The sequence below is a fragment of the Lissotriton helveticus genome, chromosome 6 (genome assembly GCF_964261635.1).
Source record: "Lissotriton helveticus chromosome 6, aLisHel1.1, whole genome shotgun sequence".
Classification (NCBI taxonomy): Eukaryota; Metazoa; Chordata; class Amphibia; order Caudata; family Salamandridae; genus Lissotriton; species Lissotriton helveticus.
In genome coordinates, this window is record NC_136067.1 from 1,618,706,860 (window position 1) to 1,618,778,948 (window position 72,089).

The window sequence follows — 72,089 nt, forward strand, 5'->3', positions numbered from 1 at the left end:
TTTTCCACTCCACACCACCCTGGGTTAGACAATGGCGATATGCAAATCAGCACTGACCCTGTGCCCCATGGGAACAGTCCAGTCCGAACTACAAAAGCCATGTCCTTCCCAGAACGGAAACAAGCATCCGAGGACCGGCCCGGTTTCGAGGTAACACCTCTCATCAGCCCGGCTAGCTTGACTCCAGTGGTGTGGAGTGCCTGGGACTCACGTCTGAGCATCCCCAGTACACTTAGAGCGGTAATTGCAAACACAACAGTGATGGACAGAATGTGGATCAATGTCACACATTCACCCCAGTCCAAAGATCTGGGCCCAAATCCATCGTTTTTCCACTCCACACCACCCTGGGTTAGACAATGGCGATATGCAAATCAGCACTGACCCTGTGCCCCATGGGAACAGTCCAGTCCGAACTACAAAAGCCATGTCCTTCCCAGAACGGAAACAAGCATCCGAGGACCGGCCCGGTTTCGAGGTAAAACCTCTCATCATCCCGGCTAGCTTGACTCCAGTGGTGTGGCGTGCCTGGGACTCACGTCTGAGCATCCCCAGTACACTTAGAGCGGTAATTGCAAATACAACAGTGATGGACAGAATGTGGATCAATGTCACACATTCACCCCAGTCCAAAGATCTGGGCCCAAATCCATCGTTTTTCCACTCCACACCACCCTGGGTTAGACAATGGCGATATGCAAATCAGCACTGACCCTGTGCCCCATGGGAACAGTCCAGTCCAAACTACAAAAGCCATGTCCTTCCCAGAACGGAAACAAGCATCCGAGGACCGGCCCGGTTTCGAGGTAACACCTCTCATCAGCCCGGCTAGCTTGACTCCAGTGGTGTGGAGTGCCTGGGACTCACGTCTGAGCATCCCCAGTACACTTAGAGCGGTAATTGCAAACACAACAGTGATGGACAGAATGTGGATCAATGTCACACATTCACCCCAGTCCAAAGATCTGGGCCCAAATCCATCGTTTTTCCACTGCACACCACCCTGGGTTAGACAATGGCGATATGCAAATCAGCACTGACCCTGTGCCCCATGGGAACAGTCCAGTCCGAACTACAAAAGCCATGTCCTTCCCAGAACGGAAACAAGCATCCGAGGACCGGCCCGGTTTCAAGGTAACACCTCTCATCAGCCCGGATAGCTTGACTCCAGTGGTGTGGAGTGCCTGGGACTCATGTCTGAGCATCCCCAGTACACTTAGAGCGGTAATTGCAAACACAACAGTGATGGACAGAATGTGGATCAATGTCACACATTCACCCCAGTCCAAAGATCTGGGCCCAAATCCATCGTTTTTCCACTCCACACCACCCTGGGTTAGACAATGGCGATATGCAAATCAGCACTGACCCTGTGCCCCATGGGAACAGTCCAGTCCAGTCCATGGGAAGGACATGGCTTTTGTAGTTCGGACTGGACTGTTCCCATGGGGCACAGGGTCAGTGCTGATTTGCATATCGCCATTGTCTAACCCAGAGTGGTGTGGAGTGGAAAAACGATGTATTTGGGCCCAGATCTTTGGACTGGGGTGAATGTGTGACATTGATCCACATTCTGTCCATCACTGTTGTGTTTGCAATCATTAACAGCTCCTTCACATCCGCCACCTTCCCGGAGAGCTGGAAACACGCCGAGCTCAGTGCCCTCCTGAAGAAACCCACCGCGGACCTCACGGAACTCAAGAACTTCCGCCCCATCTCGCTCCTCCCTTTTCCGGCCAAAGTCATCGAGAAGACCGTCAACAAACAACTCACTGCCTTCCTCGAGACAAACGGATCCCTCGACCCCTCGCAGTCCGGCTTCCGAGCAAACCACAGCACCGAGACTGCCCTCATCGCAGCTACCGATGACATCAGGTCCCTGCTCGACAACAGGGAAACAGCTGCCCTCATCCTCCTGGACCTCTCAGCAGCCTTCAGCACCGTATGCCACCGCACCCTGATACAGCTCCTCAGCAACACCTGAATCCAAGGAAAGGCCTTGGAGTGGAACACCTCGTTCCTCGCCGGTAGAACCCAGAGAGTCCGCCTCCCCCCGTTCCGGTCCGCGGCCACCGAAGTCATCTGCGGCGTCCCGCAAGGATCCTCTCTCAGCCCCACCCTCTTCAACATCTACATGAGCCCCCTCGCAGCCATCGCACGCCAACACAACCTAAACATCATCTCCTACGCAGACGACACCCAGGTGATCATTTCCCTCACCAACGACCCCACCACCGCGAGAGCCAGCCTCCAGGAAGGAATGAAAGACGTCGCGGAATGGATGAAGCTCAGCCGTCTGAAACTGAACTCAGACAAGACGGAAGTCCTCATCCTGGGAACATCCTCCTCTGCCTGGGACGACTCCTGGTGGCCCCCTGCCCTGGGCACTGCCCCCAAACCAACGGATCATGCACGCAACCTGGGCTTCATCCTGGACTCCTCCCTCACGATGGCCAAGCAAGTCAACGCTGTCTCATCATCCTGTTTCAACACCCTGCGCATGCTCCGTAAGATCTTCCGGTGGATCTCCACCGACACCAGGAAGACGGTCACCCAGGCCCTCGTCACCAGCTGACCGGACTACGGGAACACCCTCTACGCTGGAACCACAGCCAAACTCCAGAAAAGACTCCAGCGCATACAGAATGCTTCTGCACCCCTCATCCTGGACATCCCCCGCCACAACCACATCTCTCCCCTGCTGAGAGACCTGCACTGGCTCCCCGTCAGCAAGAGGATCACGTTCAGACTCCTCACCCACGCACACAAGGCTCTCCACGACATGGGCCCCAAATACCTCAACAACCGCCTCACATTCTACAAACCCACCCGCCAACTCCGGTCCCCCAACCTCGCCCTCACCACCGTCCCACGCATTCGCAGGTCCACCGCCGGAGGAAGATCCTTCTCCTACCTGGCGGCCAAGACATGGAACTCCCTCCCCGCCCACCTACGTCTGACCCAGGACCAACTCTCCTTCAGGGAACAGCTCAAGACCTGGCTGTTCGAGCAGTAGCGGCTCCCTCCCCCCCCCCCTGTCCCACGCCTTGAGACCCTAACGGGTGAGCAGCGCGCTATACAAATCTGTCTGATTGATTACATTACCTATCCAGAAAACTGTAACCATTTTCACGGTTCAAAATATGCATTTGAGGTTACCCATTATTTTTGGCTCTTGTTTCTGCAGTGAGGCCTCTCACATTTACAGGGACTCCAGTAAAAAATTAGTCCTGTGTCAAAAGATTGTTTCATGCTCTCCAAATCCCCCCTGAAAGTAGCTGTTGTTAAGTGTGCTGCCCACCATGCATCCTAAGGTATATGTCAGGTTTGTGTACAGCAAGGAAATGCAAAATAGCCCCAATGTGTTTCTGAAACCTAAAAGATCAAGGTTCTGACACAAGAAGATATAGAACCCAATCTAACCAGCCTGAGGAAGTAGGAGAAATGGAGGTAGGGAAGGACGGAGAGAACAAACACACTGGCTCTGGTATGCCTCAATGCGCTTGAACCTTAAAAGAAGAATACAGGTTTCATTTAGGCAACATGTTGTAGTAATGTGAAATATAACTTAATACTAATCACCATTACTATTGACTGCCTATGGATACTAGAGATGGAATAGTCGGATAGTTTCCAGGAGCTATAATTAGTCAAGAAATAGTCAGGCATGGAATTCAGGGGTCAAGGCTGATGAGGAAGTTGATGTAGAATGGCAGCTCTGTAATGAGAGACCTTTCGAAAAGAAGCACGAGGGGAGTGGAGAGACCACTAAGAAAACATCAAACAGTGCACACAAGGGGACAAGGTGCCTGAACACCCAACAGGGCAGAAAAGCCCACCAGCACAACATTGCCAAGCAAAGTAAAGTACAAACTATCATGCAAACTGTCCTTTATCCTTTCAGCCAGATTTGACACAGAAGTACATGTTAATTTGTGAGGTGATTTGTCAATCTCCTGATTTACCAAGAAAGTGATTGCCCCCATCTTGAAATGTGCTGTGAGGTGATAAGTCATAGATGCCATGCACGACCCATCCACCAAAGGCACCATGACCTGGCCCCTTTGATGCCTACCCAGAATCATCTCTCACAGTGGGGAAACATCCTAAACAACGAAGGTTTAGTTACGACTTACCTGAACAAAGCAGTCCAAACAATGAAAAATCCTGAACAAGGAAGTTCCTAACAATGATGTCCTGAACCGCAACTTTTCTAGGCGATTCCCAGACTGCACGTTACTCCATTCCTGTTAGAATTGGGGGTCTCTAATTGGCACAGGTTGGTACTTGTGACAAGTAGGGACCCTCTCCTCTAGTCAGGGTAAGGGGGTACATTCCCAAGATAACCACTGCTCACCCCCTTGGTAGCTTGGCACGAGCAGTTAGGCCTATCTCAGAGGCAGTGTGTAAAGCATTTGTGAACACATACAGTAACCAAGTGACAACACTACAAATGGACACCACACAGGTGTTATATCAAATATAGGTAGCTTTTATGTAAAGACTTAGCACAAGACCAAATAACGACAAAAATATTCCACAATACTATTAGCAATAAAGAGTTCTTGTTAAAATCCTTGGTTCTAGAGTTCTGTGCGATTCGTACTCTTTGTCTGGCTCTCACGGCAATCAAAATAACACAGAGTCTAACAAGAGCCGCGGACGCTTTGGTCCGGTGCGTTCAGGATGTTTGTTCGAGACGTACACAGTACTTTTATGTAATGCGTCCGGCACGGACGAGGCGTTGCAAAAAGAAAGCAATGCACAGTGCGTTGTCAGCCAGCCACGGTGCGAGCTCCGGCTCATTGATGTCGTCTGAACGAGGCGTAGAGCGGGGAGCTGCATTGATTGAGGCAGACGGTGCGTTCAGCTTACGTTGCGCGTACGAACCGTACTGCGGGAGCTGCGTTGTTCAATCTGTGATGCGGTGCGAGGCGGTGCGATGCGGACGTGCGAAGCGTACCCCTCTCCAGTTGCAATCGGCAGACTCGAACTCAGCCGCAGTGTGCGTGTCGTTCCGGCCAGGGCAATTCGAAGCGGCGAAGCGTTGTACGATGCGTTGTCAGCCAGTCACGGTGCGAGCTGTGGCTCGGGGACGTCGTTGGTAAGAGTCATTTGAGCGGAGAGCCGCGTTGATTGAGGCGGACGGTGCCCGATACGATGCTTTGCAGGATACGAGTCGATCATACGAGGCGTACACAGCTCCCGGCCTCAGTAACTACAGAAAACAGCGTTTCCCACAGCTCACTTCAAGGCGGATGAAGTCTACTGGTCCTGGGACTTCGTTCAGGGGGCAAGCTCGCTTCAAAGCCCTTGGAGATTTTTGGGCACAAGTTGAAAATAAAGACTTTCAGTCTTTCTCCTCTCCTTCAGCAGCAAGGCAACCACTGCAGGCCAATCCCCCAGGTCAGGGACAGTATTCCTCCTTCAGCTTTCCCAATTCCTTCTCTTCAGGCAGACGTTTCTTCTTGTCAAATCGGGATCTAATTTCTTGGGAGCAGGGTTCCAATACTTATACCCCTAAATCCTTTGTTCCTCTGGGGTAGAGGGGCCTTTGCCCAGCCAAAACCAGTTCTTGAGCACTTTGTGGACATGACTCTGACTTTTCATTCAGGGAGCAGGCTAAAGACATCAGACACTCCACAGGAGGTGGGGCCAGCATTGTGGTGGTGAGGCACAGTCCTATTCAGAGCCCAGGTGCACTCCTCCCACCCATCTGGATGTAAATCTCTCTATTCACCACCAGGCTACCTAGCCCGGCCCTCTGGAATTCCCCAGGCCTGCCACTCACAAAAACCAGACAGCAGATACACATCCTAGCAGAGGCGGGCTGAAATGGTTAGGCAAGCAAATACCTACTTTGTAAAAGTGGCATTTGCAAACACAGAATATTAAAATAAACTTTACTAAAAGATGTATTTTATTATTATGAGTTCAGGCATAATAAACTCGAATTTCTACCATGTTCCCTGAGTCTGTTAGGATTATAGAATGTAACAATAATAACGGCCCATTCTGGCCTATGAGAACAGGTAGCCTTGCTATAGTGAAAAACGAAAATGGCTGTAATTCACTATTAGGACCTGCCACACATATCAGGGCTTGTCCTACCTTATACTTACAATGCACCCTTCCCTTGGGCCTACCATAGGGGTGACTAACATGAAGGTAAGGGAAGGTTTAGGGACTGGCAAGTGGGTGCACTTGTCCAGTCAGCATGACAGTACCAGACTGCACACAGGCTCTGCAATGGCAGACCTTAGACACATTTTACAAGGCCTCTTCTGTGGGTGGCACAACCAGTGCTGCAAGCCCACTAGCAGCATTTGGAGTTACAAGCCCTGGGCACTCCTGGTGCACTGTACTAGGGTCTGACAGTAAACCAAATAAGCCAATCATGGAATCCAATCAATATAGCAATTTACACAAGGAGCACTTGCACTGTGGTACTGGTTGGAAGTGGCACAGTGCTCTGAGCAGCTAACACCAGCGAAAACATATGAGGCACAGCAACAAAAAGAGGAAGGGAGACCCACGCCAAGGTGCCAGATCTAACAATTCCTGACATTAATCTCCGCCCCCCCCGGACTTGCTGTTAAGGCACGTCACTCTTCTCCACCCCGCACGCCTTTGGGAAACTTGGAAACGGCAGACTGAAAAGGCCTGACATTCTTGTGGTATCATTAGTTGAATTCAATACCTATTCGTTCCTTGGTTTCTCCGCAGTCAGCGTTTGTACACAGGTGCAGTTTATTGTTTTTTATTTTTATTGTCTGAAGTCAATTATTGCCAATTATTATTATAATTATTATTATATTAAAATAATAATTATTATATTATTATTATAAATATTATAAATTATTGTAAATGTATTGCCGTGGTTCACCAGAGAGGGTGAATGTGGCAGCGCTGGGCCCACTGGTGTCGCACTCTGTTGTGCTTGATTATGAGCGTGCCCGCATTCGTTCTGGGGGCAGTGTCAGAAGGCAAGGGCGGAAAATCAAGCTGTCATGCATGGTCCTCTAGCGGGGGAGGAAGGAGGTGCTATCAAACACAAACAGAAGCACACGCCCTGACTCCTACGGGAACGGATGACCCTGCAGCAGCGCCAGGCACAAGCAGGGACGCCGGGTCTGAATATTCGGGGAGCGCAGTCATTTTGATCAAAAGGGGAGACTACGCCATTTAGGTGGGTTTGGTGTATCCCACAGTAATGACCCACTCCCACAAAACAAGGAGCTGAGACGAACTGCAGCTCACGGAAAGGGATACAGATAGCGTGCAAAACATGAGGAGCAATTTAGAGGAGGACAAAGTAGAATTTAGCAGCAGCTTAGCCCAAGGTGTGTGAGGGTATTTTTAGGGTGGGTGGGTGTAATTAGTTTTTAAGGGGTGGGGGGATTGGGGAATTACATGTAAAGCTTTTTTATTAAACATGCAATCCTTTACCATGAAAAAACGTGGTAAAGGAATGCGTGGAACAAAAAGTTGTGGTTTAGACGAGGTCGTGGTTGTGACCTCGTTGTTCAGGAAGTCGTGGTTGTGAAACTTGCTGTTCCAACATACAATCCTCAAAGTGTGGTGTCTGACCGCGTAAGTCCTGACAAGGAAGTGTCCAAATGTAATACTTTTGCTGACAGTGCTACTAAAGTACTACTTTCACCACTAACACTGAAGTAACTTTGTATGTGTGCCAAAGTCTTGAGCCCACTTGCCCATTTTACAGCATCTTGCACACTCACAGAATCAGGCACCAAAAGGTGATACTAATGTCTGAACTAAGTATGGATATCACAAGCACCCTGGTGGATTGTAACAGGAAAGAATGGTAAAATGGTCTCCCCCCAAGATACTGCTCCCAATCTTGCTCGCTTGTATCATGGTATTGCATGCATACTTTGGCCAATGTGCAATGGTGCATGTACCACATGTCAAAGTCCATGTCACTTGTACTCATTGGTTTGCACCTCATTTCCCTACCATTACTCAACAGTGCTCTATGCCAAGCCTACAATATTGGCAAATCTGGCAAAACTCCCCTTGTCCCTCATCCTACCTCGTGGGTACCATGATATCTCAATATCTTTCTTACACTTATGTCTGCATGTTTACTGGATGGTTTAAAGCGTGTCCAGGAGTGACAAGGTGATGCTATCAGTGTAGCTAAGAGATTACTAAAAGACTTTAATCTCTATTTTGGGCTCCTCCTTCTTAAAATCAGAAGTGATAAAGGATCTCATTATGTGTGCTCTGTAGTCCAGGAACCTTTCAAAGCTCTGGGGATCTGACAGCATTTTCACTGTGTTATTTGTTAACAACAGTACAGCCACAGCCTGAAGTACCGCTACTGTGATCAGCAACCCAAGAACAATGTTTTCAGACACTCCAACCTGGTGGGGAGCTGCCAAAACAGCATGCAACCAAAGAGACAGCTCTGCTACCATAACATCCAGAGCGGATGAATATTGGGCAATCAAGTTCTATTTTTTACCATGATAGTGCAGAACATTTTAGACAATATTAACCATACACAGATGCTAAAACATATCTTGACAATTAAGTGAAAATGCTTAACAAAAACAAACCATAGGAGAATGTGCATTTCTTAAATGTATAAAAACAAACGTACAGCTTATTAGTCGGCAGAAAGCTCCCATGTTCATCATGCTTACAAGACTAGGCCATATATATGGTTTTTCTTTTCCTCCTTTCTCTGTCCCTTTAATAAAATAATGCCTTTAGAACTGCTGATGTATTCCAATATTTAGCTGTAATACATGTCATTGTGAGAAAATGTCCTGTTGCAAGAAAATGCACTTCTTTCTTTCCTCGCACCATATGATTTCATTGAATTAGATCAAGTCACCTGCCATGTGTTTTAATTAATAAAATGTTTAGTCGAATTAAGGCTTGTTGAAGAAAATGTTTCTCATGATTAACCATGACATGATAGATATTAATGTTTCATTTCATAGAACAGTCCATTGTTACACAATGGGACACTGAACAGCTAACAAAGTAGGTTTGTTAATGTTCTAATGAGAACCTTACTGGATGTATCTTTTGGTAATGCGCTGTAGCAGCATTCAAATAACATCATGTCGACATGGACGTTTACCGTGGGAACCAAGAGAAGAGGTCACTGACCATCGGAAGATCCTTCTTCATTGTCTGGAAATGACTTAAGCATCTGCTTTTGCAACATATGTTTTGTGCCTTTCTATATAGTACGTGTTCCTAGCGAGGGAGTTAATGCATACTATGCACACCTACCCTGCCATGCCCCTTAGCATTTTGTTGTGCTAGCCCCATTTACTGTAAGCTACCGCTAACAGTAATTTTCAGATTTACCTTACTTTTCGTGAGGAGACTTTCTTTATGCTCGTCCTGTCCTCGGCAGAAGCGGTCGCTCCCCTCACCTCCTCCTCATTTGGTATCGTGGCGTAGCGCTTCTGATTCTGGCAAATATCTTTCCAAGCGCTAGCCTCTATCTATTCATTTGCGCACTGCTAGGCTTGACATTGCCTCACTGTTTAGCGATTGCTGAGAGCATCTTTTCGTTTAGCATTCCGAGTTCACTTGCGCACTGCTGAGCTTTGTGTGATTTCACTGATTATTGACTGCTGAGTGCATTTTACGTTCTGCATTTCGAGCTGTTTTGCGCACTGCTGGGCTTTGTTTTGCTTTACTGATTGCTGATTGTTGAGTGATTTTTGCCTTGCTTGCCTGTCTATAGAATTTCATTACTGTGTGCATTTTATTGAAACTGCTGCCAAATTTCATAGCGCTTTTAACGCTACCATTGCGCTTTGAACCGCTAGCATTTGCTGCATCAATTCTCCCCCATAGCGCTCCTTTTTGCCCAATTTCGCCCTGCCTCGCAGCATTTGTTGTTATTGTTGCTGCCATTTTGTTCTGTTGTACCTTCCCACACCGTCACTCCACCTCGCTCCCGCCTCCCAGCTGCCCCTCCCACCCACTGAACTCACAGGCCGTCCGAGTCCACACGGAGAGCTGTGACCGTCCTGTCCTCGGCAGAAGCGGTCGCTCCCCTCACCTCCTCCTCATTTGGTATCGTGGCGTAGCGCTTCTGATTCTGGCAAATATATTTCCAAGCGCTAGCCTCTATCTATTCATTTGCGCACTGCTAGGCTTGACATTGCCTCACTGTTTAGCGATTGCTGAGAGCATCTTTTCGTTTAGCATTCCGAGTTCGCTTGCGCACTGCTGAGCTTTGTGTGATTTCACTGATTATTGACTGCTGAGTGCATTTTACGTTCTGCATTTCGAGCTGTTTTGCGCACTGCTGGGCTTTGTTTTGCTTTACTGATTGCTGATTGTTGAGTGATTTTTGCCTCGCTAGCCTGTCTATAGAATTTCATTACTGTGTGCATTTTATTGAAACTGCTGCCAAATTTCATAGCGCTTTTAACGCTACCATTGCGCTTTGAACCGCTAGCATTTGCTGCATCAATTCTCCCCCATAGCGCTCCTTTTTGCCCAATTTCGCCCTGCCTCGCAGCATTTGTTGTTATTGTTGCTGCCAATTTTGTTCTGTTGTACCTTCCCACACCGTCACTCCACCTCGCTCCCGCCTCCCAGCTGCCCCTCCCACCCACTGAACTCACACGCCGTCCGAGTCCACATGGAGAGCTGTGACCGTCCTGTCCTCGGCAGAAGCGGTCGCTCCCCTCACCTCCTCCTCATTTGGTATCGTGGCGTAGCGCTTCTGATTCTGGCAAATATCTTTCCAAGCGCTAGCCTCTATCTATTCATTTGCGCACTGCTAGGCTTGACATTGCCTCGCTGTTTAGCGATTGCTGAGAGCATCTTTTCGTTTAGCATTCCGAGTTCGCTTGCGCACTGCTGAGCTTTGTGTGATTTCACTGATTATTGACTGCTGAGTGCATTTTACGTTCTGCATTTCGAGCTGTTTTGCACACTGCTGGGCTTTGTTTTGCTTTACTGATTGTTGAGTGATTTTTGCCTCGCTTGCCTGTCTATAGAATTTCATTACTGTGTGCATTTTATTGAAACTGCTGCCAAATTTCATAGCGCTTTTAACGCTACCATTGCGCTTTGAACCGCTAGCATTTGCTGCATCAATTCTCCCCCATAGCGCTCCTTTTTGCCCAATTTCGCCCTGCCTCGCAGCATTTGTTGTTATTGTTGCTGCCATTTTGTTCTGTTGTACCTTCCCACACCGTCACTCCACCTCGCTCCCGCCTCCCAGCTGCCCCTCCCACCCACTGAACTCACACGCCGTCCGAGTCCACACGGAGAGCTGTGACCGTCCTGTCCTCGGCAGAAGCGGTCGCTCCCCTCACCTCCTCCTCATTTGGTATCGTGGCGTAGCGCTTCTGATTCTGGCAAATATCTTTCCAAGCGCTAGCCTCTATCTATTCATTTGCGCACTGCTAGGCTTGACATTGCCTCACTGTTTAGCGATTGCTGAGAGCATCTTTTCGTTTAGCATTCCGAGTTCGCTTGCGCACTGCTGAGCTTTGTGTGATTTCACTGATTATTGACTGCTGAGTGCATTTTACGTTCTGCATTTCGAGCTGTTTTGCGCACTGCTGGGCTTTGTTTTGCTTTACTGATTGCTGATTGTTGAGTGATTTTTGCCTCGCTTGCCTGTCTATAGAATTTCATTACTGTGTGCATTTTATTGAAACTGCTGCCAAATTTCATAGCGCTTTTAACGCTACCATTGCGCTTTGAACCGCTAGCATTTGCTGCATCAATTCTCCCCCATAGCGCTCCTTTTTGCCCAATTTCGCCCTGCCTCGCAGCATTTGTTGTTATTGTTGCTGCCATTTTGTTCTGTTGTACCTTCCCACACCGTCACTCCACCTCGCTCCCGCCTCCCAGCTGCCCCTCCCACCCACTGAACTCACACGCCGTCCGAGTCCACACGGAGAGCTGTGACCGTCCTGTCCTCGGCAGAAGCGGTCGCTCCCCTCACCTCCTCCTCATTTGGTATCGTGGCGTAGCGCTTCTGATTCTGGCAAATATCTTTCCAAGCGCTAGCCTCTATCTATTCATTTGCGCACTGCTAGGCTTGACATTGCCTCACTGTTTAGCGATTGCTGAGAGCATCTTTTCGTTTAGCATTCCGAGTTCGCTTGCGCACTGCTGAGCTTTGTGTGATTTCACTGATTATTGACTGCTGAGTGCATTTTACGTTCTGCATTTCGAGCTGTTTTGCGCACTGCTGGGCTTTGTTTTGCTTTACTGATTGCTGATTGTTGAGTGATTTTTGCCTCGCTTGCCTGTCTATAGAATTTCATTACTGTGTGCATTTTATTGAAACTGCTGCCAAATTTCATAGCGCTTTTAACGCTACCATTGCGCTTTGAACCGCTAGCATTTGCTGCATCAATTCTCCCCCATAGCGCTCCTTTTTGCCCAATTTCGCCCTGCCTCGCAGCATTTGTTGTTATTGTTGCTGCCATTTTGTTCTATTGTACCTTCCCACACCGTCACTCCACCTCGCTCCCGCCTCCCAGCTGCCCCTCCCACGCTCCGCCCCCCTCCACTACCCATTAAAGACAGATGGACCTACGCGCAGCATCCAAGCGCTGCGGCCGCGCCAAAGGTAAGCCCGTCTACGCCCGTCCGCGCCTGAACCGCGCCCAGCGCCAGACCCCCTGGTCCCCGCAACACCCCCTCCTCCCGCATCACGTACGACGCCTCTACCCTCTCAGCCCTTAACCCCGGCCGACCACCAACCTGTTACCAAGCTGCACCCGGCCTCACCCATGGACCTTTCACCTGCAATTCCTGCAAGTTTGCCTGCATTAGGACCCTCACCAAACACACCAACATCAAACAGAATGCCGACACCAACCATCTAAAATGCATCCTACTCAACACCCGCTCAGTCCACAGTCACGTCGTCCAACTTTGGGATCTACTCGACTCTACATCACCGGACGTCGCTTTCCTCACAGAAACCTGGATGAACTCCTCTTCAACACCCGACATCGCCATAGCCATCCCTGACGGCTACAAGATTATCCGTAAGGACCGAAGCAACCAAATAGGAGGAGGCATTGCCATTGTTCATAAAAACACCCTTCGCATCTCGACCAGTTCCGATGACATCCTCACAACCGCCGAATACCTCCACTTCCAGATCCACATCAACCCCAAGACCACACTCAGAGGTACCCTCCTATACAGACCTCCCGGACTCCGCACACAATTCAGCGAAGACATCACTGACTTCATCAGCCCACACGCCCTCCCCTCCGAGGACTACATCCTACTAGGCGACTTCAACTTCCACCTAGATAAGAACAACGACAGAAACACCATCACCCTATTAGACAACCTCGCTAATCTTGGACTCAAACAACTTGTTAACACCCCCACCCACTGTGCCGGTCACACACTCGATCCAATCTTTACATCCAGCAAATACGTCTCCTTCAACCACACCACAGCTCTCCATTGGACAGACCACAGCTGCGTACACTTCAACTACAAAAAGACTACGTCTCAAAACCAGCTTCAACAAATTCCCCGCAGGAACTGGAACAAAATCACCACTGAGCAACTTTTCACATCGCTCCACCAATACCCTCCTACCCATTCATCAGACCCAAACAAAGCAGCTACCAACCTTGCACAATGGATCACCCGCTGCGCTGACGAGTTAGCACCTCTGAAAAACAACCCTACCAAGTTAAACCTCAAGAAAGCCCCCTGGTTCAATGATGAGCTTAAGAAATCCAAGAAGACATGCCGCGTCCTCGAGAACAATGAATATGTACGGGTGCTGCACACTTTTACTCAGTGTTATTTAATTTCGAACGATATATGTGCTGCGCTAGATTAGTGCCTGCCCACTGAAATGAACTATGTAATTGCCTGGTACAACAGTATCCAGGACTCCAGCACGCACAAACAAATGAAATTCTCCTATTGTATATTCAATACATTTTTTTACACTTTTTTTTGAGAAATAAGTCATCACAATACATCTTGGATTTACACTGATAATGCATTTACAATTGAATACACAAAATCATAGCATTAATGTACAATAAATCAAAATGTGACAAATTATGTAGTCAACACAGTCTGAACTAAAAAAAACAATGCATTTCGGGGCGAAAAGCCCCTTCGTCAGGGGTCTGTGAAAAGAAAGAGAGAGAAAAGCAATAGAAAGAAGAGAAAAGGAAATTCTAGTTACTTTTGATATTTTTCAAGGAGCTGTCGGTTTTAAATGCTGAAACATTATTAAACGCTTACCGCGTTTCTGAAAATTACGTCCAAGTAAGGTAATGTTACTCTGTCATGCGACTGTAGTAAGAAAAAAAGGGCGGGGAAGTTCACTAATAGTTGCCAACAATTTTTAAAAAAGGGTACTCGAGTTGTGAAACGTGAATCCATTTACCTGAAGTTGTACAGGGATCACAGACTGAAAAACAAATAAAATACACTCTGAGTTCAAAACTAAATGAACATGAACAAGAGATTACACGTGAAGTTTATGTAAGCATATAATAATGCTCACCTGAGTTAAGATGTGACCGAGTCAAATATCCTGTAAAATTAAACAAGCATTGGAAATGCAATAGGTCTCGCACCATTAGAGTTAGTGCTTTTAGAATTGTTTATGGGTTTTTTTTGTAAATGTTTAGCATTTTTGTTTCCTGTAGCCAATGTTAAAGAATTACAAATAAAAAAAGCCATAAACATTTCTTAAAGCTGTAACTGAAATGGTCTGAGACCTATTGCACTGTGTGAGGGTGAGGGGTTGAGGGTGAGTGAGGGTGAGGGGTTGAGGGTGAGTGAGGGTGAGTGAGGGTGAGGGGTTGAGTGTGAGTGAGGGTGAGGGGTTGAGGGTGAGTGAGGGTGAGGGTGAGTGAGGGTGAGGGTGAGTGAGGGTGAGTGAGGGTGAGGGTGAGGGTGAGGGTGAGGGAGGGTGAGGGTGGGTAAGGGTGGGTGAGGGTGAGTGGTTGAGGGTGAGTGGTTGAGGGTGAGTGGTTGAGGGTGAGTGGTTGAGGGTGAGTGGTTGAGGGTGAGTGGTTGAGGGTGAGTGGCTGAGGGTGAGTGGCTGAGGGTGAGTGGCTGAGGGTGAGTGGTTGAGGGTGAGTGGTTGAGGGTGAGTGGTTGAGGGTGAGTGGTTGAGGGTGAGTGGTTGAGGGTGAGTGGTTGAGGGTGAGTGGTTGAGGGTGAGTGGTTGAGGGTGAGTGGTTGAGGGTGAGTGAGGGTGAGGGAGGGTGAGGGGTTGAGGGTGAGTGAGGGTGAGTGAGGGTGAGGGGTTGAGGGTGAGTGAGGGTGAGTGAGGGTGAGTGAGGGTGAGGGGTTGAGGGTGAGTGAGGGTGAGGGGTTGAGGGTGAGTGAGGGTGAGTGAGGGTGAGGGGTTGAGGGTGAGTGAGGGTGAGGGGTTGAGGGTGAGTGAGGGTGAGGGAGGGTGAGGGTGAGTGAGGGTGAGGGTGAGTGAGGGTGAGGGAGGGTGAGGGTGAGTGAGGGTGAGTGAGGGTGAGGGGTTGAGGTTGAGGGTGAGGTGTTGAGGGTGAGTGAGGTGTTGAGGGTGAGTGAGGGTGAGGGAGAGTGAGGGTGAGGGGTTGAGGGGGGTGAGTGAGGGTGGAGGGTGAGGGGGTGAGGGTGAGGGGGTGAGGGTGAGGGTGAGGGGTTGAGGGTGAGTGAGGGTGAGGGGTTGAGGGTGAGTGAGGATGAGTGAGGGGTTGAGGGTGAGGGGTTGAGGGTGAGGGGTTGAGGGTGAGTGAGGGTGAGTGAGGGTGAGGGTGAGGGATTGAGGGTGAGGGGTTGAGGGTGTGTGTGTGACAGTAACTTGTGTGTGTGAGGGCAGTGTGTGTCAATGCAACGGGGCTCATGTTATCGACCTCAGAAGCATTAAAAGTGTGTGTCTTGGAACGTCTGAGGGCAGCTCGTGTTACAAGCTTGCTTTGAAGATGGTCATGCAGTGCTGGGAGTGGAGCAGATGGTCCTGTTTATGACCTGCAGAGCGCGTGTGAAATGGGCGCGGATGAAGTGACTGGGGGGTGAGGGGTGTGCAGCCTGGTGTGCTGAAACCTGGCAGCAGAGGCGGCGCGCGCCAGCAGAGGCGGCGCCTGCACACAAATTGGCTAAGTGGCTAAGTGGCTGGTGGCAAATGGACGCACATCAAAGGAGCCGCGAAAGTAGCATGCAAGCAGAGGGCTTTTTTATTTATTTCCACTCATCTGTACTAGTGTTCGTGCTCAAATGACCCCAGATTACACGTAAATTATACATGATGAAAGGCCAAGAAATGATGTTGGGTTACTCCCACAATATATGTACAGTTCATGAATGTGCAATTTGTTGTTTGCTGATAGCTGGATTAATAAAGCTAGCTCAGAGGGTTAAAGCGCTGACGACCGATCTACCTGTGATATGCAGTTAACACGCTGGAGACCCTTAGGGCCGACGCAGCCTCTCATGTTTCTGCGGTCGATAAAATGAGCAGCTGGGTTTATGTGCACATATAAAATAAATTAGTCTCTATTTTCTTAGTATTATTACAGTTAAAGTGTAGGCTGTTTTTCTGCATTTAGTTCAATATACACTGCTATAACCAGTGTCGCACGTTTAGTTATAATGTTTCTGATTGTCAGTTAGTTTTCGGGTGGATTAACTTTCTTCTTTAATCCTTCAGTGTTGTCTTGTATTGTTTTATACGCATGTCAATGTTTGTTGGTGAGTTTAGTACACAAATTCGGTATGTCTGCATTTGCTACAGTTTTGGGTCTTTCGTGTTTTTTTAGAAACGGATGGAAGGCTTCTTGTGGTGATTGTGAGTTAAACAATTGCCCGTGCGACTGTTCCTTGTGCGTTGTTTCAGAGTCGTAAGAAAGGTAATTTAAAGGGAAAAAAGAAGGAAGAAAAAGAATTACGCATTGAGAGAAGGAAACTGTGGAGTACAGGGAAAGAAGAAGTAAGCCCTGAAGTGAGAGAAGGACTGTCATAGGGAGGATGAGGAAGACGAGGCAGACTGAGGCAGCTGGAGAATAATGGAACGTGAGAGAGTGATGCGTGGGCAGAGAGAAGGCAGGCGCTGGAGAGGGAGGGGGTGGGATGCCTGCGAAAGGGACGACACACAGAGCGAATAGAGGTTACAATGGGGATCAGAGAGAAGAAAGGTAATTTAAAGGGAAATATTAAAATAAAGAAAAATAATGAAGAAAACAGAGCACTAATTAAAAAGTGAGAGATGGGCGAATGAAAGAAACCGTGAAAAGAAATGGAAAGGAAGGAAGCAGTAAGTCGGCCGGCTGGGAAATGCTCTCGGCATTGCGATTTGCAGAAATAGAAGACAGACGCATTTTGTTGACAGTGGTGGGTGCGAAACAAAACCTCTAAAATGTAAAATGTAAGGACTGGAATCCGCAGTTGCACAAAAACAAGTAGGTTAAACACATCATAAGGAGTATTAAGACCTTAAGGTGTAGTAAACCTTTTTAAAGTGGAATTCCCAAAATCCCCAATGTGAACATGTTAAATAAAACACATGAGATAGTAAAAACGTCTGTTAATTATTTTAAAAAAACAACTAATCAGAGCGTAGTGAAACCCTTGTAAAGCATAACCCAAACATTTGGGTCCCCAGTATGAACATGTGAAAAAACATCACAGGGTGAAGTGAAAACAACTGTAAAGTGAAACAGAGACACTGAAGGCTCTCTCTGTAACACCAACATGTGTGATAAGCAAAGTCCCAGAGAGAAGACCTAATAGTAATCGCCTCAACATGAGATTTGCTGATAAGTGAGAGATTTTATAGGGATTATTGGGCATGTCTGAGATGTCAGAGAAGGGGATATTAGTACAAAAACCGCTCTTGGCAAAGTCAATATATCTCGCCCTTGCCCCAATTGACGTTGCTAAGATTGTAAGCCCTGTCGTACAGCATCCCGATTTTGTACAGCGCTGCTTTTTTTTTTATAACAGGAAAAAGGGTACAAGCAGTCGGCTTTGTAATTTGTAGGCGCAAGCACCAAGCATGCATGCACCTACACACAGGCAGTTTTAAATAAAAAAGATTTTGCTTGCTGGTTTGAGTTTGACTGGTATAGAAAAACAAAACTGTGGAGCGGGAGGAGAGAGCAATAACAATGTGGGGGTTGTAAGGAATCAGAGACGGCATTTTGTAAAACCATATGAGGGCACGGGAGGGGGAAGGAACATAGGTGATGGGTGAAGAACACGTAGAAAGAGTAACGTGAGGGTGAGATCATGTACTGGATAATGTGAGGGTGAGATGCTGCAACTGACGTATTGAGCAGTTGTAGGAAGGGCTACAGCTGCCGTTTTTTGGAACTGTGGAACCAGGCTTTAGTCCTTGCGTCTGTTCAAAACCTGAGATTCTGGGCAAGTCACTTAATTTCCCCGTGCCTAAAGCAAAATGAACGTGCCCTTCTATTATATAAGTGTTGCTTTTGTAAAATCCTTCAATAGCTTCCACTCGAGCTCAGGTACATAGAAAACATAGAAAAAGAAGTAAACATCATGTGAAAACCGACTAAAAACACAGAATAGTTTAAACATACAGATATCACCTGCCACAAAAAGCCGACTCTCTAGTCAGCTAAGCATACCTGTGACTTAGAAGCTGCCCTTAAGAAGAGTGCCGAACAACTCACTCCAAATCAACGATAACAATAAAATACAACACACCAACCCCTCAACTCTGACTCACGCGCTGCACTGCTGGTAATGATTATTGGGCGGCTGGCGAGGCGCTCTACACAATGTGTTTGCGTGCAGCACATGGTTCCTCCGGTCAGGCTGGAGTATATGTGTTCCTGGCTCTATGTGCGCCCTTTTTTGCAGTGCATTGTTGTGACTTTAAGGCAGCTGCTTATACCATGCCTACCTTCATTGGAGCTGCAGGAAGGGCGCTCTGGAGAAGCCCAAAGCCAGTCAAACAATGGGAGGGAGAACTAGCTTCGGTGGGAGGGGACTCTGAATGCTGGAGCCAGGACTTCTCCAGGAAGTGGTGGTCTGCTTTCCTGGCCGGTGTTTTGGCTCTGGAGCAAATGAATCTGAGGGAGGAGGAGCGCAAAAGGGGAGGCTGAAGCTAGCGGTGACAATGGAAAGCTGCATCTAGTCTCTAATACCTTCCTGTTCAGTATTAACAGAGTGTGGACGGGTTCTCGGTATCAGCTCTCCCCATTGAAAATTAAAAGGAAAAGTGAATGCCTTTGTGACCACGTTTGTTTTAGAGCCTAGACACACCAATAACCATGTGCTTTCACCGTAACACGGCGGGCAGGGGAGGGGGCGGAGAGGGGAGAGGTGCGAGGGGAGGAGAGTAGGAGGAGGAGGGGGAGGAGAGTAGGGGAGGCAAGGCTAGCGGCAGGCAGGCAGGGGAGGAGAGGAGGAGGGGGGAGGAGAGTAGGGGAGGCACGGCCTAGCGGCCGTGCAATCAAGTAGTGAGGGGGCGGAGCTGGGGGAGGCTGTGGAAGAGAGTAGGCAAGGCAGGCGGCTGGGGGCATGTGCACGCGCATTTAAGCTCAATGCGCATGCGCATTGAGCTTAAATTTCTCGTGCACTGCAAGGAATCGCCACGATTCCTTGCAGTGTGGATAAAGAGCGGATAAGTGCCAATACTCTCGCCTTGCTCGATGCGCATGCGCATCGACAGGCGAGACCTAAAAAACCAGACAAGGAGGACCATTTAGTCTTCCATGCAAAATACTCGACAAAAAGTAATGAACCACCATCAAAAAAACAAGCGATTTTACCTGCAGGTCTTCAAACGAACGATCCTAGTTAGAAACGAGTCAATACTCTAAAAAACGAGAAAATAACACTTTCTCAACAACGTGCAGAAACTCACGCGTATCGAAGTTTCCTAATACAAAGCAAAAATTACATCTGCTCTGTGTTTAGAGCTTACCGTTTAACGTGACCGCAGTATTCCTAAAGAGTGAAGTCTGCCGTAGTGTTGAAACTGTTCGACCTGGAGTTCATCACATAGCTTCTACGCTACCAGTTATGTGGAAGTAAACAGAGGACTTACGACGCTGAAAACGGGCGCCATCTTTAAGTGTCGCAAGCGAAAGGGCATAAGATTGAATTAAGAGAACAATATCGAACGAAACGATCGCTTTAGTAAAACAGGAAGAACGCAGTGTCCCTCAATGTATACTCAGAATGACACAACAACAGCAAGAAAGAAAGAAAGAAAATGTAAAGAGAAAAATAAAAGAATAGAAATGCAAGGAAACAAGGTTCAACATATTTGATGTGTATCATCATTAGTTCTTTTAGTAATATCTTCTCCATTTCGCATTTGCCTTGTATTAACCATGAGGAAATTATGCTTAATTCGTGTGTCTTTGTGTCATGTGTTAGTATCGCAGTGTGGTTGAATCCCTAGTGGATTGTGTGGTCTCAATATTAAAGAAAGCATATCATGTCCATTTTATCATTGAGCCCATACGGGGTTAATGTCTGTAATTTACGAATCCAGTAGGCTTCTCTCTGGAGAAGGGTCTTGGAGTTATCCTGACCTAATCGTTGGGGAACTTGTTCAATAACTTGAAATTTGAGTTGGGCTATAGTATGCCCATTCTCAGACCAGTGCTTTGCCAACGGAGAGGTGTTATTCTTGTTGCGTATCCGGCTTTTGTGCTCAGATAAACGTACTTTGAGTTTTCTGTCGGTTTTGCCGACATATAGAAGTCCGCAAGGACATTTGATTGAATAAACTACGTGCTCTGAATTGCAACTAGTTGTGTGCCTTAATGGTATTTTCTCACCTGTCCTTGGGTGTGATATTACATTTCCCTGTATGACATTGTTAAAATTTTTACAATTGAAACACTTGGTTGTCCCTTTGTAAGGTTGGTGTTGTTGAGTTTGCCGTTCTTTGTTGTGTGGTTGATTTAATACCTCTCTCATGTTTGGTGCTCGTTTGTAAGCAAACAGTGGCTTATCCATAAACAATGTGCCAAAGTCTTTTTCCACCTGAAGAATCTCCCATCTTTTCTGTATTATACGTCTTATGTCTCTAGACGCTGTGGAGTACTTGGAAACAAAAACCATTCTCTTATTGACTGTTTTAGGTTTCTTTTGTAAAAGTTCAATTCTTGGGATCACTTTAATTTTTTCAATTTGTGCCTCCAGAAGTTTTTTGGGGTATCCCCTGTCCAGGTACTTTTGCTTCTGCTCTTCCAAGCTTCTCTCACATAGTACTTCAGTAGATGATATCCGTTTTATCCTCATGAATTGTGAAATCGGGAGGTTTTTAATCAAAGTGGTCGGATGGAAGCTTCCATAAAGTAAGGCAGTATTTTTATCGGTTGGTTTTTTGTACAGACTTGTTTTTATTGAGTTCTCTGCTATTTCAACCATAACATCTAGAAATGGTAAAGATGCTGTGTTGATCTGATATGTGAATTGGATTCGAGGATTGGCCAGATTTAAAGTCTTGATATTCTGCTGAAGTTCAAGAATTGGTCTTCTCCAGATTATGAAAACATCATCGATGTACCGTTTGTAGTACACCAATCCTTGCTGCCAAGTATGATCCTCAAGAATATAATCAAGTTCAAATTTTGCCATAAAAATATTTGCATAAATACAGGCCCCTGGGAATCCCATTGCTGTTCCGGTTAGTTGGGTGTAGTATTCATCACACCATGAAAAATAACTGTTCTCCAGACAGAATTTCAAGAGTTCCAGGATCAAATATTTTTGTTCCACAGGTTTATCCATTCTCAGAAGGGCCCATTCCATGGCCTCCATTCCCTGCTTGTGGGGAATTGACGTATATAAAGACGTCACGTCTATAGTGCATAGTATCCATTCAGCACATTCTTCCGTTGAAATTGTTGTGAGACTCCTTAAGAAATCAGATGTATCCTCTATATATGTGGGCCATTCTTGTATGAATGGTTGCATGTGGGCGTCGATGTATATTCCCAAATTCTCGAAGATTGATGAACACCCTGACACTATTGGTCTGATGGGAGGATTCGTCAAATTCTTGTGTACTTTCGGGAGGAAGTAAATTTTGGGTCTTCTTGGGTAGATTTGCTTTAAATAACGCCTTGTTGTGTTATTAATCCATCCCATTGATTCTGCCTTTTCCAGTATCGTATCCAGATGTTGCACAATTTCTATTGTGGGATCTTTATCGAGTTTGGCATAGGTATTTGTGTCCTGAACGTGTTCATTGCCTCTTTGCATATAAAAGTCTGTGTCCATTATGACCAACCCTCCTCCTTTGTCTGCCTTTTGGATTACAAAAGAATTGTTTTTTGCCAAGTCCAACAGAGCACTCCGCTCCGCTCGTGTTAGGTTATTTGTCTTTCTTTTATATTGAATTTTACTCATGTCCGCCTTTACTAGAGTCTCAAATGTGTCCAAGCTTTTATGAGAAACCGGGGCCATAAAGTTGCTTTTTGGTTTGAATTGGGTCTCCGAATTGTCCGATGTTTCGATGGGATTCAAAATTGTGAAGAAATGTTTAAGGCGTAAGATCCTCATGAATTTAAAGAATGCTACTTCCATTTCGAGTTCATTTGTGTGGTAGGTACTTACAAATGATATACCTTTATTTAGCAACCTTTCCTCAAAGTCAGAAAGAATATACTTGGAGATGTTGATTACGAGTTTTTGGTCTGACTCCGCAACCCTGTTTTCTTGGATAACTCTTTCTCCTTGTCCTTTTCCTTTTCCTTTTCCTCTTCTGGTCTTTTGTCGCTCATTTGGGATTGCATCAAATCCGGTGGTTTGGTTGGATGTTGACCTCTCTCTAAAAAAGCATCCGATGTAGATGCTTGATCTGTAGTTACCGGTGTTTGAGAACTTGGTCTTTGACGATGTTGTGAGGCAATAGGTTGTCGGGAAGTATTGGCGTCGCTGTCAGATACTACGCTTTCATCAGATGAAGCTGCTGGTTGTTTCTTATTAGTGTATCTTCTTTTAGCATAGATCTCCGCCCAAGTATAAGCCTCGTTGAGCTTATAATCTATTGTGTCGCGTTTGAATTTGCGTAGTTTGGTTTCCTGGAGTTCTTTGCCGTATTTGTCTAACCTTATATCTATTTCCTCTAGAAATTTTGACCAAGGTTCTTCTTCCATTTTAAAAGATAATTCTTTTTTAACGTTGAAAATTTCTTCTTCTAAATCCCGTATAGTTTTTGCCAATTCTTCGATTAACAAAAGAATCAAATCCAACGAACATTTATTTAAAATTTCAAACCATTTTTCCATAAATTGTGGATTATTGTTTAATCTGTAAAGCATTGGGCGAATGGCCAGTCTCAATCCTCTTGGGATTCTTTTTACACGGTGATACTGTATTAATGTAGTTGCATGTAGACGCTTATTTAGTTCACGCCTCGTTAAATATTCCAGTTGTTTTAGCTGTTGCGTAACCGAGCCTCCTTGGGTATCAAAAGTCTTTGTTTCCTTTATTAACTTGTATATTTGAGTAGCTTCATCAGAAGTGTATACTTTAGTGTTTGGCTTTGTTATCCGTGATTGCAGCAATTGAATCAAAGGACATTTTTACTTTGGTGCTAGTGCCCGTGTTGTGCAGTAAATATTAAACAATGAATATGTACGGGTGCTGCACACTTTTACTCAGTGTTATTTAATTTCGAACGATATATGTGCTGCGCTAGATTAGTGCCTGCCCACTGAAATGAACTATGTAATGGCCTGGTACAACAGTATCCAGGACTCCAGCACGCACAAACAAATGAAATTCTCCTATTGTATATTCAATACATTTTTATATATACCACTTTTTTTTGAGAAATAAGTCATCACAATACATCTTGGATTTACACTGATAATGCATTTACAATTGAATACACAAAATCATAGCATTAAAGTACAATAAATCAAAATGTGACAAATTATGTAGTCAACACAGTCTGAACTAAAAAAACCAATGCATTTCGGGGCGAAAAGCCCCTTCGTCAGGGGTCTGTGAAAAGAAAGAGAGAGAAAAGCAACAGAAAGAAGAGAAAAGGAAATTCTAGTTACTTTTGATATTTTTCACGGAGCTGTCGGTTTTAAATGCTGAAACATTATTAAACGCTTACCGCGTTTCTGAAAATTACGTCCAAGTAAGGTAATGTTACTCTGTCATGCGACTGTAGTAAGAAAAAAAGGGGGGGGAAGTTCACTAATAGTTGCCAACAATTTTTAAAAAAGGGTACTCGAGTTGTGAAACGTGAATCCGTTTACCTGAAATTGTACAGGGATCACATACTGAAAAACAAATAAAATACACTCTGAGTTCAAAACTAAATGAACATGAACAAGAGATTACACGTGAAGTTTATGTAAGCATATAATAATGCTCACCTGAGTTATCCTCGAGAAAGCCTGGAAAAGCAACCCATCCACCGAAAACCTAGCCACTTTCAAGAACGCCACCCGTAAACACCATCAACTAATACGCTCCACTAAGAAATCAGCTTTCAATGATCGACTCGACAACAACGCCCACAGCAGTAAGGAACTGTTCAACATAGTAAAAGAATTCACCAACCCATCAGCCGGCACCAATGACATCACTCCCTCCCAGCACCTCTGCGACTCCCTAGCTTCCTTCTTCCACAACAAAATCGCCGACATACACAACAGCTTCACAAAACAACCGAGTGACCAGTCCACCCCACTCACCTCACAACCTAATCTCCCCCCTAACAACCTTCGTACCTGGAAACCAGTCACCACTGAAGACACCATCCGCCTGATGAACTCGATCCACTCAGGATCGCCAACCGACCCATGCCCCCACCACATCTTCAACAAAGCAGACTCAATCATCGCTCCCCACCTTCGCGACACCATCAATAGTTCCTTCAACTCCGCCACTTTCACGGAAAGCTGGAAACACGCCGAACTCAGCGCCCTCCTGAAAAACCCCACAGCAGACCCCAATGAACTTAAAAACTACCGCCCTATCTCGCTCCTCCCATTCCCTGCCAAAGTCATTGAGAAAGCTGTCAACAGTCAACTCGCCGCCTTCCTCGAATCCAACAAATCCCTCGACATATCACAATCCGGATTCCGAGCCAAACACAGCATCGAGACCGCCCTCATCGCAGCAACAGACGACATCCGTAAACTATTGGAAAATGGTGAAACAACAGCCCTCATCCTACTTGACCTCTCCGCAGCCTTCGACACAGTCTGTCATAACACCCTCATACACCGCCTCAAAAACATCGGAATTCAAGGAAAAGCACTGGACTGGATCATCTCATTCCCCGCAGGAAGAACCCAGAGAGTCCGCCTCCCCCCTTTTAGATCAGAAGCCACCGAAGTCATCTGCGGCGTACCACAAGGATCTTCACTCAGTCCCACACTATTCAAAGTATACATGAGCCCCCTCGCATCCATCGTGCGCAAACATAACCTCAACATCATCTCTTACGCAGACAACACCCAGCTGATCCTCTCCCTCACCAAAGACTCAAACACCGCCAAAATCAATCTACACGAAGGAATGAAAGAAGTGGCCGAATGGATGGAGACCAGTCGCCTTAAACTGAACTCGGACAAAACGGAAGTCCTCATATTAGGATCATCCGCCTCCGCTTGGGATGACTCATGGTGGCCTCCGGCCCTGGGAAACGCCCCCATACCTACGGACCACGCACGTAATCTAGGATTCATCCTAGACTCTTCCCTATCGATGACAAGACAAGTCAATGCAGTCTCCTCCTCATGCTTCAACATCCTACGCATGCTCAGAAAAATCTTCCGTTGGACCCCCATCGAAACAAGAAAAACAGTAACCCACGCACTGGTCACTAGCAGACTAGACTACGGAAACACCCTTTATGCCGGAACCACAGCCAAACTACAGAAAAACAACGTATCCAAAATGCATCGGCTAGACTCATTCTAGACATCCCCCGCAGAGCTCACATCTCCAGTCATCTGAAAGACCTCCACTGGCTCCCCGTCAATAAAAGAATAACGTTCCGTCTCCTCACCCACGCACACAAAGCACTATACGATCTAGGACCCGAATCCCTCAATACACGCCTCTCCTTCTACACCCCCACCCGCAAACTCCGTTCTTCCAACCAAGCCCTCCCCGCCATACCACGCATCCACAGGGCCACCATGGGGGGAAGATCTTTCTCCTACCTTGCGGCCAAAACCTGGAACTCCCTCCCCACACATCTCCGCCTTACTCAAAACCACCTCTTCTTCAGAAAACAACTCAAAACCTGGATATTTGATACATAACCCCCCACCTCCCTCAAGCGCCTTGAGACCCTATGGGTGAGTAGTGCGCTATACAAATGCCAAACTTAAACTTAAACTTATTGTGCAGCAGCAGTTTCTGTCTAAGGACGCAGGGGCTCCGCCCCTTTACATTAACAGTAAAAACATTCCAACCATAGCAACGCTAGATCTGTTTTAATTTTAAAATGAAATACACACTTGGAATTTACTAGAATTGGGGTCACTGTCTGCCCCATTCACCGCTTTATTGCTGTGATCAATAATAACACACGCACACGTGAATCACAGTGATTACATTGCCCTCCCTGGGTGGGTTCAAAGTCTTAGTATTTGCCGGGCTGATTATCTCTCCGCCCTGAGGCCTGGGAGGTCATCAGCTCGGCAAAGGCTGAGGGTCAAGGCCTAGTCTCCACCCCCGGATACCGTGGAGTTAAAGTTAGCCCTGGGCGTTTCGAATGCAAGCCCTGTAGAGATAACCCTCCACGTCAATCAGGGAGTGAAGAGCATTGTAACCCCTCCCTTTCCCAACAAGTCACAGGGTGGGGTGGGACCACCCTGTGAGGAGTTGGAAAAGGGTGTGGTAGACTGGTTCCAGGTGGGGAGGAAATAAAATTAATCTGCTTGGACTTGACTTGTGGTGAGAGAGACTGCTTCCCCCACAATAGTTAGAGGCAAGTTTAGCTCTGGTGTGTGTCTGAGTGTTTAGACGCATGATTTACTGCAGTCTGCAGACAGTGCCAGGCCAGCAGTGTCCTTGCACACAGCACTGCAGGTTTGTCTGGTGACTCCAACTCGTGGACGTCGTATGTGTCTTTGAATGAGTCAGCAGAGTAAGGTATCACACACTGCCTGCACATTGAGGGGGTTTGATCTTTTCCTGTTCCTGTATATGCATTCAGGTGTTGATGGGGGACATATTGCAATTTGTGTGCCTCCAGAACAGCCATTAATAATGGGGAACTATGCTACCCCGTAGAACAGCAATTTGGTTTGCTGCAGTAATCGGGGGAATGAGATATGTACATATATATATATATATATATATATATATATATATATATATATATATATATATATATACACACATATATATTAGTCAACATTGCTCACCAAGATGTCCAGAAACCTGCAGAAGAAACTGGAAAAGCACTTTGTGACCATCCACCCCTGCCCCTGCTATGACCCCCTGATAATTGCCAGAATCTAAGAGGTGTAGGCAACACAATACCTGCACGTTTGGTGGGATTCCATTGCTTCTGACAGTTGGGGTCAGTATCTGAGGTTGTAACTCAGCAATTAAATCAAGTATTACTTGGCTACTGAGTCTATACCTCTCATAAAGCTCCTTCTCCATCTATTTAAACAGGGTGACCCTCACCCTGAATATCCACTCCGGTCTCCTCCTCCTTCTCTGCCTCCCAGCCAAAATCCTCATCCTCCTTGCCAGTACGTACAAAGCCGTCATTGCGGAAGAGCTTGATGCATTTTGAGGGCCTTTTTATAGTTTGCACCTGGTTACCACCTGATCTGAATCAATGGTAATAACATTTCCTAAATGGCCATTTTGCAACTAGTCACAATCAGAAAATCCATTGTATATGCGATTAGCAGATCACAATTTGGCAATACATATTTGTGATTTCCTATTTTGCAATTTCCAAAATGCGATTTCTACTAGGTAGGAATCACATTTTACACCATTGCAAATGCCTTTCGTACATTCCAAAATGGCATTTTGCATTTCCTAATGGCCCAAAATTGCGATTCACACCATTATGAAAAGCAAAAGGCCTTCATACGTATGGCCCTTGGTGTGTAATTTACACACACTGTTTTGCGACCTTCTATGTAGCACATCAGATCCATAGTGTCTTGTCAGCCTCTAAAGAAAGGAAGAGGAAAAACACATCAAGGGATGAGAAAAGGCAACTTGATCATGACCTGATCGCTACATCAATCCATAATACTTTCAGACTCACACACGCAGTGCTTAATTTGTGCCAATGTTTGCCAGTGCTCGGTACCTTTTTCTAAACACCAGCACATATTTATTCACCACCTGGTGGCGCTGTGTGTCTATTTTTTTGCAGAATTTCTCAGTGGCAATTTAATATACTTGAAACTCGCACGTAGATACTGCAGTCATTGGCATTTGGCAGATTTGGCAGAAGCTGGGCAGTGCCAGCTGCAATAATCTCCTTTGGGACCTGACACTTACATTTTTTACAAATTGAGCACTTCTCTCTCTCTCTCTTGCAGTGGCAGCCAGCACAGGTTAGAGCGGTGGGGTGGGGTGAGGCGGGTTGGGTTGGGTGTTGGGGAGGTCGACAGATGACGGGATAAGTAACATTAAATAAATAAAGAAATAAAATCACTTACCTTGCTCTCGCCGCATCGCCAATTTGGTGAAGCGGCGAGCGCAAGGTATGGTTTTATTTATTTAATGTTACTTATTCCGTCGTTTGTCAACTTCCCTGCCCCCGCCCCACCGCCCTTACCTATACCGATCATTACTGCTCTCTTTCTCACTCTTTCTATTCTCCCTCTCTCTCTGCTGCAGGCCCAGCACAGTTCTAGAACAGTCAGTAACGTTTGAAGGCTGCAACTCAAATCATCTGGCTTAAGTGATTTAATCACTCACTGCTGCCTAATGGTATGCTTAACAGCTCAAAAGTTTGAATCCCAGGAAGGCCAAGTCAAATTTTCATCATTCCTAAAGTGAGTATCTCTATATTGGGAATAGCAATACCTATTGTTTACAGTGCTGAGAAAATTTAAAAAGTGGTAACTAGATCTATACAGAGGTTATTAGTAATGGAATATTTTATAACCTAAAAAAAAGATTTTGGTTATGTCCTCTCCCTAAACGTTTATACCCCTTTACATTTTTTAATCTAGTTACTCCCACTACACTGCACTTTTTTCCCAAATAAAGCACTGGAGCATCTATCAAGAAAGGAATCTGTAAATAGAAATAAACTTTCCGTAGCACAAAGAAGCAGCCTATTTATTCAGAGAGAATACCCATAAAGAGACCCAATAATGAGCTCTTCAGTTAGGGTCATAGGGCTGACCCTATCAGAGGTATTGAGAGTGTGTATAAGGCAGAAGCAGCATTTTTTTCCTATTAAGAAACAAGATCAGGGTTGTGAGCTCATCCCATACCAACCCAGCCCTGCAGGATCAAATATATACTCCTTCATCTAAGCACAGTCCAATCAGACTCCAGTTCTGAGATCTGAGCTCTGGCCTCAATCCCATCAGGCAGTGCTCAGATTTATGCAGTACTAAATTTGAGCCTGTGGTTTCCAGTGCTTGGCACTGGCACTTAATTGTCAGCACTGGCACCTATGGCAGTCTGCCACATAGTGGCGCTGTTTATCTTATTTACAGATGAGCACCACAACAGTTGTTTATAAATTCAATATACATTGAAAGTTACTAATACCCACCACCCGCACCATTCTAAAGCTCTGGTGGCCTGGAATAGTCTGAAATCTCAAACTTGTAGGAGTGTGATGGTTAGTATGTGTGTTTATAATGTAAATGGCGGCGCTAGCAGGGGCAGTGGGTAGGGCGAACTGAAGTGAGGGCCCTGACACTTAGGGTTTTTTTTTACAAATGAAGCGCTGGGTTTATGCATGATAAAATATTCCTCAGTTTAGAGGAAACTGTGGAATCCAGCGTGATGGGCCGTGACTGTGAACATTGTTGACAGAGGGAAAGCCATGCAGGAGAGGTTACATGGCAAGCAGAGCCTGACCCAAACATGTTCAATCGGTCAGTGTAGCCTTGTGGTTGGCTACTGCCTCTTGATGTCAGGTACACTAATCATTTGATTAAAAACTCACAGAAGATATGTTTAGAAAGCTGTATATCCAATTGGTATACGTTCAACTTTAATTTAAAAAAATCTTGTAATTGTTGTATACCATAGTGAATCAAAAGTGTTTAGTAAAAATATTGTGGCTTAATATTTTGCCACTTTTAAGGGAAAAATGTGACAGTCACAGTTCCCGTGTGTTTTCGGCTACATGAGGTGTCTCTGTGAAACATTCCAGATACACCCAGGGTAGATTTCTAGTATTTTTTTACATTTGCTCTACCACACAGAAAATCCCAGAATCATCCAGTCATTTTATTTTCTCCAATGTAATTTTTCATCTTTTTTGTAAGTTTAACAGCTGAAAGTTATACATGACGGATTCCATCACTCTCCCTTCTTGTTATTCTCTTACTCATTTGAACTGGAAAAGAAGGCTTGATTCTTCGCACGTTATTTAGAATCTCCTATCAATGTATCGACATAGACTAAACAAGCATTGGAAATGCAATAGGTCTCGCAGCATTAGAGTTAGTGCTTTTAGAATTGTTTATGGGTTTTTTTGTAAATCTTTAGCATTTTTGTTTCCTGTAGCCAATGCTAAAGAATTAAAAAAAAAAAGCCATAAACATTTCTAAAAGCTCTAACTCAAATGCTCCGAGACCTATTGCACTGTGTGAGGGTGAGGGGTTGAGGGTGAGGGTGAGGGTGAGTGAGGGTGAGTGAGGGTGAGGGTGAGTGAGGGTGAGGGTGGGTGAGGGTGAGTGAGGGTGAGGTATTGAGGGTGAGTGAGGGTAGAGGGTGAGTGAGAGTGAGGGTGAGGGTGAGTGAGGGTGAGGGTGAGGGTGAGTGAGGGTGAGGGTGGGTGAGGGTGAGTGAGGGATTGAGGGTGAGTGAGGGTGAGTGAGGGTGAGGGTGAGTGAGGGTGAGGGTGGGTGAGGGTGAGTGAGGGTGAGGTATTGAGGGTGAGTGGGGGTAGAGGGTGAGTGAGGGTGAGGGTGAGTGAGGGTGAGGGTGAGTGAGGGTGAGGGTGAGTGAGGGTGGGTGAGGGTGAGTGAGGGTAGAGGGTGAGTGAGGGTGAGAGTGAGGGTGAGTGAGGGTGAGGGTGAGTGAGGGTGAGGGTGAGGGTGGGTGAGGGTGAGTGAGGGATTGAGGGTGAGTGAGGGTAGAGGGTGAGAGAGGGTGAGGGTGAGTGAGCTATTGAGGGTGAGTGAGGGTAGAGGGTGAGAGAGGGTGAGGGTGAGTGAGTGTGAGGTGATCTTCTAGGTATGTATGTGCAAAGACTCAAAGACCTACGCATCATTTGTGCCTGCCATGCCAGTAATCTTGTAGTCCACACCTTGCCTTGCCTTCTGCCGCCACATTGCTTGTTGGAGTTCATGTTTTAATGAGGAATTGTTTCTAGTACAGTGTGGGTGAGTGGGGTGAACAACAAGCTAATTTTACAGCTACAGTTTCTGCACTAACATAGCTTTTCTGCTTTTGTAGTGCAACTCTCCAAAATAGCGAGTGCATCGCAAACTCAATTTTGCTGCAAAACTACAGTGCTGTAACAATTAACGTCTGTTCTTTGTTGTGAAAACACACTTCTGTGCTCCAGTCAGTATTTTTGTGTGTCAAATGACTCAATATCTTTCAGAAGTGAAAGGTGGGGGGGCTTCCGAACGTCATTTTAAAACTCAGTTTGGGCCGGGTCTACACTATACTAGTCTGCCAACTTGAACTCACATTAAGCAGGACGCTTCCAAACTCACTACATGTGGCGTCATACAAAGTAAATAACTGCATTTGGTCCTGTGGGGGGTAGGGGCAGTCTACAACAGCCTGCGTAACCTTTTTTTTCCAAATTAAATTCCACGTGACCACGCCCCGGCACACGCACCGCAAGAGTCATTTCCGCCAGAGTTCAGCACGACGTGGAGGCGGGCACTGTTCTTGGAGCAGCAGCAGTATTTAGCAGGCCTCTTATAAAGGCAGTGCCACCAGTAAAGTAAACCTGTGAGTAAAAATGAAAAACCAAACCATTCTACGCAATTGTATATTAGCGTTATTTTCTCCTCAAGCGAAAGGATCGGAGACACGACAGTCTAAGAGCATTTGTCGTGTGCTAGTGCACTGCAGTCCTGCTGGCCATTTAATTCCATGGAGCCAGGCGGCTGCATCGCTGTCGTGGGGCTCTGTGGACCAGCTCGCCCTTTTCGACCAGCTCGGCTGAGCTGACGGTGGTGCGGTTCTGTATGGGATGTCGGACATTGGAGCATTTTGTGCAGACTCGTCCCAGTCTGGAGCAGCCGCCTTCTCTTTTGTCAGTGTGCTCTGGCCTTTGCTGGTTGACTTATGACGGGTGGATTTGATAGCCTGGTGATGGCACATGCGTGTTGTTCGGGTTTACGTTCAGAGTTGTGTGTTGGCGGCTGCTGTTTGTACGAGGTAATTGCCATTGTGGTGCTCCGTTGGGGGTCACAGCATTCCTTTTGGTGGTGCGTGCTGGGGGGCGGGTGTTTGCTCTGCCATTTCGAGTGAAGTGATGCATTGATTGTCAGCATTGGGGCGCTTGAGCTCGGCGAGGCTCACGTGTACTGTGCCGCAATTGTATATTAGCGTTATTTTCTCCTCAAGCGAAAGGATCGGAGACACGGCAGGTAAAATAAACAACAAGAAATGCCAGTAACAGACGGAAAAACAGCGATGTAACTAAGCATCAGTGCGTTCAAAAGCAGAAAGATAAAAGCGCAGTTACAAATGGTCATATACGTATCTTCAAATACACACGCATACCTACACAATATTTTGTTCCGTCCAAAAAACAACATAAACGTGATATTGCAGAGGGGCTACTTTTATCAGACGCACTCGTATTACACAAAAATCGCGCTACGAGGTAACTTCGAGCGCTGTGAGGTAACCAGATGGGCGGGAGTAAAGACAACATGGAAAATGCGAGGGGTAGAGGGGTACTGGGGTAAAAACACAAACAGGAGGGTGCGGGAAGAAATTGAACGGGGACAACGGGCGGTGGGGGTCTGGAAAGGCAACACAAACTACCAAGGGGAGAGGGCCGTAGCAAAGTGAACACGGATAACGGGAAGGAGCAAAGAAAACGGGGACAGATAGCGCAACTGGAAAGTTACAATGCAAGCTGAGGCATGATGCAATTTAGCTGTGACCTGGAAGCATTTTAAAGGTCTTAAAAGTGCAAGCAGCAGCTCTAAAATACAAGACGGAGGGAAGAGAGGGGAGGGGGGAGGAGAAATGCGACACGGCGGGAAGGGGAGGGGGCGGAGCGGGTACAATAAACAAGACGGAGGGAAGAGAGGGGAGGGGGGAGGAGAAGTGCGACAGGGGAAATGCGAGACGGCGGGAAGGGGAGGGGGCGGAGCGGGTACAATAAACAAGACGGAGGGAAGAGAGGGGAGGGGGGAGGAGAAGTGCGACAGGGGAAATGCGAGACGGCGGGAAGGGGAGGGGGCGGAGCGGGTAAACAAAGACGGACGTGCACGCGCTTTTAAGCTCAATGCGCATGCGCATTGAGCTTAAAAGTCACGGGCACTGCAAGGAATCGCCACGATTCCTTGCAGTGTGGATAAAGAGCGGATAAGTCCCAATACTCTCGCCTTGCTCGATGCGCATGCGCATCGACAGGCGAGACCTAAAAAGTATCACATGCCTCTCCTCTTCTCCACTTGCTCTTTCTTAGAGCATCCACGTGAATTATCTACCTCGATTAAAGGGCAGCTTAAGCCAGCATTGTAAACTGAAGATACGAGGCAAAATACTAAATTAGGGGCCATATGTATCATTCCAAATTGCGATCACAAATGCCGAAATTCGCAGAATTTTGATGTTTGCGGTCGCAATTTGGCTCAGTGGTATGTATGAAAGAACAACTGCCTCGCAAAATAAGGAATCGCAAAATTTGTGATTCCTTATTTTGCATTTGCATTTAAGGAATCACAAATTGCTATTGCTTAAATGCAATGTAAGAAGCACAGAAAAAGTGCACTTTGGCCTTAAGGAATCGCAAATTACCACCAACTTCAAGTTGGTGGTAATTTGCGATTTCTCATAAAAATTCACTTTTTTGCATTTTTCTAAGTGCCATGTGGCACACACACATGCCATTAGGGCTTGTATATGTGCCACATGTGCACACATGTACATTTCAGGGATGCAACAGGGTGTCCTTTTGACACCGTGGCACCCTTGAAATTGCATTCTCAATTTGCGATTCTCTAATTGAGAATCGCAAATTGAGAATGTCTTCCCATTCAGTCCTAGAGGCCTCTAGGCCTCTAGGCCTCTAGGCCCATAGGAATGAATGGGGAGGTATTTCTTAATTGCGAATCACAATTTGTAATTCGCAATTAAGGAATATGTAGGATTCGCTAAATTATTTGCAAATCCTACATACATAGCGTTTTACGATTCTCAAATAGCGATTCGCAAAAAATCGCAATTTGAGAATCGGAAAACCAAAGTTTCATACATATGGCCCTAAGTCACATTCCTGAGAAAATATATAAACCCAGACATTGATTTTTTTTTTTAATGAGATATGCATATATGGGCATCATGTACAATGTGCTTTAACGCTCCCAAACCCTCAGATTCAGAAAATGTGGGAGTTTAGATGTCATCGGACCTTAATCTTTCTAAGAACTGTGAAAGTGTCAGGTCGTCTGACTGATGACATAAATATAACACCTGATGCAACATAAGTCTGGGTCAAGTGTCTACATATTACCATATCTAGGTCAAATGAGAATAAAGGCTAGACATATAGTCAAATTATTGTAGTCTGATTTGACAACCTCTTATGTCAGGAACGCCATACTTGGATAAGATTTAGTATATAAAGACTGCCATGTGACCATTTAATTGAGAGGGGGAACACTGCCTTCACACCTCCATAGATAATGACAGGTGTTGCTGTCAACAATGGTATGCAGTGCGTCGCTTTTCCCTAAGAAACTGTAAATGCATGTTGCTCTGCTTTTCAAGCCTTCTCAGTGTAGCGCATAGAAGTAGGTTTTAGGGTGCTAGGATTGAGATCACATTTTAATCATGTTATTAATGTTCATTTTATTTTCATTGCTCACACTACACCTGCTTGCTGTTTTTATGATATCCAGTGTAGTTGTTTTAGATGTATTAATAACAGGTTATTCTTGTCTTAATAAACGCTTTTCATTAAAAGTATCTATTCTTCATAGTGCAAAGGGTTCAGGGCCCCACTCTTATAAAGGGCCATTTACTAGCTCCCATTTTCACAAACAGCCTAGCTTTACAGGTATCTAATCCTATACCTCTCTCATGGACTGATCATTTCTTGATCCCCATGACTTTTAGGTTAGCTGAATTTACATCATTTCCTAAAGATAAGATGGTAGAAGTACAATGCTGGTGTAAGTTAAACCAAGATGGCTGGAGACACTCCCTAGCATTCCCTAACACTACCTGAGTTAGATCCTAACCCTAAAGTAGCTAACAACATGAGCTCAGACTGGGTTAGCCATTTCCTAGACCAAAACGTACCTAAGAAAACTGTAACTCAAAAACCTAAAAATATGTTTGCCCCATGGTACACCTCACAGCATAGAGTGTTAAAAAAGCTACAAGATTACAGAAAGATCATGAAGAAAAAACTATGGAGAAAATGAAAAAATACTACATCGAGGGAGAGTGAGGATCTATCATAGCAAAGTTCTTCAAGCTCAGGTCTCATATTTTGAAGGGAAAATTAAAGAAGTTGCTAACTTCCCTAGAATAACAAAATCTTTGGTGGTATTGAACACCAACACTCTGGTGGTAGAACCTTCTATTGATAGGTGCAATGCCTTAGCCACCTATGAGCAAAAGAATGATGGATTTAACCCAGATCTCTTGACTGGGGGTGAATGTTTTGATTTGTTCTGCATTCCGTCCATCAATTGTGTGTCTTTTGCTTCTTAGCTACCTAGTTCAACATTAAAATTAATTACATCTAGCGCTCGGGCAAAGAGGTTGAACGCATAATACGTAATTGCATTAAGTGACAAGTCCAAGTGTACTCGTGTTCAACCTATGGTTATAAGAAGACGTCCCTCTAACCCTTGGCAAGATATTGCATTAGACATTCTTGGTCCGATACACAATAACAATTCACAAACTTTTGTGTTAGTTGTAATAGACATGTATTTACGGTGGTCTGAAGTTTTTTACTTTTCCTCATTTTCCACCTGTACTAGAATTTGACCGCACTTAAAATCATCCTTGCTTGACTCACCATTGTCCCACGGGTGGACCCATGGAGTCCTGATGAAGAGCTATTAGGGGACCAGCTCGAAACATGTTGACAAAAACACGTTACTGGGATAACCAGACTCATTAAGTCAGGTTTCTTCTCAGTAAACGACCCCTGATTTGTAACCATACCAACTAGGGGCAGGAATAAAAGAGTGGCCAACTAGTTAGGTATCTTTACATTTTCTTTCCCTTTCCACTCCACATTACTGCACTACACATAGTCTACAATAAAAAGTGATCCTACATAATTCGCAAGTCACAGCACGCCTCAATCCGTAGAGGATTGAGAGGAACCCCAATGATGACGAATGGCACCTAGGGGCAACCCTGGTGGGTGAGGAGTCTCTAGAAAAAAGACAAATTCTTGCTGTATCGTATCTAATTCCCTTAGGGCAGGTTTTCTTCGATATACTCGATTTTTGTCTCACTACGTAACTGTCAAGATAAACCTAGCCTCTACCTCTGCCCAGCTCTCTACTTTGGTAACTTATCTTCTATTCCTCAGTTCTATTCCCTTCATCTACTTTTTAGAAATGTTTTGTTTTTAAATAAAAAAATACATTCATGACATAGAGAGACATTTCCCAACAATAACCATCAGATAATTTGTAAAGAAATGTATTGCATCAAGGCAGTGTATTGATATCATACCATTGCAATCAGCAATGCCAGTGCTATATACCAGGCCTGCATACTTTAGTTCTACGGCATATGCATCCACTATTTTGTTACAGCACACCATATCACAAAGCTGTGCTGCTTGCTTAGGTAGCTTAGTACTCATGCAGTGTTCGCCACTTGGCTTTTGGCTACGAGTACAGCCATAGTTACGAATCTGCATACAATCCTTTATATTTCTCCTGCAGCCCACCCAAGAGGGCCAGTTCAAGGAGAAGGAAGTACAAGGACCCCGCCGTTGCATTGATGGAGGTGAATTCCAGTATTCTAATTCTGGAGAGTAACCCCATGCAATATAGAGGACAGTTACATTAGTGTCTTTAAATATTTTATGTTCCGCTACTCCTCCATGAGAGTATTTAGCTATACGCTCCAGGGTGCAATATTAATGATGGAGTTACTTTAAATGAATTAGTTCATGTCTATTGCTGCTGAATGAAGTGCTCTTAACCTGAGCAAAGCAATACCTCCAGATTTTCACAGAGATTGTGTGATCCAGCTTAGTCTCACACGTTTGTTTAGCTATATATTTTATTTACAACAAGGGGTGGTGATGGACAGAGTCTCTGAATTAAGCAGAGTACTCTCACCCAGTCAATAGATCAGGGCTAGATCCAACACCGTTTTTTAGCTCATTGCACCATCCCAGTTTCAGAACCTGGCTGTATGCAAATTAGTCTGTCCCTGGCCAAGTGCATCATGGGAACAGGGCAGACCAGACTACAAAAGCCAATTCTTACACTGGGAAGGAAACAAGCTTCCGGGGACCGGTTTCTGCCATTTCAGGCGTCTTCGGCCCGGCTTGCTTGAATCCTGATGGTGCAATGAGCAAGGGACTCACATCTGAGTATACCCTTCCACGCTTAGGGTGGACAAAATTATTTACAACAAGGGGTGGTGATGGACAGAGTCTCTGAATTAAGCAGAGTACTCTCACCCAGTCAAGAGATCAGGGCTAGATCCAACACCGTTTTTTAGCTCATTGCACCATCCCAGTTTCAGAACCTGGCTGTACGCAAATTAGTCTGTCCCTGGCCCAGTGCATCATGGGAACAGGGCAGACCAGACTACAAAAGCCAATTCTTACACTGGGAAGGAAACAAGCTTCCGGGGACCGGTTTCTGCCATTTCAGGCGTCTTCGGCCCGGCTTGCTTGAATCCTGATGGTGCAATGAGCAAGGGACTCACATCTGAGTATACCCTTCCACGCTTAGGGTGGACAAAATTATTTACAACAAGGGGTGGTGATGGACAGAGTCTCTGAATTAAGCAGAGTACTCTCACCCAGTCAAGAGATCAGGGCTAGATCCAACACCGTTTTTTATCTCATTGCACCATCCCAGTTTCAGAACCTGGCTGTATGCAAAAACTGAGCTAAAAAATGGTGATGGATCAAGCCCTGATCTGTTGACTGGGTAGGAGTGTTCTGATTAACTCAGATACTCTGTCCATCACCACCCCCTTTTGAAATATTTTTGGCCACCATGAGTGTGGAAGGGTATGCTCAGACATGAGTCCCTTGCTCACTGCACCATCAGGATTCAAGCAAGCCGGGCCGAAGACGGCTGTAATGCCAGAAACCGGTCCCCGGAAGCTTGTTTCCTTTCCAGTGAAGAATTGGCTTGGCAGTTTGGTCTGCCCTGTTCCCATGATGCACTGGGCCAGGGACCGACTAATTTGCATATAGCCAGGTTCTGAACTGGGATGGTGCAGTGAGCTAAAAAATGGTGATGGATCAAGCCCTGATCTGTTGACTGGGTAGGAGTGTTCTGATTAACTCAGATACTCTGTCCATCACCACCCCCTTTTGAAATATTTTTGGCCACCATGAGTGTGGAAGGGTATGCTCAGACATGAGTCCCTTGCTCACTGCACCCTCAGGATTCAAGCAAGCCGGGCCGAAGACGGCTGTAATGCCAGAAACCGGTCCCCGGAAGCTTGTTTCCTTTCCAGTGAAGAATTGGCTTGGCAGTTTGGTCTGCCCTGTTCCCATGATGCACTGGGCCAGGGACCGACTAATTTGCATATAGCCAGGTTCTGAACTGGGATGGTGCAGTGAGCTAAAAAATGGTGATGGATCAAGCCCTGATCTGTTGACTGGGTAGGAGTGTTCTGATTAACTCAGATACTCTGTCCATCACCACCCCCTTTTGAAATATTTTTGGCCACCATGAGTGTGGAAGGGTATGCTCAGACATGAGTCCCTTGCTCACTGCACCATCAGGATTCAAGCAAGCCGGGCCGAAGACGGCTGTAATGCCAGAAACCGGTCCCCGGAAGCTTGTTTCCTTTCCAGTGAAGAATTGGATTGGCAGTTTGGTCTGCCCTGTTCCCATGATGCACTGGGCCAGGGACCGACTAATTTGCATATAGCCAGGTTCTGAACTGGGATGGTGCAGTGAGCTAAAAAATGGTGATGGATCAAGCCCTGATCTGTTGACTGGGTAGGAGTGTTCTGATTAACTCAGATACTCTGTCCATCACCACCCCCTTTTGAAATATTTTTGGCCACCATGAGTGTGGAAGGGTATGCTCAGACATGAGTCCCTTGCTCACTGCACCATCAGGATTCAAGCAAGCCGGGCCGAAGACGGCTGTAATGCCAGAAACCGGTCCCTGGAAGCTTGTTTCCTTTCCAGTGAAGAATTGGCTTGGCAGTTTGGTCTGCCCTGTTCCCATGATGCACTGGGCCAGGGACCAACTAATTTGCATATAGCCAGGTTCTGAACTGGGATGGTGCAGTGAGCTAAAAAATGGTGATGGATCAAGCCCTGATCTGTTGACTGGGTAGGAGTGTTCTGATTAACTCAGATACTCTGTCCATCACCACCCCCTTTTGAAATATTTTTGGCCACCATGAGTGTGGAAGGGTATGCTCAGACATGAGTCCCTTGCTCACTGCACCATCAGGATTCAAGCAAGCCGGGCCGAAGACGGCTGTAATGCCAGAAACCGGTCCCCGGAAGCTTGTTTCCTTTCCAGTGAAGAATTGGCTTGGCAGTTTGGTCTGCCCCGTTCCCATGATGCACTGGGCCAGGGACCGACTAATTTGCATATAGCCAGGTTCTGAACTGGGATGGTGCAGTGAGCTAAAAAATGGTGATGGATCAAGCCCTGATCTGTTGACTGGGTAGGAGTGTTCTGATTAACTCAGATACTCTGCCCATCACCACCCCCTTTTGAAATATTTTTGGCCACCATGAGTGTGGAAGGGTATGCTCAGACATGAGTCCCTTGCTCACTGCACCATCAGGATTCAAGCAAGCCGGGCCGAAGACGGCTGTAATGCCAGAAACCGGTCCCCGGAAGCTTGTTTCCTTTCCAGTGAAGAATTGGCTTGGCAGTTTGGTCTGCCCTGTTCCCATGATGCACTGGGCCAGGGACCGACTAATTTGCATATAGCCAGGTTCTGAACTGGGATGGTGCAGTGAGCTAAAAAATGGTGATGGATCAAGCCCTGATCTGTTGACTGGGTAGGAGTGTTCTGATTAACTCAGATACTCTGTCCATCACCACCCCCTTTTGAAATATTTTTAGCTATATATTTTGGCTTTTTTCCAAAAATGATCAGCTCCACATATATAAAGGAAATTATTTTTCCACGTCACCTCTCTGTATCATTTTTGTGAGCGCCATTCATTCCAAAGAGGCCGGGGGATATCCAGGATGATAGACCTTATAGCACCTTTAAACATATAACAAAAGAGTATCACCATTGTGTCACTATCACTTCTGCCTTTATACTCTTTTACGTCCATAAAAAACCCACTAAGGAATCCAGCCTTCTACTTAATTTTTCCCTTTCCTGTGGATTCTTTCCTGGCTCCCTTAAACTTGCTGTTCTTCTGCCTTACCTCAAAAAGCCTTCTCTTGACCCCTCTTGACTCTCTGACTTTAATCCTGCACCCTTATACCTTTTCTGCATAAACCTTTGGATTGTATGGTGCATCACTAACTCCTGAGTATAAGTCACACCCTTCTTCCAATTCTATAGTCAATTTTCTGTCTTAACAATCGACTAAGCCTGCTCTGCTTCCAGCCTCTAATCATCACTCAGCCTGTCACACTAAGCAGTCTTCTCTGCGTACACTCCTTCATTTGTTAATTGCATTTGGTGTGGTGGACCACTGCATCTTGTTTTCGTCAAATTCTTCTTTTGGTCTTTCTGGCACTACATTTTTCTGGTTCTCCTTGTATCCTTCGAATTGATGTTAATCACTAATGTAGGCTAACAACATCCCCTTTTTCTTTTCCACTGTACTATCAGCTAGATTCATCATAGTCCCGTTTTGCGAGTCCTTAATAGCGAATATTAAGGAATCGCTATTAAGGACTTGCAAAACGGGATTCATGTAGGAATGGCACAAAATATTGTGATTCCTACATCATCCTTATTTGCGATTAGCCTACAGGCCCATAGGAATGCTTATCCTATCCTTATTTGCGATATGGGCCTACAGGCCCATAGGAATGAATGGGGAGTTATTCCTTATTTGCGATTAGCAATTTGCTAATCGCAAATAAGGATGCGATTTCAAGGGTGCCAGGGGTGTCCAAAGGACACCCTGTAGCACCCCTGAAAAGCAAATGTACACAGGTGTTGCGCACACACATGTCCAAAGGACATGTGTGTGTGTAACATGCAACTGGGAAAAATGCACTAAAGTGCTTTTTTCTATTTTTTGCTATTTACCACGAAGTCAGACTTCGCGGTAAATAGCGACCAAAAATTGCGAATTCGCAATTTAAAAATGGTTAATGAATTGCATTTAAGGAATCTCAAATAGAGATTCCTTAAATGCTATTCCTCGCAAATTTGCGAATTTGCTATTAACGATTTTTGCATTTGGGATGATGAATCCCAAATGCAAAAATTGCGCTTGCAAAGGGCCAGATTCTCAGAATCTGGCCCTTTGCGAGCCGTTTTCAGCTTGATGAATCTAGCTGTATGTTTCCCCAAAGCACAGTTCTTGGGCCCTTCTATTCTCTATCTACACATGCTACTATGAACTTTCCTATAATTTCTATAATTTCTATACTGTTGATTCACAAATAACCATCTATTTTTTCTTCTTCATCCATAATATTCACAATCCCATTTCTACTGGTCTCTCATTTATCTCATTCATCAATTCCTGAATGCCCAATATGGCAATGTATTTAAACTAAATTGAGAGGCTCTACTTTGTATACCCAGCCCTACACTCCCCTGCTCGACCATTTTCCATCTTTTGTCTGCCGACCTACCACAGTCTCTAACCAATGCCCACAATTTCTGTGTTATCTTCAATTCTAATATTTCATTCACCAAGCACATTCATTTGAATCTCCACCTCTTATCTCCGTCAGCTTTACAGGTTCTATTTGATCCCATTTTGTTTTGCTCCCTCTGTTGCTAAATCAAAAATTCTAACACTGATCTTCTCATGTCTTCATTACTCCTCTTCTTTACCTATTATTCTCCCTGCCTTCTCATTAACTCCCCTTCAGTCCTTTGTCATCTCCACCATAAACCCTTCCGTCAAAACTCTCTCCAGCTGCACACTCTCTCTCGAACCTATTTTACTATTCGCGATTCCTTTTCCCTGCTATCTTTGTTCTTGCTTTCTTTGTGTGGTTTCCAATTTGTTTTCAAGAACTGCCCACTCTTTTCTCTATTCCCTTGAGTTCTATGTATCTTTTCACTGTCTTCGCTTTGCTTTTCAGATATGATTGGTGCAGCCTCCCCCTGTGCTTCCTACTATTTTAAATCATTCTATTTGTTAGCTCCAAACATTTAAATCCTCATCTACCCATGACAGTCCTCTCGCTCAGGCTGTTCACCGTTTGGACCCCCACCAAAATCCTCTTTCTTTTCCTCACATCATTTTGTCCCATCTGTAAACTTGTCCACTGATCGGCTGATCTACATATGGTGCTTAGACTTAATCTCTGTGACAATTAATAAAATAAACCCAATCTCACCTGTAAATACTTTGGCAAAAGCCCTTCTAGTTCCAGAGTGGACATTCCTTTCCCTAACGTCAGCACTGAAATCAGCTGCCGCGCGCCACGGAGACACCTTTGCGCCATAGAGCAAAGGTGTCTCTGTGAGTCTAGCATAGGTTTTGTACTGAAAGGATAGCCTCTGGTACAAAATACCATGTTGGACTAACTTTAACCATTTTCCTTTTTTTTATGTGTGCTGTAAAGTGCAGCACATGTACAAAGTCGGAAAAGGAAGGGCATTTCTCCTTGCACCTACTTCAAAAGGGAAAAGTTTTCTGATGCTAAAACCTGTCTACTTTATTTAGCATCAGAAACCTTGGGTGGTTGCATGTGAACGCCTATGTACCCACCCATGGTTCGCTCCCTTGGCGCTAAGTAATGCAAAGCAGCGATATGCGCTGCTTCGCGTGAATTTCACATGATTTCCGGCGCTAATCAAAGTTTAGCTCTGGAAAGTAAATAGGGAAAAAAAAAGATTTTGCGATTATTTGCGTCACTTTTGTGACCCAAACACGTCGCAAAATCTTGGTAAATCTCCCCCTTAGTTTCCTCCTGAATCTGGAGGATTTGAGTCCCCACGATTATGTGTGATTGGCAATGGGCTAGTTGTGGATGTTGTAACATAAATCCACCTTACAACCCATGATATTGCCAAGAGCTGTTTTTCTCAGCGGTGAATGCTATATTACATTTTACATTTATATAGTGCTTACTACTTCTGATGAGGCGCTGACGTGCTCTGCAGATGGGTACCACGGGTTAGAGTTGGTTATTGGAGTTTGCATGTTATACAGATTACCTCACGCACTGATTCACTCTTGGCTCTCAATAATGTTAATGTCACAATCGCTAAGGAAAAAAATAAATTACCGACAAAAAGAAACAAAGTTTATTTTCATCATGCGCATTTTATGGAAATGTTAGTCACAAATTAATAACATGTATTTTTAAAAAACTCAAAACCCCATCAGTTTCTTCAAACTTTCTTTCTTCGAGTCTCCCTCAGAGAGTTTGCAGCAGCTTTTGCAACTGTCTGACTTTTACTTATGGAATGTTCAGAATTTCGCTTGTCAATTGTTCTTTTCTTGTTTAATTGCATTTCAGCATTTTATTAAAGTGCGCAATATGTGTCTGCCAGATCACATACAACAAATGTTAGCATTGTGCTGTTATTAAATAAGAAACCCTTCATGCCAGGAGAGATTTGCCTCCGGCACTTCATTTTGAAACGGCGGCATTGCACTGAAAACACCAGATATACTTATTGCTAATAAACATTTCTAGGCTCCAAACAGACATGTTTCATAAGACGTTCGAGGCTGTGCATGTCAAGATAATCCTCTTTGCACTTAATTGTAATTTCCGTGATAATAACAAAATGGTGCAGCGGTGTATGACAGCTCAGCGACATGGTAGAAGTTATAGGACCTTATTTATGAAGGACTTGCGCCGCCGGTGTGTCACTTTTAACATGGGAAAAAGTGACGCACAGTTGGCGCAAGGCTTTCATAAATGAGGCCCTATGTCTTTTACAGTGTGTGTTTCCAACCTCTTGTCTCTCATTTATCGCAATTACAGGCACTCGGCAGGCAGCTTTCACTGTTGTGCTACTTACAGTTGTAAGGGGGTCTGCACCTTGGTAGCCACAGACATATGAAAGGATGCTCTGATATTTACTTGCCTGTAATCTCTTTACTCTGCCTCTTTCTCAGCCCAATATTCACACCACTTTATCCGGGTCCCTCTCCCAAGACATCTAGGGCCAGATGTAGGTAATTCATATTTACCGACTCTTAAATACCGAATTTTACCGATTCGGTATTTAAGAGTCGGTAAATATGAAGGGGGGAGATGTAGGTATTACAGATTCTGTAAATACTGAATCTTTAAGATTCGGTATTTACCGATTCTGTAAATACCGAATCGGTATTGCCCATTGATTCCTATGGGCTTTGAAGCCCATAGGAATCAATGGGCAATACCGATTCTGTAATTACAGAATCGGTAAATACCGAATTTGGCAAGGGTGCAGGGGGTGTCACTTTGACACCCTCTGGCACCCCAAAAATAGGCATGTGCGCCATGTGTCTGTCACATGGCTAGGTGTGCATGCACACATGTGCATGCACACCTGAATTCGGTATTTTAACACCCAATTGGATTGTGTGTTAAAATACCGAATTTGTAGGGCCTTTGGGACTCAGAAGAGTCCCACCTACATCTGTAAGGTACCGAATCGGTAAAAATACCGATTCGGTATTTTACAGATTCTGTAAATTTACCGATTCGGTAAATATACAGAATCTGTAAAAACTGGCCCCCTACATCTCAAGATGCCAAATACCGGTCGGAAACGGCCGAATTCGGCCGTTTCCGACCGGTATTTGCCACCTACATCGGGCCCCTAGACTGGTACTTTCAAAAGACAACGTGTAACTGCGGCCTTATGGTGCCAACTCGTAGTGACACAACAATAAAGCAAAATCCCTACACAGGAGATGTGATGAAAAAATAGAATATCTCTGCAAGTTTCTACACTTTCCGAGCTACAGCGCTTTGTTTGTTAAATATGACTTGTATTAAAATTAATATTATATATTTTTACATCAAATACCTAACTGCTTTTTGGTTTGTTTAATTTAATTTTGTCCTCTTTGTTCATTGAGGTAGGCATTCCTACAATTTCCAAATAGAGTATGACAGTGTGGAACTTTAAAATGTAGATTTTGACATCAGCAGCCTGTGTACTGTTTATGATATTCTGGTTTGGTTCTTCATGATTTCAGACATGGTATCTCTTTCATATGAAAGAGCAATGCACCAAGAATGTAAGTGGTTTGTGGGAAAGGTGATAGTGTGACCAGGTATTACAAGGAATAAAGTATGCCCTGCAGGACACCTTTGAGTTCCATCACCTTATATAGGAACTTGGCCTTCAGCCTCATCTTTCTTTATGGTCATAGAACTCTTCAGTAACTTGCAATATGCTTATAAAAAGTGGCTGTCAACTAACCCTCTCCTCATCCATAGGTCTGTTCAAATGTCATTCACATTTTGCTTCCACCCATCATAGCGTAGAGCACTGGGCAATGGGTCAGCATTCATTGGTTCTTTTCTCTGTGCGTCACATTTTTCTGCCCAACCACATGCCTTCACCCATAGAGAAAGTAGTCACCTTCAGTGCCAGGGACCTGTGGGCTATTGTGTACTTCTTTAAACATTTTCTCTTTTCATTTCTTTCTTTTTCTTGTAAACTGACATGCAGCTCCCCAGACCCATCTACCACATCATCTCTGTGCCTGCAGTGTCCTGTATCCTATGCCCCCCCGTGCTTGCAGCTGTCATCCTTAGAAATGAGCTTTCAAATTCAATCTATTCCAAGATGGCAGCCTTTTCATCTGCATGCACACATGCACCTGGTCACTCATGTACAAGCAAGAACGGCCATCTCTGAATGTTTCTATAAAACGTTATTACAAAAACATTCAATGAAACCTGTTTGTAAATGTGTACCACAGGTGGTCAATTTTGCATGTTTCTATGAAACTTTATTAAAAAAAAATCAAAGATGGACACCTGAGCTTTGGCACATGTGAGCACATATGGGCTGCCATTAAAAAAAAAGCTATAAAAAAATCTACAAAGACATTTAAAACATTAGTAAAGACAAGAGGATAGCAGCCATTGCGGGACTTACTTGTGTTGCCAATGTTTGTTAGGCGTATGGAAAGTGCTCCAGGATGAAAACGTTTCCCTAAAGTGTTGAACATCCCTGCACAATTACTTCACGACGCACCACTGCCTGGGTAAGGCCACCCTAATTATAATTCCTCCTGTGTCCAGGACGAAAGCCATGGCATCTGAGTAGGCCCCGGATCTCAGCAGGGAGGTTCGGTTGTAAATAATAAGGCGAAGAAGAAAGAATCAGCATGATGAAAAACAGATTTATTATAATAGTTAAGAATTTCCCAAAGAAACGAGTACTAGCTTTGATTTTTGCAAGCATCACATAACACTTCAAAATGCAGAATACTACAAGGTTCTATCCCAAAATAGACATCATACATGCATAAACTATACACAGGTTGCTGATATCAAAATCAACTTTTTTAAAGTTCCACACTGTCAAACTTTATTTGGAAATAATAGGAATGTCTACCTCAATGGATTAGGCTGCACCAGCTAGGTGCCCAAAAAATTAAATAAAATAAACCTGTGCTGAATCCCTGCTAACATGACACAAAGCACTCGAGCTTAAATCAAAGGCAATATGTGAAGCATTTAAGCAGTGCATATGCAGTAGAAAAAGTCACACAAAACACAATAAACCTACAAAACTCATTTCAAAATAAAGAAAATAATGTACTAATTTAGCCCACAATGACAAAAATCCCAAAAGGAGAACTGAAAATATTAATTTGTAAGGATTGAAGTAAAAATAGCGTCAAAAAGCACAAAGCATCAATGAGTGGTCAATGGAGGTGTAGACAGGGACCCAGGTGCGATTGGAAGCCAACCACGATGGTGCACTAGTTGAATACAGCAAGAAGATATGTCCTAGTAAAAGTCTAAAAAAAAGTCAAACGTTTAGAAAAAGTTTCTAACTCCCAATGCAGAAAGGGACTTGGGGCCCGATGTAGGTAAATTAGATTTACCGATTCATAAATACCGAATTTTACCAATTCGATATTCATGAATCGGTAAATCTAATGTAGGTAATTTTTCGGTTAAAAATACCGACTCGGTAGGATTCGGTATTTACCGATTCTGCAATTACAGAATCGGTATTTGTCATTGATTCCTATGGGCCTTGAAGCCCATAGGATTCAATGGCAAATACCGATTCGGTAATTACAGAATCGGTAAAATTAACGAATTGCCAAAGTGGACAGGGTGTCACTTTGACACCCTGTTGCACCCCTGTTTGTGGCTTGGGTGCCATGTGACACACATACATGCCCTTAGGGCATGTATGTGTGTCACATGGCACAGGTGTACATGCACAGATGTGCATGTACACAGGTATTCATTATTTACCATGCAATAGTATTACATGGTAAATAACGAATCCGTAAGGGCCTGTGGCACTGTTTGAAGTGCCACCTACATCTGGATTTACAGATTCGGTATATTTACCTATTCGGTATTTTACAGAATCGGTAAATTTACCGATTCGGTAAATATACCGATTCTGTAAATCTAAGGCCCCCTACATGTCAAACACCAAATACCGGTCGGTAACGGCCGAAATCGGCCGTTACCGACCGGTATTTGGCGAGCTACATCTGGCCCTTTGTCTCTTTTTGAGAAGTAAAATCCTCCCTGAGATGGCCACTGCTGGACTTGTAGCTGCTACCATGTAACCGAATGATGGATATTTGAAGCGGGATGGTATGGCTTGAGTTCAGGGGCTTTGGACATTTCTCACTGAAAATGATCAAAGTCACAACAAATATTGTGACTTAGTAATTTTTGGGGAGTTGTTCGAAGCTGTGAGTGAGATTAAGCTGAAATTCGAGCTGCTACCTTGGAACTGCCAGTCGGATACTTGTTCCCGTAGGTCCTGCTGAAGCTCTGATTGAAATTTTCAAAAGTTTCCAAACTTTCTTCTAGTGTTCAAACAACCACAGGAGTATATGCTTAATGCCTCTGGGAAGCCACTTAGAAACTCTCAGGATGTTAGGCAGAAGCTAACAACAAAGTCTTATTCAGGTCCAGTTGCCACTGGTCAGCAGGATACTTTAGAGACAATGACTCTTGCAACTTGTTGTGTACCTGTAGCCACAGAGGGGGTCAACCAAAAGCCCTTGGAGTTTACTTCTTTGTCATGGCTACAAGACGCAGGAGGTTCAGTCCTTACGGGTTCTTCTTCAGGTCGCAGCCAGCAGGTCAAGTCTGTTTCTGATCTTCTGCAGGTCCAGCAAGTGTTCTGAGGATGGTGCCATGTGTACCACATGTATGCCTTGTGACAAGTTGGCCTGGTATATGATGTTCACTATTCTAGTGAGCACCTTGCACCAGTCCAAACAACCCTTATGGTGATGGTTGTAAAGTCAACCTTATAGACCAGCTATCCTAGTGGTAGCATGGACAAAAGCAGTCTTAGGCTAAACTCAAGAGGGCATGTCAAGCCAGCTGTTTTACCATATGCAAACCTTTTATTACCAAATGAAAGGACACCACACAGGTTATATATTCAAAATATATATGTATTTATTTCTAAACAACCACCTGTACTCTTTATGAGCACAGAAGCACAAGCGTATAAAAAGGAACTTAATATAACATACAATAAGTTGCACAATATGGATAGGCCCTGGTGGCCCGTTAAACCATATACAAAAATAGTGGTATAAGTACCACGTCACGAACAATGGTAAGGCCTAGGGCCTTGGAAATCGCTGGGGCTACACTGTACTAACAGTAGTTAGGGAGCAGGAGGCCCACAGGATGCGGGTGCAGTGTCTAAATGCACACGCGTGCACTAATAGAAGTCAATGGGTGCGTAAAGTTAGAAAGTTAAAGAGTTAGGAGTCTTCTGACTGGACTAGAACTAAACCACTTGAAACTAGGATACTAGGAGAGTTAATCTCTACAGAAGCACTGCAGTACTCGCGTTACCTCACCCACAGGAAGCGGGTGCATAGGTGTCAAAGTGTGTCGGGTTTCGTCATGGAGTTCTATGGAGCCTTGGAAAAAAGATGCTGCAGGCGACCAGGAGAGAAGAGTCCGGTTGGATCCAAGATTGGATCGAAGATGAAGAGTACCTGAAAGCAGAGGGGACAGAGTCTGGGTCACTAGCCAGTGACCAGGAAGGAACCAGGAAGGAACCAGGAAGGAACCAGGCGATGTCGGGAAGCAATCAGGTGATGTCATGAAGCTTGTCTCTGCAGCCACGTGACAAGGAGGTGTCGACGACAACCAGGAGCAGGATACGGACTATCCCACAAAGGCTCTCGTTGTTGGCAGTGTCGGATCTCGATTCGGAGTCAACAGACCTTGGCAAATGCAACCCACGCAGGAATCAAAGATGGCTTCTTACTCAGGCCAGCAAGGCCTGAGTAAGAAGTCTTCTACGTTGAGTAGGATGTCGAAGGGTCCAGAGTTTCATATCAGAGTTTCAGTCAGGATGATCTAAAGTCTACGGACACAGCTCCTACCTTTATTCCAAATCAAGGGGCTGGATTACCTGCTAGGTCCCTCCTATCGGTGGGACCAGGGAAGGGGGTGGTTACACCCCTTTCCCTTTGTCCAGTTTCGTGCCAGAGCTGGGGCTGGAGTGCCCCAGCACCAGTTTGAACTGGACTATGCATGGGACACATTGTGTGCCTCAGGCAGTGTCTCACTTCATTCAGCCCTCCCACGCCCAATCCACTATCTCCTGCCTGGGGTGGTGCTAGCACCTCCCTGTGACAGGAAACCTATTGTCCAAGCCTCCCTCACTGGAAGGGCTCCCAGCAGCAGGAGGTCAGACTTGTGTCTGTGGCAGCAGCATCCATTTTGTGATGCTGAGGCTCTGGTTAACTTTAACCGGGAGTAATGGAAGTAACATGTCTTTTCCCTCTAGAAGGGTGGAATGCTACCCCCGTCACCAGAACTGGCGAGGGGGTAGTATTCCAAAGCGTATGACACCTTACACAACATGTTTTGATAAAGCCAAACCAAAGTTAGCAATAACCGCGAGGATTATAATGCACTTAAGAGTATATGGTATGGCAATATCCTGGAACAGCTATAAGGACATGGTTCCGAAAGCTGCAGACAGCCTCAGCTCATGCTAGAGCACCATCTCACATAAAACCAAGCACTCTGCCTTCAGGATTGTTAAGGCCTGCCTTAGGAGCGACATATAGGTACATATGTGTCCAGATTTAAGGTTAGACATAGGAATACAAACGTGGTGGTCAGGCCGCGGGCGTGTTCCAGCGCTGCTGATAATTCTAATCTGCAACTCAGCTGACTACGAGCTGTCTTGTGTAATTTTAACTTGACTCTGTGTTATGTGCTACTGCGCCCGTATGTTTAATTTTTATTTTTAATTCTCCTGATTTGGTAACAGCTTACCTCATTCCCTCGCTCTCGACCCCGGTCCGCCCCGGCTGTGTGCCGTTTGTGCGGAGGGTCCTTTCTACGAGCGACACTTCCTGCTCTGCTCTGCACCATTTCCGCCCTGCCTCTACACCGTGCAGGTGAGCGGTCTAGTGGCTGCTGAGCTTCCTCTATATCTTGATCCCTGATTGGCTCCGCAGGCAGACAAACATGGTGGTCAGGCCGCGGGCGTGTTCCAGCGCTGCTGATAATTCTAATCTGCAACTCAGCTGACTACGAGCTGTCTTGTGTAATTTTAACTTGACTCTGTGTTATGTGCTACTGCGCCCGTATGTTTAATTTTTATTTTTAATTCTCCTGATTTGGTAACAGCTTACCTCATTCCCTCGCTCTCGACCCCGGTCCGCCCCGGCTGTGTGCCGTTTGTGCGGAGGGTCCTTTCTACGAGTGACACTTCCTGCTCTGCTCTGCACCACTTCCGCCCTGCCTCTACACCGTGCAGGTGAGCGGTCTAGTTGCTGCTGAGCTTCCTCTATATCTTGATCCCTGATTGGCTCCGCAGGCAGACAAACAAGGTGGTCAGGCCGCGGGCGTGTTCCAGCGCTGCTGATAATTTTAATCTGCAACTCAGCTGACTACGAGCTGTCTTGTGTAATTTTAACTTGACTCTGTGTTATGTGCTACTGCGCCCGTATGTTTAATTTTTATTTTTAATTCTCCTGATTTGGTAACAGCTTACCTCATTCCCTCGCTCTCGACCCCGGTCCGCCCCGGCTGTGTGCCGTTAGTGCGGAGGGTCCTTTCTACGAGCGACACTTCCTGCTCTGCTCTGCACCACTTCCGCCCTGCCTCTACACCGTGCAGGTGAGCGGTCTAGTGGCTGCTGAGCTTCCTCTATATCTTGATCCCTGATTGGCTCCGCAGGCAGACAAACGTGGTGGTCAGGCCGCGGGCGTGTTCCAGCGCTGCTGATAATTTTAATCTGCAACTCAGCTGACTACGAGCTGTCTTGTGTAATTTTAACTTGACTCTGTGTTATGTGCTACTGCGCCCGTATGTTTAATTTTTATTTTTAATTCTCCTGATTTGGTAACAGCTTACCTCATTCCCTCGCTCTCGACCCCGGTCCGCCCCGGCTGTGTGCTGTTTGTGCGGAGGGTCCTTTCTATGAGCGACACTTCCTGCTCTGCTCTGCACCACTTCCGCCCTGCCTCTACACCGTGCAGGTGAGCGGTCTAGTTGCTGCTGAGCTTCCTCTATATCTTGATCCCTGATTGGCTCCGCAGGCAGACAAACAAGGTGGTCAGGCCGCGGGCGTGTTCCAGCGCTGCTGATAATTTTAATCTGCAACTCAGCTGACTACGAGCTGTCTTGTGTAATTTTAACTTGACTCTGTGTTATGTGCTACTGCGCTCGTATGTTTAATTTTTATTTTTAATTCTCCTGATTTGGTAACAGCTTACCTCATTCCCTCGCTCTCGACCCCGGTCCGCCCCGGCTGTGTGCCGTTTGTGCGGAGGGTCCTTTCTACGAGCGACACTTCCTGCTCTGCTCTGCACCACTTCCGCCCTGCCTCTACACCGTGCAGGTGAGCGGTCTAGTGGCTGCTGAGCTTCCTCTATATCTTGATCCCTGATTGGCTCCGCAGGCAGACAAACGTGGTGGTCAGGCCGCGGGCGTGTTCCAGCGCTGCTGATAATTTTAATCTGCAACTCAGCTGACTACGAGCTGTCTTGTGTAATTTTAACTTGACTCTGTGTTATGTGCTACTGCGCCCGTATGTTTAATTTTTATTTTTAATTCTCCTGATTTGGTAACAGCTTACCTCATTCCCTCGCTCTCGACCCCGGTCCGCCCCGGCTGTGTGCCGTTTGTGCGGAGGGTCCTTTCTACGAGCGACACTTCCTGCTCTGCACCACTTCCGCCCTGCCTCTACACCGTGCAGGTGAGCGTTCTAGTGGCTCACGTCAGGCAGTATAAATGGTGACCTGGAGGAAGCGCAGCGGACGAGCGCAGCGGGAGCGCCGACTTCGCGCTGACTTCGCGCCGAAGTCGCGCACAAGTCAAGCCCGTCTGCACCCGTCCGCGGCCGATCGAGGCCCGGGGCCATCTATGCCGTCCATCGCATTACTTATTCCTCTCAGGAACTTCACTCTCTCAATTGTTCTGCCCCTCCTGCCCCTCACGTGGCCACTATTGCCCAGATGTGTGGCATTCTGTTTTCCCATCCCTCCCACCCCTCCCACACCCCTTTGCCCTCCAAACCTGCCCCCCTCTTCGGCGTAACCCCGCCCCCAACACCACCAGGATCAGCTCTCCAGCTGCTCGCTCCATTTCGATTGTTTATCTCAATACCCGCTCACTCCCCAAACACCAACTTGAAGTGTTTCAATTACTGGATAATGGCATCATCGATGTCCTGCTCCTCTCAGAAACCTGGCTCCATGAGGACTCCCTCCCTGACATCTTGGCCGCTATCCCCACAGGTTTCTACATTCTCCAATCCAATAGAACCTCTGGTAGACCGGGTGGTGGTGTAGCCGCCATTATCCGCTCCAAGTTACAATTCACTTCCCTAACAACTACTCCTATATTACATTCTGACTTACTCACTTTAAAATTCTCGTCCCCCAAATATTCCTTTATCTGTGTCTTAGTCTACCGTCCCCCTGTAAATATGCATTCTTTTTCATCTTTATTTGGCGATCTTATTTCTCAGTTGATTATTAATTCCGCCAGGGTTTTGATTATAGGCGACCTTAATTATTGGCCACTAGACCCCCATGAAACCGCTTCATCAACTGAATTCACAAACTTATTACTTGGTCTTAATTTTTCTCAACATATTTCCGTCGCAACCCACAACAAGGGTCACATCCTTGATCAGGTATGGACAACCAATTTGGACATCTCTCCTCCCCTGGTCTACCCTTGCACTTGGTCTGACCATTTCTTTATTTCCTTTTCATTGAAACTGGCATTACCAACCCGCCCTCCATTAGTGTCGAATTTCTCGGCACGCAACTGGAAACATGCTGACATTTCCCTTTTTCACTCTACCCTCGCCACTACACTTCCCAACGATCACTCTGACCTGAACTCTCAAGCCTCCATAGTGGACCAATGGCTGTCCCAAGCCAGCGATATGGTCGCTCCTGTGAAGACCATCAAATCCAAACGCCCACACGACGCTCAGCGTTGGTTCACCGAACAACTTAAGGCAGACAAATTACTTCTCAGACAAGCTGAGCGCTGCTGGAGGCGAAATTATGACTCTTCATCTAAGATCATTTTCACCGACCTTCAAAAATCATATAAAAAATCTATTATTTCGGCTAAATCCTCCTACTATTCCCAGAAAATCCTTAGCTCTTCATCAACAACTAAGGAGATTTTCTCTATTGTGGCCGAACTCTCCCTCCCTGATCGTGTTACGGCACAGCCTCAACCTTCGCAGGTCTTGTGTGACTCATTCTTTATAGATAAAATCTCCTCCATTAAAAACAATATCCCTCCCCCTTCCTTGTCCCATGTTAGTGTCCTCCCTCCTCCCAACCCTTACTGTCTGCACGAATTCCCTCCTATTTCCTCAGAAGTATTCCTCTCTTTACTGCAGGCAGTCACCTCTGGCTCCCCCCTTGACTGCTGCCCCCCCCAAATTTTAAGGGACGCTTTCTTGGCCTGCCCAGGTCCTCCTCTTGACTTGCTTAACCGCTCCCTTGCTACAGGCTCTGTCCCCGATGCTTTGAAAAAAGCTGTGGTAGTACCCATTTAAAAAAAAACCCGGATCTGACCCTACTGTCTTGGGGGATTATCGACCCATCTCCCTTCTCCCCTATCTGGGAAAGGTACTGGAGACTTACGTCACCCGCTGCCTGAGCGCCTTCATCGAGAAAACTCATTTTCTCGATGACCAGCAGGCTGGCTTCAGACCGTCCCATTCTACGGAGGCAGTGGTGGTAGCGGTCATGGACACATTGAGACAGGGGGCGGACAAGAACTTGGCCCAGGCCTTAGTGTTGTTAGACCTCTCGGCCGCTTTCGACACGGTCGATCATGTCATCCTGATCGACCGTGTAAGAAATGCGGGTATTCAAGGCCTTGCCCTGTCATGGGTCGGGTCTTTCCTCCAACACCGCTCCCAATTGGTCCAACTGTCCACTTTCTCTGCCCCCCAAATTTCACTCTCCTGTGGTGTCCCCCAGGGTTCTGCTTTGTCCCCTCTATTATTCAATCTATATATGCAGCCCCTTCTAGCCTCTCTTCGTCACTCCTCTGTGACTATTTTTAACTACGCAGATGATCTGCAACTAATCTTTCCTATCGACTCTTCCCCTCTCTCTTGCTCTAATTTTCAAGCTATAATGCTCACTATCTACGAGTGGATGAACTTCAGCCAGCTGAAGCTCAATCCCAGTAAGACTGAGCTGGTTTTAATCGGCGGGCCCACAAATCCTTGGAATTCTAACTTCTGGCCTCCGGCCCTTGGTCTCTCCCCCTGCCCCGTCAACTCTGTGAAAAGCCTCGGCGTCATTATTTCTAGTGACCTTTCTTTAAGGCCCCAAATTAACGCCGTCACATCGGCTTGCTTCTTTTACCTTCGAAGAATTGGGAAAATCCGAAGGTACTTATCCCCGGAGGCTCTCATTCTAGTCATTATGGCCCTGGTCACCTCACGTATCGATTATGCCAACTGTCTGTACGTGGGGATCCCTGCATACCACCTCCACCGGCTCCAGCTGGTGCAAAACCAGGCAGCCAGACTGGTCTCTCAACAGCCCAAATTCCAACACGTCCCTCCTCTGTTGAAAAGACTCCACTGGCTCCCGGTAGCGCACCGCTGTACTTTCAAAATGGGATGCACTGTCTTTAAATCTCTTTCCACTTCTGTCCCTGCCTTTATTTCTATCAGCCTCCACCCTCACATTCCTTCACGACACCTTAGGTCTTCTGCCCATAATCTCTTGATCACTCCCAGGGTTAAACGCAAGAAACATGGGGGCGCTTCCTTTTCTTTTCTTGCTCCTGCTACTTGGAACTCCCTTCCCCTCTCAATTCGGCTCACCCCGGACTACATCACCTTTCGCAAACTCCTGAAGACTCATTTGTTCCATCTTGCTTACGATTAGCCTCTTCACCCCCCTGTGTCTCCCCCTCACTTGTCTCTGAGCACCATGAAACCAATTGGTGTCCGTGCGCGGTATCAAGCATCTTTAACATAACATAACAATACTATATCTAAGCAAGGGGTGATTACACAACCTTGCCCCAGCTGAGTGATCAGCCAGTTGTGTCAGTTTGGATGGCCAGCCAGGGGTGGCAAAAGATATGCTGCGGCCCCTGGTAGGCCTTGGGTGCACCTATGCCCTGGGTACCTATAGTACACTATACAGGGGCTGATAAGGTGACTCAATATCCAATGAGTTATGTACCTAGGGTACATGGAGTCCATTTTACAGAGAGAGCAGATAGCCTGGGGCCCTGATTAGCAGGATCCCAGGCCAACTAAGTCGAAAACCAGCTAAACCCAAGGCAAAAAATCTGGGGTAACCATAGTCCGGTATCCACCTTCCTACACAACCCCCCCAAACGAAAGGAGATAAGGCTATCCTTGACCAGGTAAGCCTATATTGCCTAAGTGGCCATATAAGGAAGTACTTGCACTCACTAGCATGGTTAGCCCCTGTCTCATGGTCCACTAAGCAATCCCTCACCCTAGGGGTATCAGAGGGTCTCCACCATAGGGAATCTGTACCTGTGGTCTGTTTTGGCAAAGTAAAAGGCTGGTGTTGATTTGGAGTACTGAAGTGAGGCTCCACTAATGTAGGGCTCAGCTTCCTCCAATCACTATCCACCATGTGTGCCTTTCTTTCCATGACTGAGTTGCACTGTGCTCTCAGGGTCAACCTCTGGCTGCCTATAGCTGGAGGCTGGGTCCCTTTGGTTGGCTTACTGGAGGGACAGGTCAGGTTTGGGGCCTTTGGGTCTAATGTTTGGCTGTGCCCAGCACTGTCCATCTAGGGGAGGTTCCTAACTAGGGCAAGGGAGATCCCTCAGGAGTTTTTGAAATGTTCACCTTGCTAGGGCTGCTAGCTTTGGTGCCCCTAATCTGCTGATGGGGTGTTCTGGTGGACAGGGGGTCCTTTGGGGTCCCCTGACCTCCCTGACCTCTACAGCCCTGGGCTGACTGAGGCAGGGTAGAGAGAGGCAGGTTACCTGTTCCAGACTGGGTTCCACTTTGGAAGGGTCCACTGACATCAGGGGCTCTGCCAGGCTAGGCCTGAATACCTCTGGGGCTGTTCCTTCACAAGGGGTAGGGTCAGTTCCCTGAGGAGGCTGACTCTCACCTAATGTCTGGTGGGAGGGAGACTTATCTTCCTCCCCAATGCTCTCTGTCTGAGTGGAGTGATCCATAGTTTCAGGCTTCACAACACTAAAATCTGTCTGAGTTTGGGCTGTGGTCATCACAGCCCCACCAACCTTTTTAGAAAGGGACTCAGTTTGGGTGTGGGCTGTTACCATCACAGCCCTGTCAATCTGTCTAGGGAAGGAGTCTGCTTGAGATTGGGCTGACACTAGCACAGCCCTACCAACCTTTTCAGGGAGGATATCCTGAGCTGGGGCTGTGGCCATCACAGCCCAATAACCTTTCCATAGAGATTTACCATTTTAGAATGGGTTTCTTGTTCTACCTCAGCCCAGGCTGAGATTTCCAGATAATTTCCCAGTAGACAATCTACAGGCAAGTTTGTAGACACTGCCACTCTCTTGGGGCCAGTGACACCTCCCCAGCTCAGATGAACTACTGCAATGGGATGATCTTTCTGTACTCCATCAATGTTGGTCACCTGGTATGTGGCTCCAGGTAAAGGTTGCCTTGAGGGGACTAGACTCTCAGTCACCATAGTGATGCTAGCCCCTGTGTCTCTATAGGCCTCAACTTTCTGACCATTGATGAGGGGCTCCTGTCTGTACTTGCTCAAAGTGTTGGGACAAGCAGTGAAGTTGGCAAACCCCATGCTATCCTCACAGACAAGAGTAGCTGCTGTAGGGGACCTGGTTGGGCCAGAGTCCACCTGAGTTCCCAAAGTAAACCCAGCCAAATTCTTGGGGGCACCCCCACCACCTGGGGGATTACTTCTAACAGTAACAGGAGGTCTGGGAGTATTACTTGGGGGAATGTTTTCCTTATGGTTGGCCCTTGGGCAGTGCTATCAGTTTTACAGTGGCCAGGCTGTTTACATACATGGCAATAAGGTTTCTTCTGGTTAGAGGAAGTGTTTTGGGACCCACCTCCACCATTGGAATTGTGGGGCCCTGTGAAGGACTTGTCTTTTGATTTATCCCCACCTTTCTCTTGAGGCTTGGTAGAATCTTTCTTCTGGTCACCGACCTGATTTCTAAGCCTAATCCTGGTTCTGACCCATTTGTCTGCCCTCTTATCCAATTCTTAGGGAGAGGTCAGATCTGAGTCCACCAGGTGCTGGTGTAAAAGCTGGTTTTGACAATTACTAAGGATCTGCACCCTCATAATCAAATTATACAATCATGTTTAGTCATGTACTTTGTTGCCCAGTAACCAACCTTCCAGAGCCTTAGTAGCACAATCTACAAAATCAGTCCAGTCCTGAGTCTAAGCCTTTTGGGTATCCCTGAACAACAACCTGTATTGCTCAGTGGTTAAGCCAAACCCATCAATCAGAGTATTCTTCAGGACAATGTAGTTTTTAGCATCCTCATGTCTAACTGTGAGGAGCTTGTCTCTTCCTTTTTCTGAAAAGAAAAAAGCCACATGATTGCTGCCCACTGACTCTGGGGAACCTGCTGTACCATGCAGGCCCTCTCCAAAGCAGTTATCCACTTGTGGATGTCATCCCCATCTTTGTAGGGGGCACAATCTTACTCCGGTTTCTATGATCATAGGACCTGTCTTTATCCTTAGGAATATTGCTGTCACCAGTGGAATCTAATCCACTTAATTTTTGCTCCCTTGCTAAAGCAAGTTTAGTTTGGGCCAGGGCTGTTTCCTCCTTTTCTATCTGAAGTTGGACAGCTCTCATCCTAGCCTCACGTTCTCTTCTCTGAGGGGAAGTCATTCCCTTTAAGAACCTCTTGAGGCAATAGAGAGGAGAGATTCCCTGGAAGGAGATTTTTTCCCTTCTATTGCCTGGATTAAGTCTACTGTTAGGCCTGGGAAGGTGCAACCCTTCTCCATTTCCAAGTAAGCTTAGGTTAGCCTGGCTAAGCCTTCTGACCTGGCTATCATCTCCATCATCTGAATATTCCCCCACTTCCTCCTCATCTACTTCTGGGGTTAGGGAGTAATCTTCTGTAGAGGGTACTCCTTCACCTGTATTATCTAGGGGGCCTGGCTTAGAGGCCTTCTCAAGATCAGCTGCCTCTAGGACTTCTATCAGGTGTTGGATGGTAGGGTTGGAACCCTGTTTAAACCTCTTTGAGGTACACAATGACCTCATCTCTCGGAAGTTGAGCATATCATATCTGGAGGGTGCCTTGGGAAGGTCACCTACCACAGGTAGAGAACCAGAGGGTTCACCTGTGCCAGACATGTCTAGTGAGGTGTGGTGTGTGCACCTACCTACACTGAGTGTTTACCTACTAGAACCTCTCCAGGAGTTGTAGTCAGGGTGTGCTAAGCCCTTTGGTCTACAACAACTAAGTTCAGTAGAACTTATGTATTTTAAGCTTTGTTATATGTACCTATGGTACCTAATGTGATCTTTCAAATGATATCTCAAAGATTACAATTGGTAAAACAACAGCAAGCTCAAATCCCAACAGCTGCACACCAATGTGAGAAGTTGGCCTGGTATATGATTATTATTATTATTATTATTATTAAATTTTTATAAAGCGCGTAGTCACCCGTGAGTATCCCAGCGCTAGGATCCATACATCTGAAGGTCAGAGGGACAAGGGAAGGGGAGTCAAATTAGGGAAAAAGGAGCATTTTCAGCCGCTTCCTGAATCGGAGATAGTCTGGATCTGTTCTAAGGTCGCGGGGTAACGAGTTCCAGAGACGGGTAGTATGGACAGAGAAGCGCCTTCCACCCGTACGTGCCTTCTTGACTCTAGGGATGGTGATAAGATGTTCCTGATCGGATCGTAAGGATCTTGGAGCTTTGTAGGGTCTGATGAATTTTCTTAAAATGGGGGGACCTTTGTCTTGTAAAAGTCTATGAGCCATACTTAGGGCCTTGAACTTCACTATTCTAGTGAGCACCTTGCACCAGTCCAAACAACCCTTATGGTGATGGTTGTCAAGTCAACCTTATAGACCAGCTATCCTAGTGGTAGCATGGACAAAAGCAGTCTTAGGCTAAACTCAACAGGGCATGTCAAGCCAGCTGTTTTACCATAAGCAAACCTTTTAATACCAAATGAAAGGACACCATACAGGTTATATATTCAAAATATATATGTATTTATTTCTAAACAACCCCCTGTATTCTTTATGAGCACAGAAGCACAAGCGTATAACAAGGAACTTAATATAACATACAATAAGTTGCACAATATGGATAGGCCCTGGTGGCCCGTTAAACCATATACTAAAATAGTGGTATAAGTAGCACGTCACGAACAATGGTAAGGCCTAGGGCCTTGGAAATCGCTGGGGCTACACTGTACTAACAGTAGTTAGGGAGCAGGAGGCCCACAGGATGCGGGTGCAGTGTCTAAATGCACACGCGTGCACCAATAGAAGTCAATGGGTGCGTAAAGTTAGAAAGTTAAAGAGTTAGGAGTCTTCCGACTGGACTAGAACTAAACCACTTGAAACTAGGATACTAGGAGAGTTATTCTCTACAGGAGCACCGCAGTACTCGCGTTACCTCACCCTCAGGAAGCGGGTACATAGGTGTCAAAGTGTGTCGGGTTTCGTCGTGGAGTTCTATGGAGCCTTGGAGAAAAGACGCTGCAGGCGACCAGGAGAGAAGAGTCCGGTTGGATCCAAGGGTGTATCAAAGATGAAGAGTACCTGAAAGCAGAGGGGACAGAGTCTGGGTCACTAGCCAGTTACTAGGAAGGAACCAGGAAGGAACCAGGCGATGTCGGGAAGCAATCAGGTGATGTCGTGAAGCTTGTCTCTGCAGCCACGTAGACCAGGAGGTGTCGACGACAACCAGGAGCTGGATACAGACTGTCCCACAAAGCCTCTCGCTGTTGGCCATGTCGTATCTCGATTCGGAGTCAACAGGCCTTGGCAAATGCAACCCACGCAGGAATCAAAGATGGCTTCTTACTCAGGCCAGCAAGGACTGAGGGGCTTCTCCTTCACAGGGAAGCAAGGGCCAGTCTTGAGCAACCAGACCAGCAGTGTAGATTGTAGATTTCATCGTCACAGAGGCCACTAGCCAACGGGTAAGTGATAGGACAGCTGCGTCGAGCAGGAAAATGCAAAAGGGCCCCACGCAGCACTCGGTGAGTGTGGAGAAGTGATCTTCGGTGCAGTTGGTGCTCGGGGCTGGGGCTTCTTAATCCCCAATGCACAACTTCGAGGGTGCCTCAGAAGTTGCACGGAAAGCAATTCGCTGGCTTTCCAAGATGGCCGGTCCCATATCTCGCGTCGCCTCCACGGGTCTCTGCTTTGCTGTGGCTGTGGATCGGGTCGAAGGAAGTCTGGAAGTCCGGGTCTTGTCAGGCTCTGTGTTGAAGCTCCGGCGGGAGCAACGACAAAGCAAACTGTTGAGCGCTTGATGGTGCCTGCTTGCACAGGGTGGTCACTCCTTGACCACAAGGGAGATTCTTCAGTCTTCTACATCGAGTAGGATGTCGAAGAGTCCAGAGTTTTGTATCAGAGTTTCAGTCAGGATGATCTAAAGTCTACGGACATAGCTCCTACCTTTATACCAAATCAAGGGGCTGGATTACCTGCTAGGTCCCTCCTATGGGTGGGACCCAGGAAGGGGGTGGTTACACCTCTTTCCCTTTGTCCAGTTTCACGCCAGAGCTGGGGCTGGAGTGCCCCAGCACCGGTTTGAACTGGACTATGCATGGGACACCTTGTGTGCCTCAGGCAGTGTCTCACTTCATTCAGCCCTCCCTGCCCCAATCCACTATCTCCTGTCTGGGGTGGTGCTAGCACCTCCCTGTGACAGGAAACCTATTGTTCAAGCCTCCCCCGCTGGAAGGGCTCCCAGCAGCAGGAGGTCAGACTTGTGTCTATGGGAGCAGCATCCATTTTGTGATGCTGAGGCTCTGGTTAACTTTAACCGGGATTAATGGAAGTAACATGTCTTCTCCCTCTAGAAGGGTGGAATGCTACCCCCGTCACCAGAACTGGCGAGGGGGTAGTATTCCAAAGCATATGACACCTTACATGACATGTTTTGATAAAGCCAAACCAAAGTTAGCAATAACCGCGAGGATTATAATGCACTTAAGAGTATATGGTATGGCAATATCCTGGAACAGCTCTAAGGACATGGTTCTAAAAGCTGCAGACAGGCTGAGCTCATGCTAGAGCACCATCTCACATAAAACCAAGCACTCTGCCCTCAGGATTGTTAAGGCCTGCCTTAGGAGTGACTTATAGGTGCATATGTGTCCAGATTTAAGGTTAGAGATAGGAATACTATATCTAAGCAAGGGGTGATTACACAACCTTGCCCCAGCTGAGTGATCAGCCAGTTGTGTCAGTTTGAATGGCCAGCCAGGGGTGGCAAAAGATATGCTGCAGTCCCTGGTAGGCCTTGGGTGCACCTATGCCCTGGGTACCTGTAGTACACTATACAGGGGCTGATAAGGTGACTCAATTTCCAATTAGTTATGTACCTAGGGTACATGGAGTCCATTTTACAGAGAGAGCAGATAGCCTGGGGCCCTGATTAGCAGGATCCCAGACCAACTCAGTCGAAAACCAGCTAAACACAAGGTAAAAAATCTGGGGTAACCATAGTCAGGTATCCACCTTCGTACATGCCTGGTTCCAGCTAGTGGATAGGGGTGGCTCCTGGGCACTCCCTACCTAATGCAGTAACACTTCCATGGGGAAGCCCTACCCACTTTTCAGCACTTCCTGTTAGCCTTACTGCAAACAATCCCACAGTGCCCCTCATGCTTTACATCCAAGATGGGAAAACCCATGTTCCCAAGTGCAGAGATTGAGTGCCAACCCAGAGGTGTGGTCAGGGTAATGAGCAGTTGGTTCCTGTGTGGTCATCCAAAACCAGTTCTGGAGCTAGCTTTCCTCCCCCTGGGTGCTGTCAGTCTGACTAAGGGAACACCGACAGGGGCTTTCCAAGTGTCTCCTAACATTTGCTTGTGAGAGAGCAGGCACTGACGCCTTCGTCTTGAATTTTAAGAGAGCAGCCCGTGCATGTGGATGGCCTGTAGAGAAGTGGCCTTTCTTCTTAGCGCCTCTCCAGGTGGAGCACAAGCTACATATCAAATAGCCAACACAACTGGAAACTCACCCTATGAGGACATCAAAATAGTTATTCTCGATCATCTAGGTATGGATGTGAAGTCCTACAGAGTAAAATTCTGAAAAGAAAAAAGAGCACCTGCAGACAACCCTAAAACCCTGTTTTTTTAAAATTGAAAATGGCAGCATAGGAGTGGTTAAAACCTGCAGAGAATACTAAGGAAGATATTATGAAAGTAATATTGTTGCCACTTGCCACTCAGAACTGGGTAAGACAACATCACAACTTATCCCTTGAACAAGCCGTTGAAATGGCCACCACATTCTCACAAGCCCAACCTCGATTTTATTCAGGAGATCTAGAGAGAAAACCACATACCTCTGGGAAAAGGGGAGAGTAAATCAGGGGAGGTTCAAGCTGAAACCTACAAGCAAAAAAACCTCCAAATCTGAGGGCCCCATTTATTGGGGTCCCCCATGCTTTGACAGTGGGGACTGGGTACACATATCCCATCTTTGTCCAAATAAGAAAACCACAGAAGAGGTAATGGACGTCTGTTGTATTCCCTGTTCTATCCGTTGTTCACAAGAGATGGGACACTGCTTCTATGTAAGTGTACAAATAAATACGAAAAGGATTACTGAGTTATTAGACTCCGGGTGACGACAGTTAGTAGTTCAAGGAGATTTGGTCTATGTCGCTCAAATCCTAGCTGGACAAACAGTAACTATACAATGTCTCCAAGGCATTGTTAAGACCTATCCTGTTGCTATTATATCAGTGACCACCACAAAAGGGCAAGCTTTAGGCATAGTCGAAGGGGTACTACGCAATCTTCCTGAAGACCTCATTTGTGGACGAACAATCCAGAGTTCCTAGAGTTGGTTCTTACTAATGTTAAATAGCATCAAAACTCTAAAGTGTCGCAACTAAACATTATTACTAAGGGTGTTCTACTTGCTCGAGAACCACGGGTCCTAGATAGAAACTTTAGACACACACAGCAAAATGATGCCTTTTCCAAAATGTCTGGCAGCAAGCCAAAACCAATGAAAAAACTGACTAACATCTACCCCTAATTTATTCAGAAACAAGTGTTACTGTATAGACTCGGACAAGCAGGGGAGAAACCACAACTATTAGTACCCTTTGAGTTTCGCAAGCAGATATTATTCTTTGCCCACTCACACCTAATGGCGGGACATACGGGAACACTTAAGAAAACCCAAAATATTCTTAGACATTTCTATTGACCCGCTGTCAATGCTACGATAAAAAAAAATATTGTCAAGTGTGCGAGATCTGTCAGCGTAAGAATCCATACAAACCCACTCCTGTACTTTTGCAACCACTCCCCCATAATAGAGGCTGCCTTTGAATGAATTGGGATGGACCTTATAGGTCCTCTTCCCAAATCTAGCAAGGGGAATCAATATGCATTAGTAATAGTTTATTATACCACCAGATATCGAGAAACCTTCCCATTAAGAGCCCCAACCACCAAGAACATAGCAAACTGTTTAATATAGTTGTTTTCCCGAGTGGGATTCCGGAAGGAGATCTTAGCAGACCAGGGTACACCCTTTGTGTCCCAACTTATGAAACAAGTATGTAAAACATTGAGAATTACCCATATTAAAACCTTTGTATACCATCCACAAACAGATAGGTTAGTAGAATGATACAACAGCACTTTGAAACTTACCCTTAAAAAATGCTTAGTGGAGAGGGGAAAGATTGGGACCAGCTTTTACTCCACTCTCTATTCGTAATTAGAGGACAAGTTCGAAACAGCCTGGGCTGTTCATCTTTTGAACTCCTGTATGGCCAACAGCCAATGCCTCTCCTTGAGGTGACCAAAAAGGTATGGCGAAAGATAATAAGGACAAGGCAGGGAACATTTTAAATAATGCCAAACAGTTAACATCCAAAATTGGTAATCATCACAAGCTAGCCCATACCAATTTAGAGGAGTCAAGGAAAACAGAAGGAGGAGGTAGAGGTAATATTGAGAGAAGTATAGAGTGAGATATAGGGTAGTGCATTGGAGATGCTGTATTAGGAGTAACATAATAAATATAAAGATACATAAGTACATGGAAGGTATATAAGTATAAGGAAGGTAATATAGCTAGATTTAAGCTGTATTTTATAAACTCAGACGTTCAAGTTTTGTTGTATTTTAAGCGAATGTATTTGTTTTGATGTATTTATTTATTTGTTTTCCTTTTAATAGTTCAATAGTAATGCAATTGTAGACAAATAGTTATGATAACAATGTACATTTGTTAAGCAGACCTAACGAATATCTATATATTTATAAACATAATTATTATTATACACATTTATACAAAGAATACACATATTTAGATACATACATATAATCCAAATAAATGCTATATACTCAGAGATATGCTGTACATTTTTGTATGGGTATGGTGGTTATGTGGGGAAGAGCAAGCTTTTCTGAATATAAGATAGTTATCTGTGGATCTTATGTTTGGGGATAAAGAGTTCCATAGATTGGCCGCTTGAACAGAGAAGGATGTGCAACCTAGGTTTTTTTTCTTGTATGGTTGGATTTTGAGGCGAGGTCCCAATCGAGAGTGGAGGTTCCTTTGTTGAATGTATTTGGTAATTTTATTCCTGATGAAGACTGGCCTTGTTCCATGTATTTTTTTGTGGGTGATACAAAGCAGCTTGAATGTGGATCTTCTGGCAACGGCTAACCAATGTAGGGCCTTCAACGTTACAACAAGCAAATCCTTGTGGATTGCTTTGGTCATAGTACCATAATTGGTTTGGACCTATAACAAGCTTTTTAATAGCTTTTGTTCCGGATTCAATGACCAGGAAGATTTTACCCATTCACTGACTTAGCCAGGATTAGGATTTCTATTTGGTATACACATAAGGGTCATACAACACTTTTAACTCACCGTCTTGAAGATGGTCTAAAGGATGCATACACCAAAAAGACCGAAACGTCGACAATCTCACCTATATTCCCAGTGATTGATTTTCTAAAGGAATTGATTTCCTTATTAACCAGCCTCTTTTTCCGTTGATGTATTTGTTTGGAATAGATGCTCACACTAATGACCCTGAGGTATTAATCATTGTATATCATCGGTCATTCTCGGTCATTGTGTATTGTTCCAGTATTTTGTACCCTTTCTTGTTTACATAAAAAAAGGTTGTATTTTGAAAAACTCATACCCGTCTTGACAGTATCTCTGGAAGATTAATTGTGATACAAATGAACTAATTGATATACTGATTGTCCAATTGTAAGTGTCCGGCTGGGACATACCAACATTGCTGTATGTTTTAAATTGTTGAACTAAGTATATTGAAAGTAATCCCTTGCAGGCACAGTTACCTATCAATAGATACATTACCCAAGGCTCCATGGGTCAATTGGGTTCCACACTTTATCCTGTTGTTGCAGTATTGTCATGCAGTGCTACTGAGCAATGAAAACGTTGCACCTCTCAGCACAGTCACAGAGACCCTCTTAAGCCAACTACAAAGGTGCATCTGGGCAGAACCAGGAAAAAAAAACCAAATTTCTTCTAAGAACTGAATACTTTTCAGCTCATTCATGAAGAACTATCAGAGGAAACAGGAATCACCAGAATAAAACACTGAGTGGCGTAGATCATTTTTGTACGTGAGCTATAGCAGCAAATAACCAATTTGGTGAAAAAGGGCATAGAGAGGTTGTAGCCGCTATCAAAGTAATCAAGCAAAATGTGTTTCCTATCAGTAGGCAAACTTATAAAGGAAACACTGGCCATGAGTTGCATCTGTCCGAGTGCTAGTAGCCATAACCACCCATATCTTCTGAAAATTCCTCTTTTACCTCATGGCAAATGAAAGAAGTGGCAAAGGAGCTGTTCACAAAATTTACAAGCAAGATGAAACCTGCTCATCACAACAGATGAGCACCTAGGATACTGAATGGTCTAAGTCATCCCTACTTATGATGCAGCTGATATAATTATAGTGTAGCACAATATTTTTTCACCTATGCTTTCCCTTTCAGCGCAAGAAAATTCCTCTAGTGTGTAGACAACATGGTATTTCATTACAGAAAGATCACCAGCTTATTCTTCAACGGTAAAACTGACTGATTCAAGAGAATCTAGAGGCCACACATTTGTCATGAATCCATTTATCATAAGTGTTGTGTCAACCCCTCTGGATTAGAGGACCACTCCTCACTGCACCATAATCAAGTGCCCATCCAGGCTGATGTTGGGAAGACTACATCCCCCTCTTCCACAAATATACTCATTGAAGAAAAGAAGTTTCGTGATTCACAAATGTTTTTCACAGAGCCTGTGTGTCTTACTGCTGGAAGCCTACAAGCTAGCCTCGCTCAATTCTGCAAATGATGCTTTGTGAAAAAGGCCTGGATAGACAGGTAGAATTAACACCTGAGACAGGAGTAAGAAACAACTACACACAGAAAAACGTTGTGAGTGGTCTCATCATCTCCTGGCTTGCATTTAAGTCTAGCTGCTGCTTATCACAACATTCCCAGGATAAACCGCCACAAAGCAAGGCCCGCGCCCTGCAGCGCTTCACCCAAGCAACATTAAAAACAAACCTCTGACTCGTGTACAAAGAAACTTCAGGGACGTTTAAGTGAAACCAGCCTCTAGGCAGACCTAATGTAGATTGATGACAACTGAATGGAAGACAGTCCAACAATGCGCGATGGCTGGCGCCGTTGTGCGTCGGAAAGCCAGGTGCACTTTGTTAAACTCCTTACAAGGTCGTCTGCAGAACTGCGTTACTTATTTTTCATGCATCTAAAAAAGGCACAACTATGCCCTATTGCTCCTTTTACCCTGAAAAAAGACAGTATGTTCTCTCTAATGGCTCCCAGGGGCCTGGGGCTGCACTACATCACCAAAAAGGGTTCTGCTGCCCCAATCATAGAAACACAGCTGTCTTAGTGACTGGCGTAAGGCGCGTAAAAAGAGGTTACGCTGGCCTTTGAATAAAAAAAAATGTGAATGTCAAGGTAAAGGAGGGTAAAGAAGCTGTGGCAAATCTTCTACCATCCAATGTAAACATACTACATAGAATAAATTATAAAGAGGGTGTTGAGCCAGTGTTATAAACAGGGCTTACTGAGGGGGGAGGGGTGGGATGGGGGTCATGGGAATTTGGACTGCTCCAAGTGTGTTAAGCTATATCACAGAAACTTTCCACTGGTGACAAAAAAAACTTTTGTCGAGTCCTCTTGCACCACTTGGCTGTTTGTTTTATATGGATAGTGGTGAATAATATTTGAAACATGATGCAAAATGATCTCACATTATTTTTCTATTTAAATAATATGTTGGCAACATGTCACTTGTCAAGTATGATATATGGTTTGCAATTTGAATTAGTTTATGTGGTTTCTAATAAATAGGTCGAAAAGTAGTGCATTTTTTAATAGAAAAGGTCAGTCAGGTATTAGGATTTCTTCGTTAAAATCTCTTTGACTCACTTAAAATGCTGCTTTTTTAAAATATGGTTTAACTGACACAAAAAAGAGGGCCCCTGATTCAAAGATAAACGGGTAGAACAATCAGGGAAGCCACTACAGGTCCGGTGAATCAACAATAGTAAAGATAGAAAACAGAACCCCAAGTTTGCCCTGATGAAGTTGCTGAAGTTTATAGCAATGAAACATGTTGGCACTGAGTAAAAGTACATGGTATATTAGGAACCATTTTTAATTGGGAAGTCTTGCAGCACCAGAATAAAGTGATAAAGCCAGCAAGTCTTACCACATTTTAGTAGGGATAGTCGATTATTTTTGGCTATCACAGGGGTTCTAGGTGCACACATTTTCTGTTTTATCTTTGTTTGAATTAGTGGACATATATGTTTTGCTCACTTCCTGTGCACTAACTACACTGGTATTAGTTGGGGAATCACTATTTGTGTTTTTTCCTTTCGTCTTTACTCACAACACAAAGAGAGAGTGGCCGAGGATGAGAAGTGGGTAAACTGGCAATTGTTTGCCAGGAACCCCCTCGGGTGTTGCTACCGTGAGGTACTCTCTCTTTGCTCACTTTATTTATATATTTTGAGAGTGGGACCAGACCTGGGTGTTTTATATATATATAAAAAATTCTTTGACAGTAAGAACACACCATGACCTAATAGATTAGTGTTAAGGAACACATCTAGTGCAGCAGCATAAATTGCCACATAACTCTGCCAGTGGTTCAATGATAATAGGTGTGAGGTGGGGGAGGCCCTTGTTGGTGAATATTTACTGAGTGGGGGTGGCCTCCTTTTCCCCCTTTTTCTCCCCCTAGGGCTCCTTTTGCTTGATTGATTGTAAGCAAATGCATGTACCAAAAAAAATGTACAAACTTACCTGAAACAATTCATACGGGGGAGTATTTCGCAGTATTTCAGTGATGCTTGGGAGTCATAGTGTGTGTGTGTGTGTGTATATATATATATATATATATATATATATATATATATATATATATATATTAAAGAATGTTTGGAGCAAATGGGGGGGTCGTTTCCTCGTCTATCCCCCCTACTGTAGCAACTTCCCGACCATCAAATCATCTTATTGCTCCTCCTCCCATTCTTCCTAACCTAGGAATTACCTGTCCCCCTAAACCCCCTATTGTAACTAATGCCCTTCTACCTACCGCCCCTACATCAGCAACTGCTCCGGTGCAAACCCTTCCTCCCAATCCAGTACAGATATCTGAGGCCGCAGTTCTTGCGAACTCCAATAGGCTGACCAGGACATTAACAGGCCGGGTGCTCGCTCTGCGCAAGATGTACGCAGAGCGAATTCGAAAAACATAGTCAACTTACCCCCTGAGGCTGCTGATTATGTAGTGGTCTTAACTGGTGCCCCTGAGCTAAGAGACCCTGCAATAGAAAATTTTGCTTCCCTGAAAAATAAGGTGGCGAGTTGGTTGAATATTCACAGACCCCTTCCCCCAAATATTAACACCGAAATCTTGATGGTTCGAAGAGTTCCGTGGGTGGGACACACCCCTAAGAATATCAAGGGGGATCGCTTCCTGGTAAATTTCAGGAACCCGGCTGTTGTTTCACACATTTACAACTGGCTGGGTAGTATGGGAGATAAAGCAATTCAACCACTCTCCTTGTCTTCTTTCTACCCATCCGCAAATCCACCTCGGGAGTCTGGGTCTGATGATGGGTAGACCAGGGTGGGCCCTAGAGGTTATACCAGAGGTTCCAGGCCAAATTTCTATGAAACTTCTAGGCCTATTGACTTTTTCCATACGAACAGGTACAGCAGCCTCGACCAGGTAGACTGACTACATTGGGAAGGATGTCCTCAGGGCAGAGATGAGGGGTCTGAACCCACAATTCGGGCTAACACTTGGGAAACAGACTTAGACAGTGCAGTCCGGCAGGGGTGGACACTATAGATATTCGGGTCATGCAGCAAGCATGTACTAATCACGACCCGATAGGATGTAGTGTAAATGATCTCTCCACCCCAGCTCAGGCAGCTCCCGTGGGCCGACCACAGTAAAAATAGTATCCTGGAACGTGGCAGGTCTCGGTAACAAACTGGCCTGTGTGGACTGGGGTTCTTTCATAGATACGACCGACGTTTGCCTCTTCCAGGAAACGTGGGCACGAGAAGATCAATTTCGAATAGAATATGCTTCATACTCAATCCCCGCGAGGTGGGGGGGGAAAGGGCAGACCGTCGGGAGGCTTAACGATCTGGATAAGAGCCGACTTAGGCTGCACTGCTAAGGTCATGAACACGGCATCAGATGATGTACAATGTGTGATCCTGGAGTGGCGTAATGGCACCAGACTCGCCCTGGTTAACATTTATTCCCGACCTGTGAGTGCTACATCTGAGTCCAGATCCATCGAGGAGCTTGCCTCCTTTTTAGGTGACATTACTGAGCGAGTGACCCTTGTGATAGGGGGAGATTTTAACTCCCACTTTGAGCCACTTGCGGGTCTGTTGGATGGTGTAAACCAGGAGGAGGATGATGTTTGGAAAATCCCCCAAGTGGCTGGGCCCTCGATAAGGTCATGGGCCCCCCTGTCAGTTCAAATAACTACCCTGACGCTGAACCACTCAATCAGGGCCTGCAATGGTAGGGTGAAATCGGATATCCCTCCAATGAACACCTTCAACAAACCAGGGAGGGAGGCACGCCTTGATTATATTTTAGTAGAATGTAGTGCCTGGGACAGGGTACTAGATTTCAGAGTGGCACCCAGGGGAGAGAGTGATCATAATCCACTGATCCTTGACTTTGCCCTTCCCAGTGATACTAAGGGCAGTTCTACAATCGAGTCTGGGTCAGCTAATAGGGCCCTTCTCGCAAACAACAGACGCAGGGTAAGATGGGACAAGCTGGTCACCCACCCAGATCAGGTGGCTGAGCTTTATGCTCGGCTTATCCCAGTACTAGAGGTTGCAGACGTATTAAAGGAACAACAACCGGCACATGAAAGTTATCACAGGCTTGCAGAACTTAACAAGGCATTATTTATTAGCCTGGCTGAAATCCTAAACCCTCCGGATCTCAGAAGGAGCAGGACAGGTAGCAAGCCTACCTGGTATAATAGTGCCTTAGACTGGCGAAAAGAGAACTCCTTGAG